Source organism: Scyliorhinus canicula, chromosome 3 (genome assembly GCF_902713615.1).
Source record: "Scyliorhinus canicula chromosome 3, sScyCan1.1, whole genome shotgun sequence".
Taxonomy (NCBI): Eukaryota; Metazoa; Chordata; class Chondrichthyes; order Carcharhiniformes; family Scyliorhinidae; genus Scyliorhinus; species Scyliorhinus canicula.
The window spans coordinates 214694494-214766582 of NC_052148.1; positions in this window are offsets into that span (position 1 = coordinate 214694494).

Genomic DNA, 72089 nt, shown 5'->3' on the forward strand with positions numbered 1-72089 from the left:
GTGGGCGGATGCCCTGGAAAGGGTGAACTTCTCCTCTTCATGTGCGAGGCTTAGCCTCATACAGTTTAAGGTACTGTATAGGGCTCATATGACCGGGACAAGGATGAGTCGTTTTTTTGGGAGTGAGGACAGGTGTGTTAGGTGCTCTGGGGGCCCAGCAAACCATGTCAATATGTTCTGGGCATGCCCAGCGCTGGGGGAGTTTTGGAAGGGTGTAGCAAGGACGGTATCGAGGGTGGTAGGATCCAGGGTCAATCCAGGCTGGGGACTCGCAATATTTGGGGTTGCAGTGGAGCCGGGAGTGCAGGAGACGAAAGAGGCCGGTGTTCTGGCCTTTGCGTCCCTAGTAGCCCGGCGGAGGATTCTTCTTCAGTGGAAGGATGCAAGGCCCCCAAGCGTGGAGGCCTGGGTCAACAATATGGCGGGTTTTATTAAATTGGAGAAGGTGAAATTTGCCCTAAGGGGGTCAGTGCAGGGGTTTTTCAGGAGATGGCAACCATTCCTAGATCTCCTGGCAGAACGGTAAAATCAAAAGGTCAGCAGCAGCAGCAACCCGGAGGGGGGGGTTTCTTTGTTTTTGTTTTGGGTTGAATCTTCGCTAACGACGGGCGTTTATTTATTGTTTCTCTTTTGTAAATATGGCGGGGGGGGGGGGGGGGGGTTGTTCTTTTTGTTCTTTGTATTTTCTGTTACTGTTTTCTTTTTTGTGAAAATGTGAAAATTTGAATTAAAATTATTTTAAATAAAAGAAGACAACACGCTCCCGGACGCGCAGGTCTCGACGCCGGCACCCACATCACAGCCGAGACTGAGGCGAACACGGCGGAAGGTCAAGGCCCCGACAGACTTGACCTTTCAGACTATTTGACCCCTGCCAGACTCCTTTTTTTAAAAACAGGGGGTGAATGTGGGCAACCACGTTATTGCATTATATGTATTGTATTGTATTGTAGTGTACATGCCTGGTCTTGGCCAGGCTGGCTCCGCCTGTGGCTCCTCCCCTCAGGCTTCTGTATAAAGGTGGCAAGTCTCAGCGTCCGGACCCAGTTCGGGTCCAGAGGCAGGAGACTTGTTGTTTAGTGTATTAAAGCCTCAGTTATGTTCATCACTCGTCGTGCGTTATTGATCGTGTATCAGTACGTCTGCCAGATAGGTTGCAGTGAATCACAGAGTAGTGTGGGAGTATATCTGCCAGATGGGGTGTAGTGAGTCACAGAGTAGTGTGTTAATTGTTAGCTTTTTGTCTTTATGATGTTAAAGTTTGGAATACTGTGTTGGTAATAAAGTTTGTTTTAATACACCGCATCTATGCATGCTGTCATTCCGGTCGCTCCTATGTACAACCAATGAGACTCCTCACGAGCGTATGTTTTCCTTCCCCAGGAAATCCACCTCCGGGGTTTCGCTTCTGTCCTGGCTGACAGTCCCGGGGCCCGTCCTTCTCCGGAAACATGCGAGGAGCCATGAAACCGACCCCCTCGTCGAGAAGGGTCTGCCCCTCCATGCAAACCCCCAATATGCCCACAGGTGGCAGGACATGGTCTCCCTTCGGGATTTGGCTCCTGCAGGCTGCCCGGGCGGGCGGCAAGACATGGTCTCCCTTCGGGATTTGGCTCCTGCAGGCTCCCCGGGCGGGCGGCAAGACATGGTCTCCCTTCGGGATTTGGCTCCTGCAGGCTCCCCGGGCGGGCGGCAAGACATGGTCTCCCTTCGGGATTTGGCTCCTGCAGGCTCCCCGGCGACCATCACCACCACCCCTTGCCCTACACCGTCTTCCCCCATCCCTGCCCACCTCCCTCACGAACTGACACCCGCAGGCCCACTGGTGACAAGCACCACCACCTCCGCCCATACACCCACACCCCCCCCCCCACCCCCCCCCCCCCCCCCCCCCCCCCCTCACCGACTCAACATCTGAGTGAAGAAGAAGAAGACAACGCGCTCCCGGACGCACAGGTCTCGACGCCGGCGCCTACATCACAGCCGGGACTGAGCATATTGATTGTGTGCCCAAAAGAATTACTCTGAAGCTGAACACCATTGGAAAGATTAATGAAATCCTGTAGACAAACGCAGCATGCATTCATATATCGTATCATTAAATGAGAAGGAGTCAGAAATGAGGTTCGAACTAATGAATCGTTTTAGTTTTAATTGAATGTACCAAACTCTCCAAGGAATTAAAATTCCTGCAGCCACAGCTGTGCAATATTTCTCCTGCCATATGCCATTTGTTTAGTATTTCAAACCCTTGACTGCCCTATGGAATTCAAGGAATTTTCATGGTAAAGCTTGGTGGAGAGGGATACAGTGTGAGACGGTTTCAATTACTAGTATTTTATCACTTTCAAAAAACCTCTTTTTAAAAAAGTTTTCACATACATCAGGAACAGGGGTAGACTGGCTCTCCAAAACAGATCAATTGACTGCTGATAATACAGCGTTATGGAACCATTTACCGAGGCGTTCAGGAAATTGATCAATTTCACACACGGCCAGTTCACTCTTTATCAGATTACAAATATCTGACATGGACAAGACACAGATTCTGCTTCCTCATATATTCATTACTTCTGCAAGCAATGTTCCTTCTGCTGCACCTTTCAAATCCATGACAGCTGCCATGTAGAAAGCCAAGAGCAGCAGATTACTGGAAACCCAACAACTTGGAGGTTCCCCTCCAAGTCACTCACCACCCTGACTTAGAAATATCTTGTCGTTCCTTCACTGTCACTGGGTCAAAATCCTGAAACTCCCTCCCTAACAGCACTGTGGGTGTACCTACACCACAGGGATTGCAGCTGTTCAAGAAGGCAGCTCACCAACACAGTCTCGATGGTGACTGGGGATGGACAATAATTGTTGGCCTAGTCAGCGAAGCCCACATCCTGTGAATGAATTAAGAAATTGTGTTTGGAAAACACAGGCATAGTTTGGCTATAATAATCTTTACTGTCACAAGTAGGCTTACATTGACACTGCAAGGAAGTTACTGTGAAAAGCCCCTAGTCGTCACATTCCGGCGCCTGTTTGGGTACACGGAGGGAGAATTCAGAATGTCCAATTCACCTAACAGCGCGTCTTTCGGGACTTGTGGGAGGAAACCGGAGCACCTGGAGGAAACCCACGCAGTCACAGGGAGAACGTGCAAACTCCGCACAGACAGTGATCCAAGCCGTGTCTCGAACCTGGGACCATGGTGCTGTGAAGCAACAGTGCTAACCACTGTGGTACCATGCCGCCCATGATAAGAGGAAAAATAGAGGTGCAGGGGAAATGGCTGTTAGAAATAAGTGATTTAACTGTTTGGGGTGTCAGGTAGCAGTTATTTAACCGAGTTGTGTTTGTTTTTGTTAGTACTCCATCCCAAAAACAACTTGTTCTGACCTCAATGGAAAAGCAGATCAAACAGTGCAAAAAATGTGCAGACAATTTGCTTTCACCCTTTTTTTCTGCACATCGTTAAAAATTAACATAACCCCAATAAGACTCTCATGCTGAGGCATTAAGCAAGACACTGAGAAGCTGCCTCTGGATGAACAACAGTGAGTCCCTGCCAGAGTCTTGAATATTAGGTCCCTCTGCGATTGTTAACCGGAAGCTATCCGGTATTTTTATTTGCCTTTTCGGGGGGGGGGGGGGGGGGGGGGGGGTAACCAGAGTGGGTGGAAACTAGGCTGGAGCCAAGAAATCCTGGTCTAGGTTTTGCATTTCTGGGATGTTATCCCAATGGTGGAAAATCTACTTGCCTCCCACAGAGCTCCAATGTTGCTGGTTCGAAAGGCACTCAAAGTCATAATTCCCATATTCCAGCCTGTCTTTAGAGACTTGCGTAATGCCAATTCATGCATGCCATGTATTGGATGACCAAAGGTGGATGAGAGACCAGCTGGGAGTCAGACCATAAAAGTAAGCAGGTAATGGTGAATGTTGAAGCAGCTCCCTTTATAAAACCACAGGGGTACTTGCATATTTCTTTCAGGGAGGCATGAAACTGGATTCAGCATATCGTCAGATCTTAGTTGACGTAAGGATCGTTGAGTTTACATGGTTGGAATAAGTGCAATCTCCCTGAGAAGCCCGAAAACTCCCTGAGACACAGGTCTCTGACAACAGTAAGAGGAATGGACAGGAAATCAGACCACAGTCCCCTTCTGGAAGTTAAAGAGACCTTCGAAAATGACAATACTGACTGAAGCCACCCATCAGAAAACAGGATTGGACATACTGCTGGTTCTACACCCTGCTGACTATTATTCCCTATTAAAGTTCTGTCTGATTCTGTCAGTTTTCTGATGGGCACATTAGGCTAATATTACCCCCAACGTAAATTAATTCTCCATGAACTGTATGCCTCTTCAGATGAAAGGCATCATTTCTCCCCACCCCTTAAATTTCAGAACACAGGTGTTAATAATGTGCCAGCCTAATTTAAGCTGGAGGAGGCCATTCAGCCCATCGAGCCTCCTCTGCCATTGAGTATGATCATGGTTCATCCTCTATCTCAACACCATATTCCTGCTTTCTCTCCATACATCTTTGTGCAATGAACACATTTGTCCCTTTTATACAGATACTCAGCGACTCGAGAGCTGCACTCCAAAAAAACACAGGGAATTCTGTATGGGACTATTACACAATTTTGTAACAAACACTGAGGCCAGAGCATGCATATAATGCAGCCTCAAAAATAGTAATGTTTCCTACATAGAATTAGAAAGTACATAATAGCACAGAAACAGGCCTTACTGCCCAAACAATCCATTCTGGTATTTATCGAACAAAGAACAGTACAGCACAGAACAGGCCCTTCAGCCCTCGATGTTGTGCCGAACATTGTCTGAAACCAAGGTCAAGCTATCCCACTCCCTGTCATTCTGATGTGCTCCATGTGCCCAGCGCCGGCCCTAGGGTTGCTGGCGCCCCGGGCAAGCTGAACTTCTGCGCCCTTGGGGGGGCGGGGCCGAGGGGGAGGCGGGGGGGAGGCGGAGGCGGGGGGGGGAGGCGGGGCCGGGGGGGAAGGCGGGGCCGGGGGGGTGGGGGTGGGGGGCCGAGGGGAGGCGGGGCCGAAGGGGGGAGGGCCGAGGGGGGGGCGGACCCGAGGGGGGGGGGGCGGACCGAGGGCGGGGCGGGGGGCGGACCCGAGGGGGGGGCGGGGGGGACCGAGGGGGAGCGGACCGAACCGGGGGGGCCGCCCTGGGGGAGGGCGGCCACCGCGCATGCGCTGGTTGGCACCGGCCCAACTGCGCATGCGCAGGACCCGAGTCTCTGGCGCCCCCTAGCACATGGCGCCCCGGGCGACTGCCCGAGTTGCCGGTGCCTTGAGCCGGCCCTGCATGTGCCTATCCAATAACCGATTGAAAGTTCCACTATCACAGCAGGCAGGCAGTCCATTCCACACCCTAACCACTCTCTGAGTAAAGAACCTACCTCGGACATCCCTCCTATATCTCCCACCCTGAATAGAACATAGAACAGTACAGCACAGAACAGGCCTTTCGGCCCTCGATGTTGTGCCGAGCAATGATCACCCTACTCAAACCCACCCTATCCACCCTATACCCGTAACCCAACAACCCCCCCTTAACCTTACTTTTTAGGACACTACGGGCAATTTAGCATGGCCAATCCACCCAACCCGCACATCTTTGGACTGTGGGAGGAAACCAGAGCACCCGGAGGAAACCCATGCACACACGGGGAGGACGTGCAGACTCCGCACAGACAGTGACCCAGCCGGGAATCGAACCTGGGACCCTGGAGCTGTGAAGCATTTATGCTAACCACCATGCTACCATGCTGCCCTTATAGTTATGCCCCCTTGAATCTTGTAGTTATCCCCCCTTGTAACAGCCACATCCCCCCGAAGAAATAACCTCTGAACGTACACTCTATCTATCCCCCTCATCATCTTATAAACCTCTATTAAGTCACCTCTCATCCTCCTCCGCTCCAAAGAGAAAAGCCCTAGCTCCCTCAACCTTTCCTCATAAGACCGATCCTGCAAACCAGGCAGCATCCTGGTAAATCTCCTTTGCACCCTTTCCAATGCTTCCACATCCTTCCTACAATGAGGTGACCAGAACTGCACACAATACTCCAAATGTGGTCTCACCAGGGTCATGTATCGTTGCAACATAACCCCGCGGCTCTTAAACTTAAGCCCCCTGTTAATAAACACTAACACACTATAAGCCTTCTTCACGGCTCTATCCACTTGAGTGGCAACCTTCAGAGATATGTGGACATGAACCCCAAGATCTCTCTATTCTTCCACATTCCTCAGAACCCTGCCGTTGACCCTGTAATCCGCATTCAAATTTTTTTCTACCAAAATGAATCACCTCGCACTTATCAGGGTTAAACTCCATCTGCCATTTTTTGGCCAAGCTCTGCATCCTATCAATGTCTCTTTGCAGCCTACAACAGCCCTCCACCTCATCCACTACTCCACCAATCTTGGTGTCATGAGCAAATTTACTGACCCACCCTTCAACCCCCTCCTCCAAGTCAAATAGCAGAGGACCCAGCACTGATCCCAGTGGTATACCGCTGGTAACTGGTCTCCAGTCTGAAAATTTTTCATCCACCATCACCCTCTGTCTTCTATGTGATAGCCAGTTACTTATCCAATTGGCCAAATTTCCCTCTATCCCACACGTCCTTACTTTCTTCTTGAGCCGACCATGGGGAACCTTATCAAACGCCTTACTAAAATTCATGGATGCAACATCAACTGCTCTACCTTCACCTACACACTTAGTGACCTCCTCAAAGAATTCAATCAAATTTGTGAGGCAAGACTTACCCTTCACGAATCCATGTTGACTATCCTGGATTAAGCTGCATCTTTCCAAATGGTCATGAACCTTATCCTTCAGGACCTTTTCCATTAACTTACCACCGAAGTAAGACTAACTGGCCTATAATTACCAGGGTCATTCCTAATCCCTTTCTTGAACAGAGGGACAACATTTGCCACTCTCCAGTCCTCTGGCACTATCCCCGTGGACAGTGAGGACCCAAAGATTAAAGCCAAAGGCTCCGCAATCTCATCCCTTGCCTCCCAAAGAATCCTTGGATATATCCCATCTGGCCCAGGGGACCTGTCGACCCTCAGGTTTTTCAAAATTGCTAATACATCCTTCCTCAAAACATTTACCTCCTCCAGCCTACCCGCCTGTATCACACTCTCATCCTCAAAACATGGCCCCTCTCCTCGGTGAACACTGAAGAAAAGTATTCTTTCAATGCCTCTCCTATTTCTTCTGACTCCATGCACAAGTTCCCACTACTGTCCTTGACCGGCCCTACCCTCACCCTGGTCATTCTTTTATTCATCACATAAGAGTAAAAAGCCTTGGGGTTTTCCTTGATCTGACCCGCCAAGGACTTCTCATGCCCCCTCCTAACTCTCCTAAGCCCTTTTTTTTAGCTCATTCCTTGCTACCTTGTCACCCTCAAGCAACCCAACTGAACCTTGTTTTCTCATCCTTACATACTCTTCCTTTTTCCTCTTGACAAGACATTCAACCTCTTTTGTGGACCACGGTTCCCTCACACGGCCATTTCCTCCCTGCCTGACAGGGACATACCTATCAAGGGCACACAGTTTTTGGTCCTTGAACAAGCTCCGCTTTTCATTTGTGCCTTTCCCAGACAGTTTCTGTTCCCATCTTATGCTCCCTAATTCTTGCCTAATCCCATCATAATTACCCTCCCCCAATTATAAACCTTGCCCTGCCATATGGCCCTATCCCTCTCCATTGCAATAATGAAAGACACCGAATTGTGGTCACTATCTCCAAAGTGCTCTCCCACAAACAAATCTAACACTTGGTCCAATTCATTACCCAGTACCAGATCCAATGTGGCACCCCCTCTTCTCGGCCTATCCATATATTGTGTCAGGAAACCCTCCTGCACACACTGTACAAAAACTGCCCCATCCGGCGTGGAGCAAACCACCTACCTTATCGGCGGGAGCAGGCGGTGCGGGCGGGCTCCAGGGTCCTGGGCGCGGGGCAATATGGCCCCGGGGGGTGCCCCCACGGTGGCCTGGCCCGCGATTGGGGTCCACCGATCGGCGGGCGGGCCTATGCCGTGGGGGCACTCTTTTCCTTCCGCCTTCTCCATGGTCTTCACCATGGCTGAGGCGGAAGTGGACCCCTCCCCTGCGCATGCGCGGGGATGACGTCAGCAGCCTCTTCGGCTCCCACTGGCGTGGTGCCAAAGGCCGTCTACGCCAGCCGGTGGAGCACCAACGACTCTGGCGCGGGCCTAGCCCCTCAAGGTGAGGGCCTGGCCCCTCAAGGTGCGGAGACTTCCGCACCTTTAGGGCAGCCCGACGGCAGAGTGGTTCATGCCACTCCATCACGCCAGGACCCCCCGCCCTGCCGGGTAGTGGACAATCCCGGCCCTTGTTCCTCACCTCACGAGCACGTGGCACCGGCAACAAACCAGAGATGACAACATGGTTTGTCCTGGCTCTCAGCTTCCACCCTAGCTCCCTAAATTCCTGTTTTAAATCCCCGTCCCTTCTCTTACCTATGTCATTGGTACTGATGTGTACCACGACTTGTGACTATTCCCCCTCCCCCTTAAGGATTCTGAAAACACGGTCCGAGTCGTCACGGACCCTGGCACCCGGGAGGCAACATACCATCCGTGAGTCTCTTTAGCTGCCACAGAATCGTTTATCTGTCCCTCTAACTATCGAGTCCCCAATAACTATTGCTGTCCTGCTCTCCCTCCTTCCCTTGTGAGCCACAGGGACGGGCTCAATGCTGGAGATCCGTTCATCGTGGCTTACCCCTGGTAGGTCGTCCCCCTCAACAGTATCCAAAACGGTATACATGTTACTGAGGGGAACGACCACAGAGGATCCCTGCACTGACTGCTTCCTCCCAGCCCCTCTCACCGTCACCCATCTATCTTGATTCTTTGGAGTAACTACATCCCTGAAGCTACTATCTATGACGACCTCTGCCTCCCGAATGATCCGAAGTTCATCCAGCTCCAGCTCCAGTTCCCTAATGCGGTTTCTGAGGAGCTGGAGATGGGTGCACTTCCCACAGGTGACATCAGCAGGGACACTGACGGCGTCTCTCACCTCAAACATTCTGCAGGAGGAACATTGCCACTGCCTTCCCTGCCATCCCCTCTAGATTAAAAAAAAGAAAAAGAAAGAAAGAGCTCACCTGTTATTCACTCTAACCCTTAGGTTAAAGGAGGTGGAAGGGTGGGGGACACTACAAGTGTAGTGTCTAGGGTTTAGGAACTGCCCAACTTAAATACAGGTGAAAATAAACCACTTAACCAGCAACCACTGCGCCCCACACAAGAACAGCAATCAGCTGTTATGGGCCTGCGCAAACAATTTAAATCTTTACTACTTACCCAGCAGTCACTCTGTCCTCACGTAGCTTGGAACTCCCAACAGTAAGTTTTTTAAAAATTTACTCCCCTTCTTAGCAAGCACTCACTCAGCAACCACTGCGCCCCGCATGATAACACCTCAGGAAAAAGAAAAACTACTTACCAGTCACCAGCCAATCACTTACTTACAGGCTGTGACGTCACGGTTCAACTTCTTTCTATTTCTACCTGCCCTCGAGTCTCCCCCTTTATCTTTACTTGGCTGGCATCCTTACAGTGAGTGGTTTTTTTTAGAGTAGGAGTTAGGGAGGGAAACACTGAACAAGTGTTTGGGGTTTAACTGTCACTTGACAACAGCTCCTCCACAAACCACCTTCAAGATACAGTAACTGCAATGCTCTGATGCAAATTTTCCCTGCAACAGCCAATCAGCAGCTCCACCCTATTGCCCTCTGCTGCATGCTTGCCTTCACTTGATGTGGAGATGCCAGCATTGGACTGGGGTGAGCACAGTAAGAAGTCTTACAACACTAGGTTAAAGTCCAACAGGTTTGTTTCAAACACTAGCTTTTGGAGCACTGCTCTTTCCTCAGGTGAATGAAGAGGTATGTTCCAGTAACATATATATACACAAATTCATGATGCCAGACAATGCTTAGAATGCGAGCATTTGCAGGTAATTTCTTAGTGTGGTGGCATGCCCCTTTAAGGGGCTGAGGTCTCGAAGAATCATGTGACCTGTAGGGCCAATCAGGCCGGAGTGCGCAAATCCTGGGTCTGAGCGCGGGTTTTACTGTATGTTCGGAATTTGGAGACATGCAGTACGGTAACCTCTGTCAGGGTCCTTCCTGTTGATTCCCTTAGTTCCCCTTTCTTTTTTTTTTGCTGTTACATTTTGATCCATGGATGCTAAATGCATACATACCTTTAAGTCAAGCAGGGGAAGAAAGGAATTCAATAGCTAATAGCTTTGGACAACAGAACTCAAACCTTATAGCACACGAAAGATAGGTCGGACACGGTTCGATTGGTTGGGTGGTGGCCAATGAATTGGCCAAAAGGCCCTATCCTTCCCAAGAACATGTGGTGATTGAATCCTGCCTGAGTGGGGTTATTTCCAGAGACCTAAGGAAAGCAGAGTGGTGTCTGCATGGGTTTCATCTGGGTGCTCTGCTTTCCTCCCACATTGGGATTACGAGGATAGGGTAGAGTAGTGGGCCTAGTTGGGGTAATCTTTCAGAGAGTCGGTGCAGACTTGATGGGCTGAATGGCCTCCTGCAATGTTGGGATTCTATGGCTCCCTGGATACTGAGGAGAGAGGATCTGCTATCTCTCCCTCATGTTTTCTCCAGAAAAGCTGCTGTATTTCTGAAAATGCAGATGCCTGAATGAATCTACAGTGAAAACGTCAAACTGAAAACAAAGTTTGAAGTGAAGGAAGGTGCTAGAAACAACCATCTGAAATAACGACCCTTCTCCTTTTACTTTCATCTTTATTTTTTTCACTCATCTCTTCTCCTTTGTGTTTGATTGTCTTGTGTGTGTGTAGAAGGTGGGAGTAGGTTAAAGTTGGGGATTAGGAATTAGATAATAGTTAACCAGCTGTATATTTCATAAGAGTTCATGTTATTCAGAAAAAGTAATTGTGTTTAAATTTACAACCTGGTGACTGCAATTATTGGGGAACAACAGGCCAAAGGTTCATATATTTTCCAAGAGTTACTGGTTAATTCAATTGTGTTGCAACTCTGGGTCAAGGGAGTCTAGAATTGACCGCACAGTAGCCCAGGATATTGTAACACCTCTATTGCACTCTCTGTAAATATTTATTTGCCTTAATAAACTATTTATTCGGAAATCTATTAGGTAGTCGCCTGTCTTTCAAGATACTACATTGGGCGATGAGGATCAATCAACGTGCCTGCCTACTGCTACTGAAAATGGGACAGAAGGCCTTGTGTGAAAGCTTTTCTTTTGAAGCAAACTCGTTCAGCAGTCTGTGAGTGTCAAAATGTTATTTTCTGAGAAACCTGAGCCATTCGATCATAATACAGAGCAGTGGGTGTTATTTGTTGAATACCTGAGCTATTTCTTTAAGGCCAATGAAATTGGGGGATGGGAGAAAAAAGCAATGGGTAATCCTATTATAAAAACCTGTGGGGACCAATAACCGATTAGGGGTCGGACTTCTCCAGATGTGCCCGACTTCAAAACCTTTGAGAAGCTTGTGAAATTCGTAAACAGACATTATCATCCGAAGCCCTTTGTGATAATGCAAGGATACAAATCTCACTCGACACCAAGAGCCCCAGAGGAGAAGATAATGGTGTTTGTGGTGCGGCTAAAACAAGCAGCTGAGCATTGCATTCAATGACTTGTTGAGAGACAGGCTAGTCTGCGGTGTTAACGACTTGGCCATACAAGAGAAATTGTTAGCAGAGGCAGCGATTACCTGAGAGAAAACATTAAAGGTCACCCAGGCTATGAAAAGTGCCGAAAGGAGGGTGATGGAACTGCAAAGCAGGTATGCAGGTAAAGTACACCAAGTTTGGTGTGTAGCTGCTGGAAGTCGTGGCGCCAGGGATGAAGGCTCAGAAAGTAATCAAAGAGACTCAAAGCAGAGAGAGAGCAGAGATAAAGGAATTTGATCCACAGGCCAGGAGCTATGAAGAATGATACTGTTTTGGGGGAGATCACACCCGTGACAGGTGGGTCTGTGTGCTATGGTCTCTATTGTCCCTATTATGCCTGTGCGCTGCTTTGACCCTGAGCAACCTCCAAAGTAATCACTGCAACCGGAACTGCCTGCCTCCAATGCAGCTGCCGTTGGGGCCCCAAGATGCAACACCAACATATGTAATTTTCAGACACCTTGAACACAACAGGCCCTTTTCAAGACTGCATTCAATATTTCAATATTTCTATTCAATGTGGCCGGAATGCATTTTATTTTTTGGTGCATTGAAAATAACATTAACATTGATTTTGCTTTCATGTGCTTAGTTGGCTTGATCGTTCAATAGGGGCCAGATGTAACACAGGATTGTAACTGCATTGTGTAGAGTACTGCTGGAATTTGGGATTGGTCTAGCATATCACAGTTGTATGTAAAAGAGACAGTGCTATTGGTATGAGATAGCATTGTTGTCTTTGAGGCCAAGTTGAAGGATCACAAAATTAAGTCATTCCTGAAGATTCTTTCCATCTGCCTCGACGTCCTTGCCATGCGCTTTCCCAGGCTCCTCATCAGATCCTTCACTGGAGTTAACTTCCCTGGCATGTCGAGATCCCTCCACAGGGTTCCCCCTTGACAGAACCAGGTTGTGCATGGTGCTGCATGCTGCAACCATGAGGGAGACACACTCTGGAGATACTGCAATTGGTGCCGGAGTGGGTCATGAGCCCTCTTTTCAAGGGGTAGCTCTTGTTACCCAGGAGCCATCCATCCAATCGTGAAGCAGTCATGAAGAGCCTTGGTGCAAGATGCAACTATGATGTGAACAACCAAGGTAGTGGACACAAACTTGCAGAGTCTCTGTTCTGCACACTTATTGAGTGGAAGCCATTTTGATTCACAAAGTCTTGAGGCTCCACTGCTGGTGCCCTGATAGCCACTTGAGTGCAATCTATTACACCATGGATGTGGGGGAACACAGCCCTCACGGCAAAGCCTCAATCTCATGCCACCTGGCTGGACTCGCCTGGTCACTAACGGATTAATATGAGAGTGTGTCTGAAGATAGCGTCAGTCATGAGCTTGGTGCAGCTGACTGAGACAAACTACACAGATCCCTGGAGAGAACTGGAAGAGTAGAAGTTAAAGAACAGTGCTAGCCCTGCACCAGCTGAACCCGTGCCTCTCCTCCCAAAGGTCTCTCCTTGGGATGCTGCCTACACTGACCTCGGCCCCACTCCCTCATGCCCCTCTCTTCCTCTTCAGAGTAGGCCCCACCACCTGAGTTTACTAACTCCGTTAGAGGAGATGTATAAGGACTTGTGCACTGCAACTAAGGGTGAACTGTGTTACAATCCTCAGACAAAGCTTCCAGCAAAAATGAGGCCCTCAAATACAGCAAGGCATGCTTTAAAAGGTACAGCAATTGAAAGTAAAATCTGCCAAAACGCTCAACTAAGACAGCAGCAAACTCGCAAAGAAACAGGAAGTGCATGTGCTCCGGGAGCTTTTCATCCTGTTCTTGGATAACAATTTGCTAAAAGAAATGCTGTCCGCCTGCCTGTTTTACCCACATGATGAGTGCAAAATCAAATGTGCAACCTAAAATAAAGGGCATCTACTTTTTAATTACCTTTACTTGGCCCTTTAATGGTAGGCATGGCGCCAACTCCTGCACACGCTCAGCGACCTCAATTTTACATGTGTGCACAATAATGCCAAATTGCCTGCCTGATGTCATTTCACATGATTTTGCTGACTTCGGAGCATAAAATTCAGGCCCTAGTGCTTTGTTTGCATTTTTCGTGATGGTGCTAAGCTATGGCACAATTTATAGTGATTGGTATACTTGTACTCTGAGGTCCTTTGGTTCCTTTACCCCATCGAGATTTACACTTTACAAATAATAAGTGATCTCCCTATACTTCCTCCCAAAGTGTACTCCCTCACATTTATCTGCGTTGTCCTTCATTTACCCATGCTGCAAGTTTACGAATGTCCCACTGTACAACGAACAAAGAACAAAGAAAAGTACAGCACAGGAACAGGTACTTCAGCCCTCCAAGCCTTTGCCGACCATGCTGCCCATCTAACCTAAAACCAGCTACACTTTTGTGTTCTGTATTCCTCTATTCCCATCCTATTCATGTATTTGACAAGATGTCCCTGACCTGCTTCTACCATCTCCTCCAACACCGAGTTCCAGGCACCCACAATCCTCTGTGTAAAAAACGTCCCTCCCACATCTCTTCTGAACCTTGCCCTTTAAACATTTGTCCCCCAGTAATTGACTCTTCCATCCTGGGAAAAAGCTTCTGACTATCCACTCTGTCCATGGCCCCCATAACTTTGTAGACTCCAATCAAGTCGTCCCTCAACCTCTGTCATTCCAGTGAGAACAAACCAAGTTTATCCAACCTCTCCTCACAGCTCATGCCATTCATACCAGTCAACATCCTGGTAAACCTTCTGTATCCTTTCCAAAGCCTCCGCATCCTTTTGGTAGTGTGACAACCAGAATTGAACACTATAATCCAAGCGTGGCCTAAATAAGGTTTTATACAGCTGCAGCTTAATTTGCCAATTTTTGTACTCAATGCCCTGGCTGATGAAGGCAAGCATGCCGTATGTCTTCTTGACTACCTTCTCCACCTGCTTTGCCACTTTCAGTAACCTATGGACCTGTACACCCAGATCCCTCTGCCTGTCAATACTCTTATGGGTTCTGCCATTTACTATATATTTCCCACCTGTATTCGACCTTCCAAAATGCATTACCTCACATTTCTCTGGATCAAACTCCATTTGCCATCTCTATGTCCAAGTCTCCAACCGATCTATATCCTGCTGTATCCTCTGACAGTCCTCACCGCTATCCACAATTCCACCAACATTTCTGTCGTCCGCAAACGTACTAATTAGAGCAGCTACATTTTCCTCCAAATCATTTATATATGCTACAAACACCAAAGGTCCCAGCAATGATCCCTGCAGAACACCACTAGTCACAACCCTCCATTCAGAAAAGTACCCTTCCACTGCTACCCTTTGTCTTCTATGACTGAGCCAGTTCTGTAACCATCTTGCCAGCTCATCTCTGATCCTGTGTGACTTCACCTTCTGTACTCGTCTGCCATGAATTGCCTTGTCAAAGGCCTTACTAAAGTCCATGCAGACAACATCCACTGCCCTACCTTCATTAATCATCTTCGTCACTAGTAATCTGTTGCAATCCTCCTGATTTTTGACTATTGCCCACTGTCCCAACCCCCCCCCCCCCCACCCCCTCCCCAACCCCCAAAAAAAGACTGTCATCTGGAAATTTTGATTCCAAAGTCCACATCAGGAATGTAAAATGTGAACTGCAGTGATCCCAAATTTGACCCTTGTTGAACACCACTTCCCACCTTCTACCCACTCTGAATAACTACCCTTCATTCCCACTCTTTGCTTCCTTTCTTGAAAGCAACTTTCAATTCATTATGCCACTTGTTCCCTGACTTACTCTGACATTTTTCATGAATCCATTAAGAGGTATTTTATCAAAGATCTTTTTTTGAAAATGAAGATAAATTACATCTACTGCATCATCATTGTGTACTATCTCTGTTACCTCCCCAAAATATTTCAAAAAGGTTCATCAAGCATGGTTTTTTCCTTTTGAAATCCTTGCTGGCCATACATTATTGTATTTCTAAATGTTCTTCTATTCTCTCCTTCAGTAAAGATTCCATTATTTTTCCTACCACTGATGTTGAGCTGACTGGCGTATAATTGCCTGGACATGTTCTATCCCGCTTCTTAAATATAGGAATTACATTAATTGTCTGCCAGTTGTCTGGCATGACATCGTTTTCTAATTAATTATTAAATGTGAGCAGCAATGCCTGTGCTACCTGTTCCGTGGATTATTTTAAATTATGTGGATGCAATCCATTTAGATCAGTTTTTTATCCTCTTGGAATTTTGTTTAATTTATTCATTATATCCCCACTTTTATTTGTAATCCATTTATCTCACTACTCATCTTATCATTCAATATCATGTTACCCATTCTATTTCCCTAGTAAACACGGAGGCAAAATAATTGTTTCATATTTCTGCCATCACTCAATCAACATCTGTGGTATTTTCCGATCTTTGCCATAATGGTTATAGTCCCATCACAGCCTTTCTTTTTCTGAAATATGCCTGTAAAATACTTTATTATTTGTTTTATGTCCTTTGATAATTTAATTACATTGTTTCTTTTCATCTTTCTAATTGTTCCCCCCACCCCTTCTCTCCTAATCACCATGATCACGTGTTCATCTACAGCTATGTTATCTTCTGTTTCTGCAGCTCTTCACACCACTGCCTGTTTTAAAACAATATTTGCATTGAAATGTTACCAAAGAACAAAGAAAAGTACAGCACAGGAACAGGCCCTTCGGCCCTCCAAGTGTGCGCCAACCATGCTGTCCGTCTAAACTAAAATCTTCTACACTTCCGGAGCCTGTATCCCTCTATTCCCATCTTATTCATGTATTTGTCAAGATGCCCCTTAAACGTCAGTATGATCCCTGCTTCCACCACCTCCTCCAGCAGTGAGTTCCGGGCACCCACTACCCTCTGTGTAAAATAATTACCTTGTACATCTCCTCTAAACCTTGCCCCTCGCACCTTAAACCTGTGCCCCCTAGTAATTGACCACTCTATGCTGGGAAAAATACTCTGACTATCCACTCTGTCTATGCCCCTCATAATTTTGTAGAGCTCCATCAGGTCGCCCCTCAATGACCTTTGTTCCAGTGAGAACAAACCAAGTTTATTCAACCTCTCCTCATAGCTAATGCCCTCCATACCAGGCAACGTCCTTGTGAATCTCTTTTGTACCCTCACTAAAGCCTCCACATCCTTCTGGTAGTGTGGCGACCAGAATTGAACACTATACTCCAAGTGTGGCCTAACTAAGGTTCCAGACAGCTGCAACATGACTTGCCAATTTTTATACTCAATGGCCCGGCCAATGAAGGCAGGCATTGCCATTTGCCTTCTTGAATACCTTCTCCACCTGTATTGCCCCTGTCAGTGACCTGTGGACCTGTACACCAAGATCTCTCTGACTGTCAAGGTTCCACCATTCACTTTATGTTCCCTACCTGTATTAGACCTTCCAAAATGCATTACCTCACATTTGTCCGGATTAAACTCCATCTGCCATCTTGCCACCCAAGTCTCCAAATGATCTAAATCCTGCTGTATCCTCTGACAGTCCTCATCGCTATCCGCAATTCCACCAACCTTTGTGTCGTCTGCAAATTTGGTGATCAGACCAGTTACATTTTTCTCCAAATCATTTATATATACTACGAACAGCAAAGGCCTCAGCACTGAACCCTGTGGAACGCCACTAGTCACAGCCCTCCAATCAGAAAAGCACCCTTCCATTGCTACTCTCTGCCTTCTATGACCTAGCCAGTTCTGTATCCATCTTGCCAGCTCACTTCTGATCCCGTGTGACTTCATCTTTTGCACCAGAAACATTTCAGATCAAAAAGTTTACAAAGCACAGCAGTGTGAATACATATATCAATTTCACCCAGAGAAATCCAATAATCTCCCCTCTCCCCCAAATGACAATTAACAGTGACCAGATCGTTAAAGTGCAAAATAAAGTCTCCAAATGATCTAAATCCTGCTGTATCCTCTGACAGTTCTCATCGCTATCCGCAATTCCACCAACCTTTGTGTTGTCTGCAAACTTACTGATCAGACCAGTTACATTTTCCTCCAAATCATTTACATATACTACGAACAGCAAACGCCCCAGCACTGATCCCTGCGGAACACCACTAGTCACAGCCCTCCAATCAGAAAAGCTGATCAGAAACAAACCTGTTGGACTTTCACCTGGTGTTGTAAGACTTCTTACTGTGCTCACCCCAGTCCAACGCCAGCATCTCCACATCACTGCAAAATAAATGGCCGCCATCTAGGATAGAATCCATCGATCGACCCACTCACTGTGAACTTGACCTCTCCAAGTACAACAATTCCATCAAATCAACCAACCATGCTTCAGCACTGGGTGGCGTTGCCTGTCTCCAGCTCAACAGAATCCGTCACCAGGCCCATAGCAATGCGAATGCCAAAGCATCTGCCCCTAACCTTGTCCTCAACCCTGGTTGGTCCGGCACCCCAAATACAGCAACTAATGGACAGAGATCAAAGTCAATATTCAGGATTGCCGATATAGTGCGGAAAAAGGACCCCCAAAAACCCAACAGCTTTGGATAGGACTAGATTATATGCATATGGTGAGCACCGCTCACACTTATCCTATACCCCCTCAAAAAATCGACTCATCCTGGCCCTGGTGAGGTGCGCCCTCAGCACCACTTTCAGCTGTACCAAGCTCAACTCGCACAGGATGACATAGCATTCACCCTACGAAGGGAATCACTCCACACATCCTCCTCCAAAACAGGTTCTCGCTCCTCCTCCACCCGGCCTTCACCTCATCCACCGAAAGCTTCTCTTCCCCCATGATCTGCCCATATATCCCAGAAGTGCTGCCTCCTTCTGACCATGCACATGAGAGTATCCTTTCCAGCAAAGTAGACGGCGGTGCCTCTGAGAAAGTCAGAAATGCCCGCCGAACAATGGCCCATACCAGGAAATATCTGAATCTATCTGGTCCCCCAAGCACTGCTTTGCCCTTCAACTCCTCCCCAACTCGCAAATCACCTCTCAAGAAACAAATCCCTCACCCTCTCCAGTCCCTTGTCTTTTCACCCCCTGAATGTGACATCCAATTTTGCCAGCTCAAGTAAGTGGGTCCTGCAAAATTAGGCCCACTTTGACACAGCCCTCAGCTTAAAATGCTAATGGTGTTGCCACCATATTTTTAATGTTGAGACTACCACCGATTCGCAGAATAATTCACTGGTGAAAATGGCAGAGGTGCTGTTGACAGGCCTCCAGACCCTTCCCTCTACATGTCCCCGACTCCATCTGTACCCAACAAATCTCCTGATCTCCAAGCCACCCAACACCTTCTCTGCATTGGCCGCCCAGTAATAATACAACAAATTTGTCAATGCCAACTCTCCCACTTGCCTATCCCTCTCTAGGACCGCTCCCAGATTCATGTTGTTCTCCCTGCCCTGTTATTGAAGCCTGTTATAAGCCGCTCTATCTCCTGAAAATATGACTTTGGCAGAAAAACTGGGAGGCAGTGCATCTTGTAGATGGTGCATTTCGTAGATAGTACACATGGCTGCCACTGTGCATCAATGGTGGGAGGAGTGAATGTTTATAGAAAGGGTGCCAATCAAGCGGGTTGTTTTGTCGTGGATGGTGTTGTTGGAGCTGCACTCATCCAGGCAAGTGGGGAGTATTCCATTACATCCCTGACTTGTGCCTTATTGGTAGAGGACAGACTTTTGTGAATCAGGAGGTGAGCTACTCCCCGTATGAATCCTAGCCTCTGACCCGCAGAGACATCTAAATGTTTCCACTTGTGTCATTATTACACCAGACTTCCTCAGTTTAAAAGAAATGGCTTTAAATAAACTAGACTTCAATATCCTCCAAATGTTAAGTCTACAATATAATGGTGGGAGAGGTTAACAAACTATTGATGAGATTGCACATGGACAGAATGTGGGAAAATAACCATGTTGGACTGACAGATAATTCTGCCAAAATCTGTGTTTCTTTTCAACTGAAGTTTTGAACTAAAATTGAAAAGATCAAAATCCTTATTGATCTAATTTCAAATTGATTTTACTTCAAAATTCCATTCAAAGGTTTGCCCTTCAGAAAAAAAGAAAAGAATCAAATCTGTACAGGTTGCTGATCTTAAATAAAATTGCTAATCTTGCTGCTGAACTGATATATAGTATACTGAGGAGGCATGTAATGGTGAAAAAATATTCCTTCTATCCCTCATGTTGATTGTATTAAAACCACGTCAGTATTGTGTTATCAGTAGCAGTGTAATTATCCAGGGCAAGGCAGACATTTATCAATAGAATCCCTCTCAAGGGGAGAAAGAACTGCCAATATCAGCATCTTTTTTCCTAATCAGAAGGTCATACATTTCTTTTAAATATTACTCTGTCGATTTAGTCATCTGCCATCCAGATGAAGTATGAGATTGAGATAATCCTGAAAAACGTTCATCTGGTGATGATGAAAGTTCAGTTATCATAAAAGGAGGCGAATGCAAGTTTTAAACCTTTAACAATATACCGTGATTTGTTTTTATTCAGTATTTGCCTTGGTGATATTGAGAGAAATACTTACTGATTCAATAAATCTGCAGTGACAGATTATTAAGCATTGTGCACCATTGCAACTCATAAATTTAACAGACGGAAGTAAATCACGAGAATTTTTTAATATTTTAAACTGTCAGCTCGGGCATAGCCCTGTTACTTGTAATTGCTTTTAATCAAATCTCAGTGATAGATAAATGAAAAATAATGTATTTCTAATTCCGTGACTAAAAGATGAGAGATCTTGTGAGTGATAAACTGGGCTGAGAATAAAATCTATTTTCTAATGCGGAAAAGTGTAATTCTCTTTCAACATTTTCAATTTATTTTATGTTGAACTATGTAAACCACAACAGCCCATCAATTGTCCCTTATTTTTAATACTACTTCATTTTTCACTTAGGTATTGCATTCTCATTGTTGATAGACAGGCATGTTGCACATCTACTGATGCAGAAAATAACAGCTTTGGTGACCGAGGGCAGTATAAAATGTCTTGTGATGTGATGTAGATATCAACATAGTGCTACACTGCAGCATGAAATATTATAAAATAACAGAAATTGGTAAAGGGTTGTCCCAAAATGTCAAACTAATTCTCATACAGATTTTGAAATACAGTTTTGCACTTTCCATTTAATTTCCCATTTTCCCTTTCAATTGGACAGATTTCTCTATTTTCACATTCAATAGTTACAAACACAATAGAGGTCTTCACCAAAATCAAGCCCTGGAATAGGATTATGTGGGCTGATATCTGCATTTGTGGTAGGGTCCCTACAATAATGGTTGCATGGGGATGAATTTTCTCTGAGATTACAAGGATTCCATGCCTTCGCCAAAATGACATGGAGCCTGGAATTGCGAAGTTTTGCCCCCAAACCCGAATCCCCATTCCCAGCCACAATTTTCCCCAGTAGAGTGGGTGGGAACAGCGGAAGGATGTACTTCCCATATCCAGAGTTCATGGAGGCAGTGACACATTTAAAAGTGCTGCCTTCAAGCAGAAGCAATTTTTGTCACTGAGGTTTCCCAAACTTGACTTGTGAGCTTTGCAAATTTGAGGAAAAGGTTCAAACCTGCGAGAGTTCTTTGTAGAGGTCATGTACACTTCTAGAGAGCTTCCTGTATTCCGTTGGGAGTTTTAGGAATAGACATAAGTGTGGGTAAAAGGAGTTCAAGGTCCATGGAACTGTCAAGATGTCAAGTCATTTAAATCCCCTGCCCTTTATATTTTAAGAAGAAAAAAACAGCCTGCTTGTGACACTCAGCTTAAAAAAAAAATCAATGCTTGCAATTTCAATAGATTTTTGTTAACATACGTCCGAGGGCTTTCACTTTAGGATTAATCCTGCGAAACTGTTTCCATGACAGGGTCAGACAGAGTCAGCATGGATTTATGAAGGGGAAATCATGCTTGACAAATTTACTCGAATTCCTCAAGGATGTAACTAGTAGAGTTCATGTGGTTTATTTGGACTTTCAGAAGGATTTTGAAAAAAGTCCCGCATAAGAGATAAGGGTGTAAAATTAAAGCGCATGGGATTAGGGTAGTGTATTGAGATGGATAGAAATCTGGTTGGTAGACAGGAAACAAAGAGTAGGAATTAAAGAGACTTTTTTCAAATTGGCAGGCAGTGACTAGTGGGGTACCGTAGGGATCGGTGCTAAGATCCCAGCTATTCACAATATATATTAATGGTTTAGATGAGGGAACAAAATGTACTATGTCAAAATTTGCAAATAACACCAAGCTGTGAGAGAGGGTGAGCTGAAAGGAGGTTGCAGAGATCCTTCAGTGTGATTTTGACAAGTTGAGTGATTGGGCAAATGAATGGCAGATGCAGTATAATTTGGAGAAATGTGAAGTTATCCATTTTAGCAGCAAAAATAATAAGGCAGACTATTATCTGAATGGGCATAACTTTAGAGAGGGTAAGGTGCATTGAGACTCGGGTGTCCTCATACACCATTCGCTGAAGGTAAGCATGCAGGTACAGCAGGCGGTAAAGAAGGTAATTGGTATGCTGGTCTTCACTGTGAGATGATTCGAGTACAGGAGCAGGGATGTCTTGTTGCAATTATATAGGGTCTCGGTGAGGCCTTAGCTGAAATATTGTGTGCAATTTCGGTCTCTTTATCCAAGGAAGGTGTTCTTGCTGTAGAGGGAATGCAGTGAAGGTTCACCAGACTGATTCCGGGGATGGCGGGACTAACGTACTAGGAGAGATTGAGTGGATAGGATTATATTCGCTGGAATTCAGAAGAGTGGGGGGGAACTCATAAAAACTATAAAATTCTAACATGACTGGACAGGGTAGATGCAGGATGGATGTTCCTAATGGTGGGTGTGTCCAGAACCAGAGTTCACAGTCTAAGGATATGGGTAGACTATTTAGGGCAGAAATGAAGATAAATGTCTTCACCCAGAGAGTGGTAAGCCTGGGGAATTTGTTACCACAGGAAGTAGTTGAGGACAAGATACTGTATATTTTTAAGAAGCTGTTAGATATAGCACTTAGGGTGAAGGGCATCAAAGAATGTGAGGGGAAAGCGGGATTAGGCTACTGAGTTGGATGATCAGTCACGATCATAATGAATGTCGGAACAGGCTTGAAGAGTTGAATGGGATCCTCCTGCTCCTATTTTCTATGTTTATCATTATCACAATGGGGGCCCAGTGGATTTATAATTTTATTGAGAGTTCCCAATTTATAAAGGGATTCACTGCCTTTGATGTGGGGCTACAAATACAAATATTTGATTTCATAAAGGGTAGGTATTAAGTACATGAGAGGATTTAAATGATTTCAATGGGTTTTAACGAATGAGAATATAGGGCGGGATTCTCCTGCAACTGGCCGGATGGTCCGACACTAGCGCCAAGAGCGGCGCGTACCACTCCGGCGTCGGGCTGACCGGGAGGTGCAGAATCCTCTGCAGTTCTGGGGGCTAGGCTGGCGCCGCTCTTGGTGCCGGTGTCGGGCCATCCGGCCAGTTGCGGGAGAATCCCGCCCTATATACTCATTCGTTAAAACCCATCGCGCGTTGGCGCATGTGCAGAACCGCCGGCGTGTTCCTGTGCTTGCGCAAGGGGTTTCTTCTCTGCGCCGGCCATGGTGAAGCCCTACAGAGGCCGTGCGGTAGGAAGGAGTGCCCCCACACACAGGCTCGCCAGCAGATCGGTGGGCCCTGATCGCGAGCCAGGCCACCGTGGGGACCCTCCCCCCTCAGGGCCAGATCCCCCCGTGCCCCCCGAGAACCGCACCAGCCGGCCTACAAGCCAGGTCCCGCCGTGATGGACCATGTCCATTTCACTCCAGCGGGACTGGCCAGGAAACGACGGCCACTCAGCCCATCATGGCCCAAAGAACTGCCGGCTGGGCCGCTGCCAACAGCCCCCACTGGCGGGCCGTGATCCCTGCCCCCGCCCGAAAACCGGCGCCGGAGAATTGGGCAGCCAGTGTTGGAGCGGCGGGGCAAGATTCACACCGCCACCTGGGTATTCTTCGACCTGGCGGGGGTTCGGAGAATCCTGCCCATACTTTTTAGCATTGTGAAGTCTGTAATTGATACTTTGAACTTTTAAAAATGTAATCTCAATATGGCTCCTGAGGTCTGCCCATGCTGGATACTGGGTGAATTGGCATGCAGAGTATAACGATGGTTGGGGGCGTGGATTTACATGAGTTAGCACTATGTTGGCACAGGAACTCTGTTTTGACTCTAACTGAGTTCAAGTCCTAGAGCAACAAAGGTGTGCCTTTTAATGAGTTTGCCTCTGAACTTGATAACCCTGCACTATTTCTGGGCACCAGCCCCATATCCAGAGTGAATTAATGCCTGACTATTTGGGGAAGATTTTCCCAAGTCAGGTATGGGGAGTCGAGAAATTTTCCGACTCCATCCACCCAACTCGGGAATGAAAACCTGGTGTCTGTTGTCTGCTAAATTTTACTGCAATGGGATGATGTGAGAGGGGTGACTGGAAATCCCACCTCTTTGCAACATCACGGCAAAATGTGGCAGATGCCACTTTTCTGCAACAAAATAATGGGGATCGACGTCTGTGTGCAGCGTCCAATGGACAGCAATGAACAAAGCCAAGGGGACATCTAGGTGGCAAAATATAAGTGCTCATTGTGGGGTGAGCGAAGGAGGTTTGGCAGTTCAGCATCTTCAAGATCAGGGGGATGCACAATGTAACTTATTTCAGTATCAGAAAAACTGTAAAGCAGAAGCGAGCAGCAGGAGACACTTCAAAGCCTGCAAACTCCCAAAGGATTGAAGAAGAAATGGCTGACCCACTTCCAGCTCTCTTAAACTGCAACTAATGGGCTCCTGAAAGAGCACTGTAAATGTTCTCGACCTGCATCACTCATGCTTGCTGGCTGGGTTGAGGAAATAGCAATGCCAGTATTGATTGACACGAAAATTGGAAGGAGTGTGATTTCCAATGGAAAATTGCCATTTTGAAAAATAGGTTTCATTCTCCTACTTCCCAGTTTATCTCTACAAGCAGGGTAATAACAAAGCAAAGTTTTGGAGACTCCAAGATATCCCAAACCACTACAAATAAACACTAAATGCAATGTTAAATCATTGACATTGAGAGCGCAGCCTATTGCTATGATCTTCGGCCAGTACCATCAGCGTTTTGGTAAAGTCTAGTTAGGGTACAGTAATATTTTGTTCAAAGGTGACAGCCGCATTTTTCATGGTGGCGCACCGTTCACTTGCAGCGGGGTTCTCTACTGCCACTGCTTGCGATCTCTCATTGAAACCACCTCACTCTATCGGGAAATCTGCGGGCAGGCATCTGCTACTGGCGGGAACAGAGAATCCAAATAGCCAGAGAATTCTGACCATAGAGTTTTACAGCATAGAAAGAGGTCCTTCGTGACTGGGCCACTCATCAAGCATCTATCTATTCTAACCCCATTTTCTATCAGTTGGTCTGTAGCCTGTATGCTATGCCATGGCATTTCAAGTGGTCATCTAAATGCCTCTTAAATTTTGTGAGGATTCCTGCATCTGCCACCCTTTCAGGCAGCGAGTTCCAGATACCCACCACTCTCTGGGTTAAACTTCCTTCATCAAACCCCCTCTAAATTTCATGTCCCTCACCTTAAATCTATGCACCTGGGTTACTAACCCCTCTACTAGGGAGAAACATTTCTTCATATCTACCCTATCTGTCCTTCATAATTTTGTGCCCCTCAATCAGGTCCCCCCTCAGCCTTCTCTGCTCTAAGAAAGACAATCCCAGTCCAACCAGCCTACCTTCAAAGGTGAAATACTCCAACCCAGGCAGAACCCAGGTGAACTTGCTCTGCAGCCTCTCTAGTGCAATCACATCCTTCCTATAGTGAGGCAACCAGAACTGCACACAGTGCTCTAGCTGTGCATTAATGAGTGTTTATCCAGTTTCATGTCTGTGAACACTGTGAATCACCCAATTTTGTTTAAACTCTGTGGGCGTGATTCTCCGCTCCCTATGCCGGGTGGGAGAATCACGGGAGAGCCGCTCTGGCACCCCCCACGATTCTCCCACTCCCCGCTCGGAGAATCGACACTTGCCGTTTTTCCCGGCGATTCTCTGGCCCGGATGGGCCGAGCGGCCTGCCGTTCCCGACCTGTTCACGCCGGCGGCAACCACACCTGGTCTCTGCCGGCGTGAACTTGGTGCAAAAGGTGAGTATGGAACCTGTGGGGGGCGGAGAGGGGATAGAGCACCACGGCCGTGCTCGGGAGGGGACTGGCCCGCGATCGGTGCCCACCGATCGTCGGGCCGGCGTCTCCAAGAGACGCACTCTTTCCCCTCCGCCGCCCCGCAAGATCAAGCCGCCACATCTTGCGGGGCAGCGGAGGGGAAGACGGCAACCGCGCAAGCGCGGGTTGGAGCCAGCCAACCTGCGCATGCGCAGCTGATGTCATTAGGCGCCGCCGGCCGCGTCATTCTCGGCGCGCCACCTTGACGCCAGCGTCAAGGCCCTGCGGCCGAGATTTACGAACGGCCGCTCCTAGCCCCCCGGGGGGAGGGGGGGAGAATAGGGGGCGAGGAGTGGCCTCCGACGCCATCGTGAAACACTCCGGGTTTCACGACGGTGTCGGCCATTGCGGAGAATTCCGCCCTGCATCTCTCCTGAGGGATTCCAGTCTTCAACTTCCAAGAACTAATCTCTGAACTCCCTCCAAATGTTTCTTCAACTTTGACTGTCATAACTGTTCACCTCCCAGAGTCTCAATCCCCTCTCCAGAGATTCTGGCCACGATTTAACAGCCTCGTGAGAGGACTCTCATGAGATATGCGACGCTTGAAAGGCCTCGCCAGATTTAGCAGTGTTTTGTGAGACATCGAGATCTTGATCTACCCTCACTGGGCATGATCAAGATCAACACATTTAAGTGTGCCATGAGGTGGCATTGTGGCACTGCTACCTCCCAACGGCAGGGACTCGGTTCAAACCCGGCCTTGGGTGACTGTCTGTGTGGAGTTTCCGCTTTCTCGCCTGTGTCTGCATGGGTTTCCTCCAAGTGCTCCAGTTTCCTCCGAATATATGCAAGTTAGGTGGATTGGCCATGCTAAATTGCCCCTTATTGTCCAAAGATGTGTCAGTTAGGTGAGATTACGGGGATTGTACAGGAGAGTGGGCATAGGTAGACTTCTCTTTCAGAGGGTCAGTGCAGACTCGATGGGCTGAATGGCCTCCTTCTGCACTCCAGGAATTCTCTGGTTCTACTTGCCTGTTAAAAGCAATAGGTTAATAGCAGGACCTTCAGGAAGGCATCAGAGGGGCATGTTGCCGAGTTATTTTATTTTTTTCTATTATTTAATCAATTTTTCTAATTCACGGGCAATTTACATGGCCAATCCACCTACCCTGCACATCTTTGGGTTGTGGGAGTGAAACCCACGCAGACACAGGGCGAATGTGCAAACTCCACATGGACAGTGACCCGGGGCTGGAATCGAACCCGGATCCTCAGTGCAGTGAGGCAGCACTGCTAACCACTGCGCCATCATGTCGCCTGCAGTGGTCATTTTAACTGCCTGTCGATCCATGTTAGTCCTGAAGGGTGGGTTACAATTCCCACATATAACACAAATCATGTTTTTGCTACCTTTTTGGAACCAGACCAACAGCCAAGAAAGCTGCATATGGATAGCATAGAACATAGAACATAGAACAGTACAGCACAGAACAGGCCCTTCGGCCCTCAATGTTGTGCCGAGCCATGATCACCCTACTCAAACCCACGTATCCACCCTATACCCGTAACCCAACAACCCCCCCCTTAACCTTACTTTTATTAGGACACTACGGGCAATTTAGCATGGCCAATCCACCTAACCCGCACATCTTTGGACTGTGGGAGGAAACCGGAGCATCCGGAGGAAACCCATGCACACAGGGGGAGGACGTGCAGACTCCACACAGACAGTGACCCAGCCGGGAATCGAACTTGGGACCCTGGAGCTGTGAAGCATTTATGCTAACCACCATGCTACCCTGCTGCCCAATAGCAGCACTGGTGAAAGTGATAACGACTGCAACACTAACTTCGGCACCATTGAGTTCTACTAATGTAGTGATTGTCCGATTCGGGCAACACAACAGAGTAAGGCACACCTGGCCTGGGTGAACAATCAGGACTCAGAGGGGGGAATCACCCCAGGGGCAGGACTTCTCTTCGGCAGAGGCATTCCAGAGCTAGCTGCAGACATGCTGCTGATCTTGTAGACCCTTGTAAATAAATCCTTTGTTGTCTACTAATGAAGTCTGAAATTGCATTAATACACCGAGGCATCACAATGCCAAGTTGGTTTGCAGTCTGCTTCATGGCTAAGGTGACAAGTCTCCTATTTTTAAAAGTGTATTTTACGTGTTTCTCTTCCTGGAACGGAGCTTCTCCCTCCAGGCAATGCACTTTGGAAGTTACATGATGCCCCTCCAGCCATATAATTTTCCACCCATCCAAATTAATGGATGCAAAAGTCATTGATGGGGCCTGGATTATCTCCACATGTTTGTGATGGAAGAGGCACCACCACTGTGCTGCACTCATAAAATTACCTCCTAAAGAATCAACACGAGGATACCACAATAGCTGGAGAAGAAGATTCAATTCCCCAAGTCATATGACTTGCCAGAGCACAAGGCATTGCTGATTACACTTATGGCAGCATTCAAGTGTCTGCAGGCAATGCTTTCCTTAGGATCACATTAATAGGTCATTGCTGCATTAACATCCAGATGGTGTATTGGAACTAGAGAAAAAAAATGTAAGTTGATGCTTGTTTTTCACAATATGCTTCATAATGCATATATTAATAACTAACTTGTCTCCACGGTGCATGACCGTGGCTTTTCAAAGCGATAGGTTCAGGCACTAATAACATGATTAGTATCCTGAACCAGCCAAACAGTCGCATTTCTAATAATATTAAACTCAGCAGCGATTCCATCCCTTATGAGTTTGACAGAACCTAATTTGTGGAGACTGGCTGCCTTCCACATACACAAATTTAAATGCAGTTCAAATGTTTCAGCTGCCAAGCCTTCAGTTTTCGCAGCTCACACACTTGTAGATGGTCAGACTTCAACGATGCCAAATTGATTATTCTGACTCTGCATGTATTGCAGTTGAAACTCGGAGAAAGTATGGAAATTGAGTTAACAAAAGCGTGTTATTAATTAAAAGTTGTATATCGTTCAAGGCATCTCATTGCTTGTGAGCATTTAGTTTTGTTGATTTCTGTTGACCTGTAATTGAAGTTACCAGTGATGGATGTGTTTTGTTAGTGTGTCATGGAATACACTGATGCTGTTTTATCAACCATCTTTTTGGCATTATTCAACAACTCGCTACAGAAATGTATGTTATTTTGTAAACGACAATAGGACTATATTGTGTAGACCCCAAAAACAGACTCAGGAATAACAATGTGGAATTAACTCACGCCCGTTGAGTCGAATGCAGGCAGGATGCCCTCATTATAACACCTTGCTGATTATGATTCCCGTGTGCAGGCAGTGCTCCCCGCATGGTTCAGTGTGGCATGCATCAGTAGGGAGCTAACATTGTTACTAACATGCACTACTTAAAGTCTACACTGCTTAAAGGGGAGCTGCAGTCAGGAATCTGACCTGGGAATGAATGGAGATTGGTTCATGGTTCAGTTACTAAAATATGGAATTTAGGATGCAATCACTGACCGACTCCTATGAGGTCATTAAATTTCTTCTGGCACTGAAAGAAAATCCCTGTGCATAGTCTGGTGGCATTGACCTTCAAGCCAGCAGTTCCTATTGCCTAGCCTGGGAAAGATTGAAGAATGGCTAACCATGGGAAGGAGTGGGCACCCAGGTTTATCGATGCTGCACTGGAGGAGGTGGAATGAAGATGTCCTGTATCCAGAAGAGTTCACGAGATCCTCCCGACACTTGCATGGAAAGCAGTGGGAACTGATGGCTGTGGAGCCCATGTCAAGAGTGTCAGACAGTGAATGCATCTTCAAATGCCATATCCTCCCAGCTATACCAACTGCACATTGCATCACACAACTCAGCCACTGTTCGCTTCGTCACACACTCATCACTCACAAATAATCTCAATAAATCGGGACTCATACCTGACATCCATAGATTCACCTTATCCTCATAACGTAGTGCTGTGGCATGTCTCAAAACAACATCTCACTGCTTGTACATAGCATAAGCTATTCAAGCACGACAGTCACATTATCTGAAAACATTGCATGACACTCACTGATACATTCTCCTGCCTCCTGCAAGAGAAGGTCGCACATAACTGAAGGCTGCAGGAGCAGCCAACTGGAGGGGCAGGGACTGGTCTGAATATTCCAACACCATGGTGGAGACGATGCTGGTCATTATTGGAAGGGCCATGCTGAGGCTGTGGCCCCCTATCATTCTTTCCCAGGTCAGTTTCCTGGTTGTGGCCCTCCGTTAAGCAGTGTACACACTACCTTGAAACCACTGACTAGGATGATATTCGGATGTCTAATTTTCCTTCTCACTTTCTATTTCTCCCTCATCCCACAACCTTTTCTGATTGAGAAGCTGTAGATGGTGTAAGCACCCATGGCTTAATTTCTACTCTCCCTACACCAGAACCTCCCACTGTTCTATTTTCCTTTCGAGCTACACCTCGTGGACTACTGAGAGTTTAGCCCGAATTGAAAAGTACTCAAAACATGTAGTCTTCAGCAATATCTACCCGGTGACCAGCCTGCAAGTAGTTAATGATTCCTTTAAATGGAGCTGGAGTGTGAGGTCCTTTATGTTGCAGGATGTGTGTTCAGCTGCAAGAATTTAACAGAGAATAGAAGGTGGAGTAAAATGTAAATGTCACCACAATCCCAGAGGCTGCTCCACCCCACCTTTGACGGTTGACAGGCGGTGATTTAACCTGAGGGTCCCCACACCTCAGGCGAAGAGCAAGGTTCAGAAGGTGGAGCCTTCATGAATAACCTCAGCCAGTATGGGAAATGAACCCACGCTGTTGTCATAAAAGAATCCTGAATTGGGAATTATTCAAAAAGCAGGAAAGAAGTCAAATGATAAAAGAGTGGTTAAAAAAAGATAAACACCAACCTTTTTCATCCATGAATTGAAAATTAAAATGCACTCCCTTTACATATGACCAATTACTTCTGCAATATTTTAATGGATTCGATAAAAACTGTGACATAAACCCTGTTTATGCTTGAGCTGTTTATTCACAGTTGTTGCTAATTTGAAATAAATTATCAATTTAAATGGTGCAGACATATTTAGTGAATTAAAAATGTTTCTCTCGATATTAGATTTAATTTATACTCAACTCCAAGTTAGCAGGTTTGCATCAAGTTGATTGCAAATATTTAATACAAACCTCCTGTTGATGCATGTATGCAGAAGTTAAAAATGAAATGTGTGGTAATTTAGTAGAACTTAATTAGGCTAAAGCTACATATAGAAATACATGTTAAATATCTGAAACGGTAGGTGATAGTTTTCTGTAAGATCTATTGGAGAATTTTACCTCTATAATTAAAGCATTAACATGGAATTATATGCACACAACACTGTAAATATTTTGACCAGTGGTAGCAATTGTTGGTAATTAATTGCGTAACGACCCAAAACTCAGCTGCTTGATCTTTTTAAAAGAGTAATAGCATTTTTGTTGAAACTGTTATTTTGAAGGGGAAAATAGAAAAGACTCACATTTATATGGTGCTGAAGTCTCTCCAGTGTCCCAAAATACCCCATAAACAATTGAATACAATGAAATGCAAATGCCAGTTTTCCCACAAGAACCCACAAAGAGCAATCAATTGAGCCGCCAGTTCATATGGTTTTGTTTGATGGAGGATTGTGAGAATTCCTTGCTCTTTTTGATCTTCAATATATACTGGCCAGACAGATAGATCCTTGGCTTAATACTTCAAATGAAGTACAGCATCTTGAACGACGTGCGCTCTCTCTATAACTCACCGCCTTTGACAGCCTAGATTATGTGTTCAAATCTGGGATAGGGCTTCACCCTTCAACTTTCTAACAACTAAATCAAGCTGACATTGAGCCAGAAAAATCTGTTCCAAGTGGATCATTATGTAGACAAAGTTTACAAATGCTGTGAAACCAGCTGTAGTTCTTTTTAGCAAAACAGAACACAACTTATATTTATGTATTGTGACTTTCACTGAACAGAATGTTCCAAGATGCTCCAATGGAGGATTGTGCAGCAAAGTATGGCATTGAGCCACAGAAAGTAAAGTCACCATCGTCCAAGATGCTGCTTTCCTCTTTGAATGGGAGAGCTGACTGGTGGAGATTTAAACTGAGAATGACCACACCGCAAGGCAGGCCTTCAAGAATAACCTCAGCTTGCACAGGAGCTGGACCTGTGCCCCTGGCCTTAATTTGTATCACAAGCCAGCTGTCCAGCCAACTGAGCTAAACCAGCCCCACAGACGGTGATATGCGGACAGATGTCTAAAAGTCTGGTCAATATAGTGGGTTTTAGGGAGTGTCTTTGTGGCCTTTGCATTATGACCCCACCTACAAAAGTGTCAGCATTTTAACAACAGCCATTAAGAGGCTCAACCCTTTCAAATCAATATCCAATGATTCCATGAACTGCAAAACCTCTATTTTGCAGATTTTCAGAAGTAATAGTTTAATGTTTGTGCTTGAATGCATATTTGAGATGTGATCCTATATTTGAAGATGTACTCATAACATTTGAAGCCTGTAAATGAGAATTGGATTACACACTAATTTCAATATTTATGGGTTGGACTCTGACTTGACTCTGTTAGTTTATCCATAAATTCCTAGCAAATCCGAAGGTCATTTGGATAAATACATTGCTGACTGGTGTAACCAAAACAATTTCCATGCTTTTGGAAGGTAGGTCATCACTACTGAGAAGGAAGACCAGTTTGACTGACCTGTCAATAGGGTTTAGGCCAGCAAGTTAAACAACTGGGTAAAACATTATCTAGGGTAATAAAACATTATGATATGTAGGATAATAGTTCTACAATATAAGTATAATATATGCAGATAATTGTTTATTTCTGTTTGTCTCTGATATGTTATGCATTGACGATAAGGTGATTATGTCATTCGTAGATAAAGTCTCAGTATATAAGTGTCCAGAAATATATTTATGAACCCAGATTTAAGAGGGTAGAATTTATCTTGGCCGGGATTCTCCCATACCCGGCGGGGCGGGGGGTCCCAACAGGATGGAGTAGTGTGAACCACTCCGGCGTTGGGCCGCCCCAAAGATGCAGATTTCTCCACAACTTTAGGGGCCAATCCCTAACCTTGAGGGGCTCGACCTGCGCCGGAGTGGTTGGCACCCCGCCGGCCAGCGGGAAAGGCCTTTGACGCCACGCCAGCCAGGGCCGAAGAGACTTCGCCAGCCGGCGGAAGTCTGCACATGTGCCGGAGCATCAGTGGCTGCTGACGTCATCCCTGCGGGCATGCGTAGGGGAGGGGGTCACTTCCGCGTCCGCCATCGTGAAGGCTATGGCCAACGCGGAAGGAAAAGAGTACCCCCACGGCACAGGCCCGCCCGCCGATTGGTGTGCCCCGATCGCGGGCCAGGCCACCGGGGGGGGGTACCCCCCTGGGGCCAGATTGCCCCACCCCCCCCCCCCTCCCCAGGACCCCGGAGCCTGCCCGCGCCGCCTGTCCCGCTGGTAAGGGAGGTGCTTTGATTCACGCCGGCGGGAGAGGCATTACAGCAGCGGGACTTCGGCCCATCGCATGCCGGAGAATCGCCGGGGGGGGGCCTGCTGACAGGCGCAGCGCGATTCCCGCCCCCACCGAATCTCTCGTGCCGGCGACTTTGGGAGACGGCAGGGGCGGGATTCACACCGCCCCCCGGCGATTCTCCGACCCGGCGGGGGGTCGGAGAAACCAGCCCCTTGTCTTTGTTGTCAAAAATCAATGAAATCCACGCAAAATTGGTCAAACCATTGTAACTGATCATGCAGTTTGAAACAAATTAGTTTTTCATGATATCTTTTACATTAGTTTCAGATGCAATTTACTCAAACTGGTCCTATTTACAAAATATCCCTCTGGCTGAAATTGTGAGTTTCCACAATTTCGGTGGGTCACAAATTGCAGTCATTTGACCTGACGCACAGGCACAAGAAGGCAGGTTTTTGTTATGCATCAGAGAATACATTCCTGCTGGTAAAGCCTCACATGATGTCTAGTGACATCAGCAGAGTGTTTGCACGGGCTTTAGGCAGTGCGCCACCTTTGATTGTATGAACAACATCCCTTAATAAACCTCTCATCATGTTTCACAAGAATCCAGAATGTGGGCGCCTCCATAACGTTTCTCTTTCCGGCAACAAAGACATTTAACAGAAGAGAAAATGGCGATGAGGATTGTGGCAGAAAAAAGTTGCTGGAAGAAGAAATTAGTTAACGGAACAGTGGAGACGGCATTGGAGTAACGGAGGATTTTCAGGACCCAAGCACACACAGACATCGGGCAAAGCATTGCTGTCGATGCTGAAGGTTTAAAATTATTTAGATTGCAACTGTAAGTAAAAAGACGGACAGATGTGGAAAGCTTGCTTGTGTTGAAGTGAGTAAGGTCTGGGCTGCAGGGACTGCACATATGGAAAGCTAAATGGACTGCAACGAACAAGCATTTCGAAGTCTGCCGACTCTGTACTGGCCACTACTCGGGGTGGGGGTGGGGTTGGGGGGGGGGGGGGGGGGGGGGGGGGGGGGAGCCGAACCACAATCAGACCAAAGCAGAATAATTTTAGTTGTTTGCAATAAAGGGGATTGTTTGCGTAATTCTTTCCAGAAAAATCAGAAGAGAGGAGGTTGGTTGAAGTGCAGACCCTCGGAGACGGGATCCAAAAGTAGCAGGAAAAATTGGCACCATGGATGCATTTGATGAAGACTGAGACTTGGAATTCATCTGAGGAAAGATTTCAATTATTTCTCATAGCAAATGAGACATCGGAGGACCTAAAGATTGCAACATTTCTCAGCTCAGTAGGGTGTAAAATTTTGATGCTGCTACAACATTTAGTTCACCCATAAAAACCAGGAAATAAATCCCACATTGAATTAATGAAAATCTTAGAGGAGAATTTCTCTACTAGACTGTTATTGATTGCAGAAGGTTTTGGTTCCAGCACATTTGCCAGGAAGAAAGTGAAAGCATTTTACACTTTGCTGCAACTTTAAGATGATTAGCAAAATATTGAAAATTTGGTGCAACACTTGATGATACTCTTCGTGATAGGCTGGTTTGTGGACGGCATTGCGGCACAGTAGTTGTATTAATTCCTCACAGCATCAGGGATTTGGTTCAATTCCAACCTTGGATGATTGGCTGTGTGGAGTTTGTACGTTCTCCCGGTGTGTACACGGTGAATCCTCAGGGATTCTATGCAAGAACTGTGACAAGAGGGCCACATTGCCAAGGCATATTGTGTTCAGTAAAAACCTTTCCTACATTAAGACTGTGCAAGAAGAAAAATGCACCTAAACAGACTAAACAGACAATTAATTTGTAGATGAAGCTCAAGATCATCGTGGTGCAATGATTAGCACTGCTGCCTCACGACATTGAGGACCCAGGTTTGATCTCGGACCCGGGTCACTGTCCATGCGGAGTTTGCATTTTCTCTCCATGTCTGCGGGTCTTGCTATCCATGTCTTGCAATAAGTGATTGGGCAACACCAATAGTTCCTGTATTAAAACATGATGGCTTGGTGAGGATTTGTACTGATCTTTAAACTACTATTAACCCAGTATTATGTATAGATCATTATCCACTACCATTGATTGAAGACTTGTTTTCTGGTCTTTCTGGTGGGCAGAGATTCAGTAAAATTTATGTTTTACAGGCATATCTACAAATCTTTGGGCTGTATAAAGGCATACCTTTATATACCTTCTTGAACAACTAGTAGATTGCATGGGTGGCACGGTGGCGCAGTGGTTAGCACTGCTCCCTCACACAACTGAGGACCCAGGTTCGATCCTGGTCCCTGGTCACTGTTCATGTGGAGTTAGCACATTCTCTACATATCTGCATGGATTTCACCCCACAACCCAAAAATGCGCAGGTTAGGTGGATTGGCCACACTAAATTGTCCTTTAATTGGAAAAAAATAATTGGGTACTCTAAATATATTTTTAAAAACTAGTAGATTGCAAAGATGGTCATTAATATTGTCGGCATACACTTATGATTTCCAATATTGTAAGTCAGAGCAGCGTGCAAATGCTGATGCTTTGTCACGATTGCCTTACAAGTCAAGGATGAACCAGAAGAACATTGCATCAACATTCTTTATTTGTCGCTTGTGGACAATGTACCTGGGACTTCATCGCAAGTTCAAAGATACACAAGACATTATCTAGTGATGGGGAAGGTGATGGACATGGTCCAAAAGGGAACACTGTCAGATGTTCAGAAGGAAAATCCAGACCTCAAGCCCTCCATCACATGAAGTCATGACTTGACAATGTAGAACAAAGTTCTAATATGGGAAATACATGTGATTATTCCTCCGTACTTGTGTAGTACAGTACTTGACCAACTACATGAGGGACATCCTAGTGTGGTGAGGATGAAGGAATTGGCACACAATTATTTTTGGTGGACAGGATTGGTGCTCAAATTGAAGAGAAAGTAGGCAATGTCAATCCTGAGCAAAACTTCATAGAATCCCTGCAGCACAGAAGGAGGCCATTTTACCCATCGAGTCTGCACCAACCCTCCGAAAGAGCATTCTAACTAAGCCCAGTCCCCCACACTATCCCCTTAACCCCGTGCGTTGGTCAAGGCCAACCCACCTAACCTGCATAGCTTTGGACACTAAAAGAAACTTAGCATATCTGATCCTCTTACCTGCACATTTTTGGACCGTGGGAGGAAACCGGAGGACGTGGAGGAAAACCACGCAGACACAGGGAGAACGTGCAAACTGCACACAGTCACCCAAAGTCGGAATCGAACACGGGTCCCTGGTGCTGCAAGGTAGCAGTGCTAACTACTGTACCACCCCTAAGGAACCCCTAAGGAATATTCCACCATTACAACTATTATATCCATGGGAATGGCTGACACTTGGCAGAAAGCACACGTCAATTTTGCTGGTCAACTGGAGAAGTCACATGTTCTTAGTGATTGGGAATACACACTCAAAATGGCCAGAAGTTGCAATAATTAAGTCATTGATGACTAAGCAAACCATTGAGAAAGTGGACGAAAATTTGCAAGATTTAGAACACCGGAGCAGATTTTCAATGACAATAGTACTCACTTTACTTGGAAGCACTTTGAGGACTGCTTGAAATGAAACGGTATACACCATATAAAGTCAGCTCCATATCACCCTGCAATGAATAGACTGGCCAAACATTTTGGGCAACCATTAAAGCATTTTATCAAAGTGTTGCAGGACCAGAGGACATTGGCAAAAAGTGTAAACAAATTCCTAATATCTTACCATATCACTGCACATAATGACAGACAGATTTCATCAGCAATGATGTTGTCCATGACAAAACTATGAACACAGTTTGATTTGTTAACTCCACCTAATACTTCAGAAAATGTTCAAAAATTGCTAGGATGGAACAAATCTCTAAAAAGTGAGTATTCAACCAGGGAGAGAGGGTATTAGCTAGGAGTTACACCACCAGCGAGAAATGGGTACCTGCTGTGAGCCTAGCTAAGACAGGTCCAATACCATACACCATACAGATGGACGATGAAAGAGTCTGACGATGCCATGCTGATCAGCTACTTGCTTCACGAGTTCATAGAAACTTCTCAAGACGTTCTTTGCTTGGAAAATCTAGAGAGCTATACTTCAGCATGGAGACCAGGCACAGTAACGGGTTCAGATTCTGTTTTTTAGGCCTTTCCATGCCTGTAGTGACAGATACTGAAGTAACTACTCAAGAGGTACCATCTGCAAAAAGGAATGGGGCAGTATGGTGGCACAGTGGTTCGCACTGCTACCTCACAGCTCCAGGGGCCCGGGTTCAATTCCGACCTTGGGTGACTGTGTGTGTGGAGTTTGTACTTTCTCCCTGTGTGTGCGTGGGTTTCCTCCAGGTGCTCCGGTTTCCTCCCACTGTCCAAAGATGTGCAGGTTAGGTGGATTGGTCATGCTAAATTGCCACTTCGTGTCCATAAGGTTCTGTAGGGATTCTATGATTCTACAAATGAGGGCATTTCTAAGTCCTCAAATAGCTGTTATTGAATGCCAAATTCTACCAATAAAGGAATAGACGTCTACTGCCGAGATTGTCTCATTGAATATGTATAGAAATAATGCATCGGTGGATCTGTTGTATAAATTTTAATCGTTGTCGTTGCACTAAAGAAGTAAGGGGGAGGAATTTTATATATCAGAGAATACATTACTGCTAGTTAAACATCACATGATGTGTAGTGATGGCAGCAGAGTGTTTGCCGTTCTCCATCTTTTTCCAAAATATTTTTATTCAAATCTGGAATGTACATAATAACATATAAACAATCAATAATAAAACATAGTACAATCCTCCGAATTTGAGATTTTTTCTTATTTCTATTAAATCATTCCCTTTTTTCCTCTCCCCTTATCCCACCTCCTATACCCCCATTTCTTTGTCCGATGGCAACAAATAGATCTGTAAATAGAGACACGAAGGGCTTCCATCTCGTCCAGAATTTTCCATTTAAGCCACAAAGGGCAAACTTAATTTTCTCAAGTTTAAAGAAGTCCTCCTTTTATGAGCAACACCCTTGACAAACCTCTCGTTGTGTTTTACAAGGATCCAGAACACAAAAAAATAGAGTAACAATTATGTTCTGTTATAGTGCCCAATGGCATTAGTTCATAAGATTTTACTTTTGTGATTTTACGAATGAACTTTATTGAAACAATAAAAAACGATGCAATTTCTAGCACAATTTTCAGATTGTGGCCAAAGTAGAACCTCTAGCCCAATGTGTGTCGTGTACTAGTTAAATATGAATATGGAATCTGGTTGAATCGTTCCTTTGTAACTTCTGAGAATTCTGTGATAATAGCAAAATAATATATTCTACTAACATTAATACCAAAATTAGTTTTGATTACTTGCATTATTATTTATTTTAACCACAGAAGGTGGAGGAGCTTCAATAGAGCCCAATGACTAAACATTCCCCGTTCTTTCAATTATTGTGACCCTATGTTTAAATAAGTACAAAAGCAAAATACAGCTGATGCTGAAAATCTGAAAAGTCAGAAAATGCTGGAATCACAGCAGACCAGGCTGTATCTGCTAGAAGGAAAGAGTTAATGGCCCAGATGTCTCCTATCGAATGGGATAGCTCAGGTAAGGACTTTTCCCAGATTGCTGCACCCACCTCGGCCAAAACGCCCCTGAATGTCCTGATCTTCGAGTGGGTGTGGAATGCTGTTGGGACTGTCGACCCTGGAAGTGGAGCGTAAGCGGCCAATGGGGTAGCCAAGTGCTAAGGTGGGATGGTTAAAAGGGCCTCTGCAGTGCCCTGGGACTTATACCTAGCCATCACCTCTCACACTCCCTCCCCCCCACCAATGCCACTTCCATGCCACCTCATGTCTGCTCATGCTCTCACTCACTTCCAATGGTCCCTCATACCCTCCATGCCAATTCATGGCTCACCCATGCCCGTCACCCAGTATACCCTTTCATGCTATCAACACAAGCTACCTGTTGAGCTTATCCTTTTATGAATCTGGGTTCTCAGCTAAGCATACATAACGAGGCTAACCTGAGAATTTAGATGCATAGAAGGATTTTCTGAGTTGGAGTTTATTTGGACATTGGAGAGAAGTGTTGACCTTGCATCTTTTTTATAATAAGTTATTTTTTCTGTAATCTCTTTTGTCAATGTCTCAATGTTTATTTGCACAAGATTAAGAGGTATGAAATGTTTGAACCCTCTGTTATACCCTCTGATTTTTCAATGGTCTGTTTGATTGATACTTTAAGATGCTATCCTGTTGAATGAACATGCAAGGGCTATGAGCTGGCATGGAGCATATGAAGGGCCATGAGGAGCATGAAGGGGGCATGAGGCCATGGGTTTTTAAACATACCTTTCAAAATGTTTGTCATTGGTCCACATCATTCTTCAGGTGGGTGGGAGTGGTCGAGTGTTGTGACCTGCTGGCTTTGGTTCCAATAGAGGTGGGCAGCGTGCAAGTTTGGTTCTGCCTCCTTATCTACCTGATTCTAGTGTAGAGTCAAGAATCTGCCATGCTGCTGGCTGCTTCAACACTCAGCGGGGAGAAGAACAACATGTGCTAATGGCATATGGTGCATCCAGCCTTCTGTTTTTAATGCTAGTCTGCCCCTCTTAATCAGCATCTCCCACCTGCACTGAATTATATGAGGCTAGACCAGTATTAGATACCCAAGACTCACACTGAATATCCAGAAACTGCACCTCACTCTCTTACACCTACCAATGTTACCAGTCCCATATCCATCTCTCACTGCCTGGACGCACCTCCAACTAAGGCACATGACCTGAACAAAATGCTGCATGATCATTGACATACTGTCTTCTCTCTTGAAAGACAAGACACTACACAAGAGATCACTTTGGATCTCTTTCTATCCACCCTATCCCTCTTCCCTTTTCAATTTCCTGTTTTCAGATGCCCAAGAAGAGCCATACGTCCAGCTACAGCAGTCTCAGGTGGAAGGGAGAGAACAACACAGCACTGATGAGGCCCTGTCATTAGATCTCACATTCACAACCACCAGCTCAGATCTTGGCACTGCACATTCATTAGAGGATGGTTTGCAGTTGTGGTGAGTCCTCGGGCATGAGTGGGGTGCAGCCAGAGCAAGAGGGAAGGGTGGTTTATGTGCCAGCTCACCAGAGAGTCGAGTCACAGACAATTTCTGTTACAGAGGACTCAGATGAAGACCTTTTTGGGAAGGCATGTAGGTGAACACTGATGAGCATGCACACCAAGATATTGGGTTCATTGGCTGCCCTTCCAGGCCCCTGTCACTTCTAGGAGTATAGAGGAATACTGCTCCAAGCTGGTGGAGGACATGGAACAGAGTTATCCTTCCCACAGCCCAGCTCCATCTCTCTGTCATGTTGTAGAGCCAGGGGCACTGCCACTGCTGCCCCAATACCTGTTGCAGCCTTTGTATGGACGGGCCACAAATTCTCCACCAACCCTGTGATGATACAGCAATGCTCTATGTCAAATCCAGGAAGTCATTCAACACCTCTTAAAACATTCCAGAGTACTTCCAGAGACTTGCCAATAATAGTGGTTATCCAAAATTATTTTACCAGCAATCTTGATCCCTTTAAACAATGTCCGTGCTGGGCCTTCCTGCAGCTGAATACGTGTTCCTTGGTGAATAACAAGGAGATGTGTCCAATGGGCCTCATATCAGCCACTATGATACATTCAGAAGCTTATGACACATGCAGGGGGCTCACATGCAAGCACCCTTCTCAAGATGGTGCTCCTGATTTGCTACACTGGAAGCAGGTGGCAGTGCAGTACACATTACCAGGAGGGCAATCAGCTTCAGTCGCACCATCTCCATCGGGGCAGTGGATCTCATTTTCACGCCTCGTGGCACCAAGGTATCCTCACAGACAGTGCAGGGATCCCTCGTGACCGTTCCCCTTCAAAACAAGTATACCATTTTGGATGCAGTTGGGGGGGGTTGACTTACCGGGGGAAGGCCCTAGCGGCCAGGTCTCTGGCACTGAGTCTGGCTCTGGGGCTCAGAAGGGAAGGGGGGAGAGTAGAAAAGCAATAGTGATAGGAGACTCAATGGTTAGGGGAATAGATAAGAGATTCTATGGTCGCGAGCGAGACTCCCTGAAGGTATGTTGCCTCCTGGGTGCCAGGGCCAGGAATGTCTCGGATCGTGTCTACAGGGTCCTTAAGGGGGAGGGGGAGCAGCCAGAAGTCATGGTGCATATTGGTACCAACGACATAGGTAGGAAAAGGGGTGTGGATGTAATAAACGAGTTTAGGGAGTTAGGCTGTGTGGTGAGATAACCACTGTAGTTATGTGTACTGCAGTAGGGGGATGTATGCCTGTACCTGTAATACAGGTTCCTCCGGTCAGCCCCTGCCAGCTAGCTCCGCCCACAGGGAGCTTATGTATAAATATGTATGAGAGCTGCTCAGACCCTCAGTCTACAGTTGCGGATGGAGGGACAACATCGTACAGCAATAAAGCCTCTATTGTACTAGTCTCTCGGCTTTGAGTATAATTGTTAGCGCCACAATTTATTGCTGTACGATTTCCCAGTCACCATGGACATCAGAGTCAAGCCTGACCGTCTGCAGCTGGATCCACATTCGCCTCACGCCCGAAAAGACTTTGATCACTGGCTCGCAGTCTTCGAGGCCTACATCTCTTCAGCACACCCTCCCCCGACGGAGGCTCAGAAAAAGCAACTCCTGTACTCCAGACTTAGCTCCAGCGTCTTTCCGCTCATTCGAGATGCGACCAACTACACCGCAGCTATGGAACTGCTCAAGGAGAATTATGCACCATCGACGAACACCCTGGTTGCGAGGCATCAACTTTCTACTCGCATCCAGCAGCCGGGTGAGTCGATTGAGGACTTCTGGAGGGCCCTTATACCTCTGGTACGAGACTGCGACTGCCGGGCCCTCACAGCCACGGAACATTCTGAGTTACTCATGCGCGATGCCTTCGTTACAGGCATTGCATCGGACCCCATCCGGCAACGACTGCTGGAAGGGGTTGCCCCCGACCTCGCGGCCGCAAAGGCCCTGGCGCTCTCCATGACGGCCGCCTCCCGTAGTGCGCACACTTACTCCGCTAGCCACTCGGCCCACCCGTCCTACCCCTCGTGGACCCCGCAAACGGCTCCCCAGGCCCATCCGTCCCACCCCTCGTGGACCCCGCAAACGGCCCCCCCCAGCAGCCGCCCCCGCGCACTATGCCTGCGCTGCCCGCCGCACCGCACCCCCTGGGGGTCCCCACTGTTACTTCTGCGGCCAACAGAAGCACCCTCGCCAACACTGCCCGGCCCGCACAGCGACCTGCAAAACTTGTGGAAAGAAAGGCCACCTTGCAGCGGTGTGTCAGTCCCGGACGGTCGCCGCTATCGCGCCGCCGGTCCCCACGCCTCAGCCGCTCCCTCAATGGGCCCCGCCGTCCGCTTCCCCCGACCCCACGTGCAATCAGTGGGCGCCGCCATCGTTTGCCGCCCCCGCCACGTGCGCCCCATGGGCGCCGCCATCTTCATCCACCACAGCCATGTGCGTTCCATGGGCGCCGCCATTTTGTTCCGACCCCATAACGTGCGCTCCATGGACGCCGCCATTTTACCCACAGGTACTGCGGATGCCGCCATCTCGTCTCCAGGGGCCGCCATCACGGGACACGGGTCGCTACCGCTCCTCGTCGGACTCATCTGACTCAACCGCCGACCAACCACTGCTCGCCTCCGTTACGCTCGACCAGTCCCGTCCTCGCAACCTGGCACCCTCTTCCACATCGGTGCTGGTCAACGGCCATGTGACCTCCTGCCTCATCGACTCCGGGAGCACCGAGAGCTTCATCCACCCGGACACGGTAAGGCGCTATTCCCTTGCGATCCATCCCGCCGACCGGCAGATCTCCCTTGCCTCCGGTTCCCACTCTGTCCCGATCCGGGGTTTCTGCCTGGTTAAACTCACTGTACAGGGTGTGGAATTCGACCGTTTCCGTCTGTACATTCTCCCCGACCTCTGCACTTCACTCCTACTAGGCCTGGATTTCCAGTGCAATCTCCAGAGCCTCACCCTCAAATTCGGTGGACCCCTACCTCCCCTCACCGTTTGCGGCCTCGCGACCCTCAAGGTCGAGCCCCCCTCCCTCTTTGCCAATCTGACTGTGGATTGCAAGCCCGTCGCCACCAGGAGCAGACGGTACAGCACCCAGGACAAGGCCTTCATCAGGTCCGAAGTCCAGCGGCTGCTTCGGGAGGGTATCATCGAGGCTAGCAACAGCCCTTGGAGAGCCCAGGTGGTAGTGGTTAAGACCGGGGAGAAGCACAGGATGGTCGTGGACTACAGCCAGACCATCAACCGGTACACGCAGCTCGACGCGTACCCCCTCCCCCGCATTTCTGATATGGTCAATCAGATTGCACAGTACCGGGTCTTCTCTACTATTGACCTGAAATCCGCCTACCACCAGCTCCCCATCCGTAAATCGGACCGTCCCTACACTGCCTTTGAGGCGGACGGTCGTCTGTACCAATTTCTGAGGGTTCCCTTCGGCGTCACGAATGGGGTCTCGGTCTTTCAGCGAGAAATGGACCGAATGGTTGACCGGTACGGATTGCAGGCCACCTTCCCGTACCTCGACAATGTCACCATCTGTGGCCATGACCAGCAGGACCATGATGCCAACCTTTATAAATTCCTCCACACCGCATCTCTCCTTAATCTCACGTACAACAAGGAGAAATGCGTGTTCCGCACAGACCGCTTAGCCATCCTTGGCTACGTAGTCCAAAACGGACTACTGGGGCCCGATCCCGACCGCATGCGCCCCCTCATGGAGCTCCCAATTCCCCACTGCCCCAAGGCCCTCAAACGCTGCCTTGGGTTTTTCTCTTATTACGCCCAGTGGGTCCCGCAATACGCAGACAAGGCCCGGCCACTTATCCAGTCCACACATTTTCCCCTCTCGGCCGAGGCACAACAGGCCTTCGCCTGCATTCGATCTGACATAGCCAGGGCGGGGATGCACGCCGTAGACGAGACTCTGCCTTTCCAAGTGGAGAGCGACGCTTCAGATGTCGCCCTTGCCGCCACGCTGAATCAGGCCGGCAGACCGTGGCATTCTTTTCACGCACCCTCCACGCCTCCGAAATTCGGCATTCCTCTGTCGAAAAGGAAGCCCAGGCAATCGTTGAAGCGGTGAGGCACTGGAGGCATTACCTGGCCGGCAGGAGATTCACTCTCCTCACTGACCAACGGTCGGTAGCCTTCATGTTCAACAACACGTAGCGGGGCAAGATCAAGAATGACAAAATCTTGCGGTGGAGAATCGAGCTCTCCACCTTTAACTACGAGATCTTGTATCGCCCCGGCAAGCTCAACGAGCCCCCAGACGCCCTCTCCCGAGGTACATGTGCCAGTGCACAAGTGAACCAGCTCCGTGCCTTGCACGACAGCCTTTGCCATCCGGGGGTCACCCGCTTGTACCATCTGATCAAAGCCCGCAATCTGCCCTACTCCGTCGAGGAAGTACGGACAGTCACCAGAGACTGCCAGATCTGTGCGGAGTGCAAGCCGCACTTCTACCGGCCAGATCGCGCGCGCCTGGTGAAAGCATCCCGCCCCTTTGAACGCCTCAGCGTGGACTTCAAAGGGCCCCTTCCCTCTACCGACCGCAACACCTACATCCTTAGTGTGGTCGATGAATTTTCTAGGTTCCCCTTTGGCATCCCATGCCCAGATATGACGTCTGCCACCGTCATCAAGGCCCTGGATTCCATTTTCGCCCTGTTCGGTTTCCCCGACTATATCCACAGTGACAGGGGATCCTCATTCATGAGCGATGAGCTGCGTCAGTTCCTGCTCAGCAGGGGTATCGCCTCCAGCAGGAAGACCAGCTACAACCCCCGGGGAAACGGGCAGGTAGAGAGGGAGAACGGGACGGTATGGAGGGCCGTCCAGCTGGCCCTACGGTCCAGGAACCTCCCAGCCGCTCGCTGGCAGCAGGTCCTCCCTGACGCGCTCCATTCCATTCGGTCACTACTGTGCACCGCAACTAACAGTACACCCCATGAACGGGTTTTTGCCTTCCCTAGGAAGTCCACATCCGGAGTGTCGCTCCCGACTTGGCTCACGACTCCGGGCCCAGTCCTTCTCCGTAGGCATGTACGGCACCACAAGGCGGAACCCCTGGTGGACAAAGTACGCCTTCTCCACGCCAACCCTCAGTATGCCTACGTGGAGTTCCCCGACGGCCACCAGGACACAGTCTCGCACCGGGACCTGGCTCCCTCAGGTGCCGATCCCATGCCCACACCCCTTCCTGCGCCAACCCCAGCGCCCCCCTATTCGTCCCCATCAGGTCCATCCCTCATCCCCCTGCCCACCCTGGAGGACATGGAAGATTTCGGCTTGCTCTCGGAGTCATCCCGCCAGCAGCCAGCACCAACACCGCCAGCACCTGCACCATCGGGGCCATCACCGCCTGTGCCGACGTCACCACCACAGCTACGCCGATCACAGCGGAACGTCCGACCACCGATTCGGCTCAACCTGTAACCTGCTAACCGGATGGACTCTTGATTTTCCTTGTTGGACCCTCTTGTAAATAGCATCCTTTGTATTTGAGTTACATGTCACCCCCGCCGGACTCATTTTTACAGGGGGTGAATGTGGTGAGATAACCACTGTAGTTATGTGTACTGCAGTAGGGGGATGTATGCCTATACCTGTAATACAGGTTCCTCCGGTCAGCCCCTGCCGGCTAGCTCCGCCCACAGGGAGCTTATGTATAAATATGTATGAGAGCTGCTCAGACCCTCAGTCTACAGTTGCGGATGGAGGGACAACATCGTACAGCAATAAAGCCTCTATTGTACTAGTCTCTCGGCTTTGAGTATAATTGTTAGCGCCACAGGCTGGAAGTTATAAGCCAGGACAGGCAGTGTTGTCATCTCTGGTTTGTTGCCAGTGCCATGTGACAGCGAGGCTAGGAATAGGGAGAGAGTGCAGTTGAACACGTGGCTGCAGGAATGGTGTAGGAGGGAGGGCTTCAGATATTTGGATAATTGGAGCGCATTCTGGGGAAGGTGGGACCTGTACAAGCAGGACGGGTTGCATCTGAACTAGAGGGGCACCAATATCCTGGGAGGGAGGTTTTCTAGTAATCTTCGGGAGGGTTTAAACTAATTTGGCTGGGGAATGGGAACCGGACCAGTAGTCCAGCAACTAAGGTAGCCGATGTTCAGGACGTCAAAGCGTGTAGTGAGGCAGTGGGGAAGGTAACACTGACAAAGGAGAGTACTTGCAGGCACGGAGATGGGTTGAAGTGTGTATACTTCAATGCAAGAAGCATCAGGAATAAGGTGGGTGAACTTCAGGCATGGATCGGTACTTGGGACTACGATGTGGTGGCCATCACGGAAACTTGGATAGAAGAGGGGAAGAAATGATTGTCGGAGGTTCCTGGTTATAGATGTTTCAATAAGATTAGGGAGGGTGGTAAAAGAGGTGGTGGGGGGGGGGTTGCATTATTAATTAGAGATAGTATAACAGCTGCAGAAAGGCAGTTCGAGGAGGATCTGCCTACTGAGGTAGTATGGGTTGAAGTCAGAAATAGGAAAGGAGCAGTCACCTTGTTGGGAGTTTTCTATGGGCCCCCCAATAGCAGCAGAGATCTGGAGGAACAGATTGGGAAACAGATTTTGGAAAGGTGCAGAAGTCACAGGGTAGGAGTCATGAGTGACTTCAACTTCCCAAATATTGAGTGGAAACTCTTTAGATCAAATAGTTTGGATGGGGTGGTGTTTATGCAGTGTGTCCACGAAGCTTTTCTAACACAGTATGTAGATTGTCCGACCACAGGGGAGGCCAGATTAGATTTGGTACTTAGTAATGAACCAGGGCAAGTGATAGATTTGTTAGTGGGGGAGCATTTTGGAGATAGTGACCACAATTCTGTGACTTTCATTTTAGTAATGAAGAGGGATAGATGCGTGCAACAAGGCTAGGTTTACAATTGGGGGAAGGGTGAATACGATGCTGTCAGACAAGAACTGAAGTGCATAAATTGGGAACATAGGCTGTCAGGGAAGGACACAATTGAAATGTGGAACTTGTTCAAGGAAGAGATACTATGGGCGCGATTCTCCGCCCCTCACGCCGGGTGGGAGAATAGCGGGAGGGCCTCCTGACATTTTTCACGCCCTCACGCTATTCTCCCCCTCCACGCCCGACCCACGCCACGAATCGCCGCTCGCCATTTTTTACGGCGAGCAGCGATTCTCTGAGGCTGAGCGGCCGGGCCTTTGCGCCCGTTTCAACATGGCAGCAAGCACACCTGCTTGCTGCCGTCGTGAAACGGGCACCAGTTGCCCGTTTGGGGCATCTGGGGACCCGATTGGCACGGCAGTACCACGGCCATGCCAAGGGGGGCATAGGTCCGTGATCGGTGCCCACCGATCGCGGGACGTGACGGACGCACTCTTTTCCCTCCGCCGGCCCGTAAGATCAAGCCGCCACATCTTGCGGGGTGGCTGAAGGAAAAGACGCCAACTGCGCATGCGCGGGTTGGCGTTGTCCAACCTGCGCATGCGTGGCTGACGTCATCGGCCGCGTCAGCCGGCGTGACGCTTGGCGTGCGGCCTTGACGACCGTCGTCAGGGCCGTGATGCACGGTGCCGCGCTCCTAGCCCCGCCTGGGGGGGAGAATCGGCCCCGGAAGTGGGCATGAAGGCTGCCGTGGGTCACGGCCTGTCCTACGGCAGCCTTTACGATTTTCCGCATTTGCGGAGAATCTCGTCCATGGTCTCAGTGTAGGCGGACATTTTAAGGGCAGACAGGAGCTGCCATTTTGTGCCAGAAATGTGACCGACAAGGCCCAGGGCAATGTCTAGCCTTTGGAAAAGTATGTTCCAGGTGTGGCCATGTTAATCATTCTGTGAAACAATGGGTTGGATTCTCCACCGTCGGGATGTTCCGTTTAGCCGGCAGCCGGAGAGTTTCCCAACAGCGTGGGGCTGCCCCACAATGGGAAACTCCATTGACCAGCCGGCAAAATGGAGCATCCCGCTGGCATGCTGAACCAGAAATCTGGCACGGCGGCAGGGAGAATCTAGCCCAGTATTTTTCGCAACCTACATTGGACCAAATGCAGTCAATCAATGCAGTTGATGAGATAGCCTTTGATTAATTATTTTTTGTTGATCTATTCTCAACCAAGGAGACGATGATTCTGAAAACAAAAGAGGACGATGTTTTATTGACCATTTGGAATAACAGTGCTAATCCAACTGATACCATTGAAAACAGATGAACCATTCCATTGATGCTAAATGACACACTGATAAAATGTAAACTCGACACTGAAATGAAGGCAAGCTTCCTCAGTCTGGGCGATTTGCATGGCCTGCGAGTGCCGCCGAAAGTCGTAAACCAACCAAGAATGCTAATCGACTACAGTGGGTATGAGTTTGAAACGTTGGGGGGGAATGTGACCTAGAAGTATGGGTAAACAACAGAAGACACGTCATATCATTCTCCATTGTGGACACGAAACGTGAGTCTATCCTAGGGGCAGATGCGTGTGAGGTCCTGAACCTAGTGGAGAAGCTGTACATCCCAATCAGCGAATAGACAGAAAGTTACAGTGATGTGTAACCAGATACAGTGGTGGAATTATACGATGCAATATGGGCGATCGTGAAAGTGGGGGAAGATCAACCAAAGACAGAGATGGAGGATCCGAGGGACACTGCAGGGTTCTGGTTAGTGGTCTTCGAACATGAGGACAGGCTCAGCCACATGATACACAGTAGCAGTGCTATTCTCCTGGCTTCAGAGGCAGTGTTTAAATCATGCGCTTTGGAACTGCTGCTTGAAGAGTTTCCAGTTTGAATTTTTGCCCCTCCAACAACACTCAGGAAACTCAACACCATCCAGGACAAAGCGACCTGCTTGATTGCTACCCTTTCCACCAAAAAACATTCAATCCCTCCGCCTCTGACAAACAGTGGCAGGTGTGTGTACCATCTACAACATGCACTGCAGGAACAAGGTTCCGGAGGCAGCTCCTTCCAAACCCACGGCCACTACTGCCCAGAAGGACAAGAGCAGCAGATACCTGGGAACCCCACCAACTGGAGGTTCCCTCCAAGTCACTCAGCATTCTGACTCGGAAATATACTGCCGCTACTTCACTGTCGCTGGGTCAAAATCCTGGAACTCCCTCCCGAACAGCATAGTGGGCGTACCTACACCTTTCAGGGACTGCAGCGATTCAAGAAGACAACTCACCACCACCTTCTGAATGGCAATTAGGGGTTGGGAAATAAACGCTGGCCTAACCAGCGAAGCCTTCAACCCACAAATAATACGTTAAAAATTGCTAGTTACATGAGCTCCCAAGTGGATTCCTGTGGGTATACATGCTGGTCGCAGACGAGTGTTACTGCCTGGCATCCTGATCAGACTGTGAAGCCTGGACACTCTGCCTGACCACGAGAGGCATCAACACCACAGTGGCAGCAGCCAACAATCAAACACCCAAGATTTGGGCTGCAGCACCTGGGATAACCCCACGGCCAGAGGGTGGGTGTGTGGATCGGGGATAGAACCTGCACCCGGTCCAAGTAATGTTCCCTGCAGGGGTCTGGGGTCCAGTGCCCAGGAGCTCCTACTGTGGCTAGGGGCTCGATGGATGGCACCCTGAGAAGTGACAGGAATGTAAAGGTGGGAGAGGCTTGACGAACCTGAGGGTCCCTGGGTGGAAACCCTCACTGATTGTTGGTCTCTCACCCTCTCCAATTCCTTACAGATATCACAGGATTGATGAAATTGTGGACCCTGCAGCAGCTGCCATCATGGTGCTGGTAGCTGGCCAGGCGGCCTGACGCCTGAGAAGGCAGCGGCAACAGCGCAACAATAGCTCGAACCGGCAGCCCATATGCAGGGGCCTGCCCCACACACTGAGGACCCGGCCACCCATCAGGCCGGGGAGGGACCCAGAAGGGGAGGCCCGAAACGATCCAAGGTGTACAGGCATCGCTAGTCAGAACATACAGGGCAGAAGGAGGCCCTTCAGTCCATCAAGTCTGACCGACCCACTTAAGCCCTCATTTCCACCCTATTCCCATAACCCAATAACCCCATCTAACCTTTTTGGACACTAAGGGCAATTTAGCATGGCCAATCCACCTAACCTGCACGTCTTTGGACCGTGGGAGGAAACCGGAGCACCCGGAAGAAACTCACGCAGACACGGGGAGAACGTGCATATTCCACACAGATAGTGACCCAGCGGGGAATCGAACCTTGGACCCCGGCGCTGTGAAGCCACAGTACTAGCCACATGTGCTACCATGTAAGAAATTTGAGGCGATGTCGGACAACACGTGCCACAGGAAGCTCCACCTCAACAAGAGAATTGTGCGAAACCTGTCGACTTGGCACCATGTGGAGGAGGAGGCTATCTGCTCCTAGTGGCCATCAAGGTCACCGCAGACTTGAACTTTTACGCCTCGGGTTCGTTCCAGGACTTGAGCGGGGGCTTATGTGGTATATCCCAACAGCACACAAAGGCATCCGTGAAGTCACATCAAGATGCCCAGGCAGCATGATTCTCTGCAAATGCCCCAGGTCCAGGGGGTAGTGGTTGGCATGCGTGTCACCATGCATGCACCTGACAGTCCGGGAGCACCCTTCATTAACAGGAAGGGGTTCCACTCCCTGAATGTGCAACTATTGCGTGACCACCACATGAAGATCATGCAAGTTTGTGCGCGCTTCCCCAGGACTGTGTATTGCAGCTTCATCCTGGGGCAGCCTGAGATTGCCGGCATCTTCGAAGGACACATCAGGGTGACCGGCTGGCTCTTGGAGGATAACGGGTACCCCCTGCGGTTTGGCTAATGATACCAGTGGAGTGGCCGGTGATCGACGTGGAGATCAAATATAATGGGGCATATGTGGCAACCCGGGCTGTCATTGAGCGGAGCATTCAGAGAGTAAGAAGAAGAAAAAAAAGGGTGCGTATGACAGATGTCAGACTGATAATATGTGTGCAAACGGGCCTGAAATCGAAAGTTCAAGGGGAATTGTAAAAAGAAATCACAGCAGGAATGCCAGAATATGAAAACATACTGTAAGCCAGTAGAAAAAGAAATCCAAAAGCCTTGTATAAGCATATAAATGATAAAAGGATTAGTAAAAAGAGGGGTAGAGCTGATTCGGAACCAAAATAGGGGATTTACGCCTGAAGGCAGAGTGCATAACTCAATTCTTTACATCTGCCTTTACCAAGGAAGGAAGTTGTAGTGAATGAAAAGGTAGTTGAGACATTGAAAATTGGTATAGAGGAGGAATTTGAAAAGCTGGCTGTATTCAAAGACGATAAGACACCAGGACCAAATCAAATGCATCCAAAGGTGCTGACAAAAGTAAGGGTAAACATTGCAGAGGCACTGGCCGTAATTTTCCAATCCTCCTTAGACTCAGGGATGGTTCCAGAGGACTGGAGAATTGCAAATGTTACACCCTTGTTCAAAAAAAGGGTGTAAGGATAAACTCGGTAACTATAAATCAGCCAGTTTAACCTCTGTGGTGGGGAAATGTTTAGAGATGGTAATCTGGGGTAAAACTATCAGTCACTTGGACAGACATGGATGAATTAAGAAAGGCCAGCACAGATTTGTTGAAGGCAAGTCATGTTTAACTAATTTGAGTTTTGGATTAAGTGAGAGAGGGGATCGATCGGGATAAAGTGGTTAATGCGATACCCTGGCAGTGTCACCTGGATGCCAGCTGGAACAGGCTCTGCAAAGGTGCCAGTGCCAAGGTTCCAAGCTGGCACTGCTAAGGTGCCAAGCTGGCATGTTTGGAGCATCAGCGATCAAGCTGGAGGTGCCCTGCCCGGGTGAGGGAAGCTGCAGGGGGACCCAGGGACCCCCCCTTTTGATTTGGCAATGGCATTGCAGTTACCATTGCCTGAAAAAATACAAAAAGAAAATGTAATTGTGGCTGTAGCTGAGCATTTAAAGTTGCCTGAGACACTGTCAGAATCATTGGAAATGACAAGAATTCAATTACAGATCAAGCAGCTTGAACATGAAAAGGAATTAAAGTGGCTTGAATCCAAAATGAGGGAAAAATAAATAATAGTCCTCGCAGAACAGGAGGCGAGAGAAAGGGTGGTACAGATAGGTGGATAAGGGCTTCGAAAATAGACCAAATATATGATGCTCTTAGAGAAATGATAATTTTGGAGGAGTTATTAATTCAATTCCTGAAGTAGTGAGAACCCATGTGAAAGAGCAGAGGGTTAAAACTGTAAGATTAGCCGGTGAGGGATAGAAACTGGGGAAAGGAGAAGTACTCAGGTGACAAATGTAAAGGGAGATAATCCCTCAGATTAAAAAAGAAATCCAGGAGGGTGGAAGAGAAATGAAAAGTTTCAGATATTTTTACTGCAATAAACTGGGACATGTAAAGTCACAGTGTTGGGGGTTCAAGAAAAGTACTGGGAAGGCAGAGGTGGTAAAGCCATTGGGGTTTGTTAAAGTGGTAAAGGAAAGCCCAATTGAAGCGAAGGAGGTGCAAAAGAATGTACAGCCTGATCAAGAGGTGATTGATAAGATGGTGCCAGATCTCTTTGAAGAATTTACTTGTGTGTGTAAGTTTACTCATGTGTACCAGGAACAGCAGGTAAAGAAGTCAGAATTTTAAGAGATACGGGAGCTAGTCAATCTTTGATGGTAAGAGATGAGGGGAGGTATTCTCCGCTCCCCATGCAGCGTGGGAGAATCGCGGGAGAGCCCCCCGACATTTTTCACGCCCCCCTGGCGCCCCCCGCGATTCTCCCCCCCCCACTCGGAAGAATCGCCGCTCGCCGTTTATCACGGCGAACGGCAATTCTCCGACCCCGATGGGCTGAGCGGCCAGCCGTTTACGACTGTTTCATGACGGCGGCAAACACACCTGGTCACTGCCATCGTGAAACGGGCGCCAGATGCCCGTTTGGGGCTTCTAGCGCGCCGTTTGGGGCAAGAGCACCACGACTGCTCAGGAGGGGACAGGCCCGCGATCGGTGCGCACCGATCATCGGGCCGGTGTCCAAATCGGACGCACTATTTCCCCTCCGCCGCCCCGCAAGATCAAGTCGCCACGTCTTGCGGGGCGGCTGAGGGGAAATACGGCCACCGCGCATGTGTGGGATCGTGCCGTCAGCGTCATGACGTCAGCCGCACATGCGCGGGTTGGAGCCGGCCAACCTGCGCATGCGCGGCTGACATCATTAGGCGTGCCGGCCGCATCATTCTTGGCGCAACGCCCCTGCGGCCGAGAGTTACGGAGCGCCGCTCCTAGGCCCGCCGGGAGGGGAGAATAGGGGGCGAGGATCGGCCTCCGAGGCCGTCTTGAATCTCGGCCGAGTTCACGATGGCCCTCCCAATTTTTCCCGGGAGCAGAGAATTCCGCCCATAGAGTTATGTAGTTTGGCAGGAATATTGCCAGCAAAAATGGTACTATGTGGAATTCAGGGTGAGAAGAGTAGTGTCCATTTCAAGGTGAGGTTGAAAAGTCCAGTGAAAAGTGGTGAAGTGATAGCAGGTGTAATAGGGAAACTATCTTGTCCAGGAATACAGTTTATTTTGGGTAATGATATAACTGGATCGCAGGTGGGAGTGATGCCTATTGCCAGTTGAAAACGAAACAACAAATTGTTGAAGGATGAATATCCCTGGATTTTTCCTAATTGTGTCGTAACAAGGTCGCAAAGTCATAGGTTAAGACAAGAGGAGAAATCAAAAGGTGAAGATAAAGTTGAGGTTGAATTCTCAGAAACGATTTTTGATCAGATGGTTGTAAAAGAATAAGAATTTTAAGAAATCTTTTTGTCTTATCACATGGCTTCAGTGATGTCATTGTGCGGATGGAGCTGGGCTGTGGCTCTATGAGTTTTACTTTTGTTTTGACTTTTGGACTGATTTGAATTGCACAGGTTGAAAGAAGTGTCCCCCTTTCTTCATTTTAAAAACTATTTCTAGACTACTTGATAATTTAAAAGAGATAAATGCTTTCTGGAAGGAATTCAAATCTGCTGTTTGAAAAGGGGAAAAGAGTATCAATAACAAGTCTTATACCAGCAAGAATGCTGTGTGCTGGGCCACATTTTTGAAAAGGGGTTTCTGGTTTTGCTTGGATTTATTATTGAATTGGAACAGTTAAGAGGGAATTAATTGAGGGTTATACATCAATTACTGTAGCTGTGTGGGATCTTTATGTTTGTAGTCGATAAAATTCTTACTGTGTGTGTTTATACAAACGTTAGCTAAATCCGTAGAATAAAGCTTATTTTTTGATAAAAAGCGCCTAAGAACTCTGTTGAATAACACCTTGTGCAGGCTTTTGTGCTCATTGTAACCAAAACCAATAAACAGTTATAGGTCAGGTGAACTCCATAACATACATTGGTGTTTTATAAACCCTGGCCCATAACAATATTATCTGGCCTCCCCACGGCATGTTTTTCGGCAACGGCAGGCAGTCCACACCGCAGCCAATGCCATTTCCCATTGAATCCACCCCACACCATGGCAGGAGTGTGGTGTCGGTAGGATTGGAAGATCCCACCAATGAGAACAGTCGGAAGATCTTGTCCAATATTTGAAACTATTGCTAAATGTTTCCACACTGTTTTAATTTACCATTTGTTTCGAAACGCATCTCTCACAGCCAAACTATGTTGGAAATCATTATTAGAGGAAATAGCCTTCATGAAAAGGCATTTGGTAAATGTGTTCTTGTTTAAAAAGGTAGAAGAATCATATCTCACCCTCATTGAGCTAGTATGCATGCATGTGGTGTGCTGAAGCGTTTCAGCACTGTTTATGTCACTGCACAGATCTTTTGAAACAAATTAAATCAAGCTACTGTCAAGCATGTTTGTGGAAATTGTCCCTTGCATGCTACGCTGACATTTATCTTTGAGTTGGAGTTAAAAAGTGACAAAACAGAAGGTAAAAGGGTAGAAATTCCTGTTAATGTCTTATTTGATGTGTACTTATCCTAATTCCTCCCTCTGTTAATTCAGCAGAGATATCATCCTAGTTAAAACAAATGGCTATAAAAACTCATAGAGTTAGGATCTATTGCCTCATGGGCAGTTTGCTGCTGGTGTTGGAGACAGTTTAAATTAATTTGGCAGTAGGATTGGAACAAGGATGTGGCATTAGATAGGATAAGCAAACTGTACAGTAGATTGGGAGAGGCAGATAGCACTAGAGTAAGAAACAATAAGACATAAGGCAGGGTCAGAGTAAAAAGGAATAAGATAAGATCTAAATTACATTAACAGTGTATGTATTTAAAGGACAAAGTGACATAAATAAGATTGTATTTGATTCCTAGGATTTAAAAATAATGCAAACTGGCATTAAAGTTGACAAAATAAATACAAAAATCTAAAGTAAATAAGTCAGTAATGTAATTAAATAATATAATTAAATCATTAATCAAAACACATTGAGGAAGGCAGGGGAGGTGATGTGTCAAGGCTGCAGCATGTCTGGATGACAGTATGATCCAGGGCAATCACATCTGCAGTAAGTGTTTGCAGCTCGAGGAGCTTTGGCTCAGAGTCTCTGAATGGGAGGCTGAGCTACAGATGCTGTGACTTATCAGGGAGAAGGAATGTTACCTGGCTATAACTCTGCAGTTGTCCAACAACTTTGAAGCTCTCTCAGCTTGTTTTGATGAAAGTGGGGCTGCAGGATGGATGAGCAAACTGACCATGGCACAGGACACCATTCAAGTAGGGGGAGCAAAATGAAATATAGTGGTCATAGGGGAGAGTATACTGAAGGGAATTGATATTGTTCTCTACAGTAAAAAGTGAGAGTCTACAAGGCTGTGTTGCCTGCCTGGTACCAGGGTTCAGGACATCTCCACAGGGCTGGCGAGGAACCTGCAGTGAAAGAGGGAGGATTGATCCAGTTGTCAGGGATCATGTAGGTATGGTATTAGATTAGATGAGAACAGTACAGCACAGAACAGGCCCTTCGGCCCTCGATGTTGTGCCGAGCAATGATCACCCTACTCAAGCCCATGTATCCACCCTATACCAGTAACCCAACAACCCCCATTAACCTTATATTGTTTAGGACACTAAGGGCAATTTAGCCTGGCCAATCCACCTAACCCGCACATCTTTGGACTGTGGGAGGAAACCGGAGCACCCGGAGGAAACCCACGCACACACGGGGAGGACGTGCAGACTCCGAACAGACAGTGACCCAGCCGGGAATCGAACCTGGGACCCTGGAGCTGTGAAGCATTGATGCTAACCACCATGCTACCGTGCTGCCCACATATAGGTAGAACGAGGTATAGGTAGAACGAGGAAAGAGGTTCTGCATTGTCAGCATAAGGAGCTAAACTAAAAAGCAAAACCTCAAAGGTGATCATCTTTTTGTTAATATCTGAGTCATGTGAAAATTAGCACAGGGCAAATAAGGTTAAGGAAATTAATGCCTGGCTCAAAGACTGGTTTGGGAGAAATGGGTTCCGGTTCATTAGGCACTGTCACAGGTACTGGGCAAAGTGGGAACTGTACCATTGGGACGATCGACACCTGAAATGAGCTGGAACTGATGTTCCAGTAAGCTACACAACTAGAAAGTAGGGAAGGTTTTCAGCTAAATCGTGGGGCAAGGGATCAAATTTAGGAAGTTATTGTGGACCAAAGAGTGGAGATAAGGCAAGAGAGAAAGGTATCAATATGACAAATGATAAAGGGAACGTGATGCGAAGGGATCAAGAGAACAAATCTAAAATTAAAACAGCACTCAAAGCTAGAGGTTACAAAATAATAAAAGAGCAAAATTAAAGGTTCTGTGTATGAATGCACGATCCATTCAAAACAAAACTGACCTGATCGACATTACAAAGACATGGCTGTAGGATGACACAGACTGGGCCCTGGTTATTGAAAGGTACATAACTTTTATGATGGACAGGAAGCTATTAAAAGGTGGAGGGGTGGCTGTTAATTAATTATGATATTAGTACAGTAGAGAGAGAGGTGACCCAAGAAACCAGGGTGTGGAAGCAATTTAGGCTGAGATGAGAAATTACGGATGAAAGAATTCACTTGTGGGAGGATGTGCAGGCCCTCTAATTCTAACTACACGGTAGGGCAGAGTATAAAACAACAGATAATGGGATCTTGTAGGACAGGTACAGCTGAAATCATGGCAAATATTATTCCACATACAGACCAGAAAAAACAGATGGCATTAATAGCCTACATAAGGAATTCATAGAATCATTTTGGGATTGTTTCTTAGAACAGCACATTCTGGAGACAATCAGAGAGCAGACCTCGGGCACGATTCTCCGCACCCCACGCCGGGTGGGAGAATCGCGGGAGGGCTGGGCGAATCACGGCACGCTGCCCTGGCACCCCCCCCCCCCCCCCCCCGCGATTCTCCCACCCCCCCCAAAATGAGCTGAGGGACAGAGAGGAGGCCGGGGGCGGGGGCTGCCTGGGGATGGACCATTGGAGGCGTGGATCACGGGCTGGTGGCGGGTGGCCAGGAGGAGAGCAGGCTTCAATCAGATCAGGGCGATCCTTTTCAAGAAAAAGGTGAAGTTTGGACTGTCATACCCAGCCTGTCTCTGGGTCACGTATGAGGATCAGCACTTTTACTTTGAGTCAGGGGCGGAGGCTACCTGGGGATGGACCGTTGGAGGCACGGATCATGGGCTGGTGGCAGGCCTAAAACAAGGGAATGACTGATCGGCAGAGGGGGGGGGGGGGGGGGGGGGAGGGGGGTGGCAATGAGCCCATCAACTTGGCTGATCACCTGAAATGTTCGGGGGTTAAGTGGGCTGGTCAAAAGGGCACGTGTGTTTGCACATCTTAGGGGATTGAAGGCGGACGTGGTAATGTTGCAGGAGGCGCACCTTAAGGTAATGGACCAGGTTAGACTGAGGAAAGGTTGGGTCAGTCAGGTGTTTCATTCGGGACTAGATTCAAAGAATAGAGGGGTTGCGATCCTGATCAATAAGCGGGTGATGTTTGAGCGGCTAGAATAGTCTCGGACGTGGGAGGTCGGTATATTATGATCAGTGGGAAACTGGAGGGGGTGCAGGTGGTATTAGTGAATGTATGGCCCGGTTAGTGGACCAAATGAAGGACAATTTCCGGAGGTGGGACATGCTCCCGTTGTCAAAGGCCAGGAGGGTACAAATGGTGAAAATGACGGTCCTCCCGAGGTTCCTATTTGTATTTCAATGTATCCCCATTTTTATTCTGCAGTCCTTTTTTAAGTGGGTCAACAGGGTGATCACGGGCTTTGTCTGGGCGGGCAAGACCCTGCGGGTAAGGAAGGCAATGCTCGAGCGGAGCCGGGGACAGAGCGGGCTGGCGTTGCCAAATTTTAGCAACTATTACTGGACGGCTAACATGGCCATGATCAGGAAGTGTGTGGTGTGTGGTATGGAGGCGGCTTCTTGTAAGGGCACCAGTCTGGGGCCATTGGTAACTGCGCCTCTGCCACTCCCTCTAGCACGGTACTCCACCAGTCCAGTGGTGGTGGCGGCACTGAGAGTTTGGAGCCAGTGGAGGCGGCATGTGGGAGCAGTGGGAGCATCGGTCTGGGCCCCAATTTGTGATAACCACCGGTTTGCCCCTTGGGGGGGTTCCGGTATGAAGGAGAGCGGGGATTAAGAGAATGGGGGATGTGTTTTATAGAGGGGAGCTTTCCGAATATGGGGGCGTTGGAGGAAAAGTTTGGGCTGGCGAGGGGAAACAAATTCAGATATCTGCAGGTGCGGGACTTCCTTCGTAAACAGGTGGCAACCTTCCCACTCCTACCGCTGAGGGGGATTCAGGATAGGGTAATTTCCAGAGGGTGGGTAGGGGAGGGGAGCATCTCGGACATCTATAAGGAGCTAATGGGATTGGAGGAGACCAGACCGAGGAGCTGAAGCGTAAGTGGGAGGAGGGGCTGGGAGGTGATGCGATAGAGGATGGTTTATGGGCAGACACATTGAGTAGAGTCAATGCGTCCGCAACATGTGCCGGCCTCAACCTGATACAATTTAAGGTTGTGCACCGGACTCACATGACAGTGGCCCGGATGAGCAGATTCTTTGGGGTGGAAGACAGGTGCACAAACTGCGCGGGAGGACCAGCGAACCATGTCCACATGTTCTGGGCATGTCCAAAGCTTCTGGGATTTTGGCAGGGGTTTGCGGACGTTATGTCCAAGGTTTTAAAAACAAGGGTGGCGCTCGGTCCAGAGGTGGCGATTTTTGATTTTTGGAGTGTCGGAAGATCCAGGAATCCAGGAGGAGAAAGAGGCAGACGTTCTGGTCTTTGCTTCCCTGATAGCCCGGAGACGGATGCTGTTAGCATGGAGGGACTTAAAGCCCCGAAGTCAGAGACCTGGCTATCAGACATGGCTAGCTTTCTCTGTTTGGAGAAAATTAAGCTCGCGTTGAGAGGTTCACTGTTAGGGTTCGCCCGGAGGTGGCAACTGTTCGTCGACTTCCTTGCGGAAAATTAATCATCAGTGGACGGGGGGGGGGGGGGGGGGGGGGGGGTGTAGTTTAGGTTAGAGTAGGGGGGTAATAAGGGTGGGACCTGTACGATAGGTAAACAGTTTTTGCACTATGTTTATGATTTCATGTATATTGTCTATTTTGTTGTTGTTTCTATACCAAAAATACCTCAATAAAATGTTTATTAACAAAAAAAATATCAAACATAATACCCCGATGCCTTATTCATCGTGGCCGGGGACTTCAACAAGGCCAACCTCAAGAGTGTACTGCCACAAGTCCACAAGCAGATCTGTAGAAGCCAGCTATTTCCTATAGGTAAAAGTGATAGGTAAAAGATAACAGCATTAAGCCCCTAATCTATTAAACACCATTTTAAAACTCACTCATAACCTCAGGTCATTTCAAAACACAGATTCAGCATTTCAAAACATAGCTTCAACAGAACACAGCATTATAGATTAAAAACAACATTCCTATGCAGCTAACAAGATAAAGTAACCCAAGGACAAGGCAAGCTCCATGGCAACAGCATAGAGACCATTGTCCTAACAAGCAAGTCAGCAAGAAACTGGTTCAAGCTGTATGCGATAAGGAAGCCGAATCACATTCCATAGCTCATACAAGAATACATTTAATGTTGCATATTAAATGACAGACAGCTAAACATCGAATCAAACTTATTTGATGTAAACCCAACCCAATTAGGATTACATTGGGGTATAGCTAGATGGCTAAAGACTGATATGATTTAGTATAGTAAGAAGTCTTACAACACCAGGTTAAAGTCCAACAGGTTTGTTTCAAACACGAGCTTTCGGAGCTCCGAAAGCTCGTGTTTGAAACAAACCTGTTGGACTTTAACCTGGTGTTGTAAGACTTCTTACTGTGCTCACCCCAGTCCAACGCCGGCATCTCCACATCATGATTTAGTATAACCTTGATAGATCGTTCGGCCATTTTCCACTCATGAATCAATCTATACTTTGACGTAATTATTCACTGTCTCTCTGTTTGCCATATTTCACTTTCTAACTGACCTTTGAAGTTTTTCAAGCTGTTTGCCGTAAGCAAGAAAATCATTTCTGTATTATTTGAAAGTTAAATTGTCGACAAGATTGCTTCTCTTGAGTCCTTTCCTAGCTGGACTTATTAGAGAATAAGATTTAAATGATTCTCAATTGTAATTAATAGAGACAAATAAAACAATTCTTATTTGCACCTGAGAAGTGTTAACTCAAATTTCTACTGAGTTTTAGTGTTTGCAGGTGCCACTAAATCCGCATGGTAGATCTCTACAACTGGCTTAGTTCAGCAAAAAGGGGAGGAGCCAGCCAAAAAGAAATCAGTGGACCAGCCAGGAAGAAATCAGAAAACCAAAGACGGAAGAAACGGCTAGGCTGGGGTAAGAAATATCTTTTTCACCCATTACAAGTCTTAAAGCCGCATCAAGCAGTGCTTCGACCCCTTAGAAAGGACCTTTTTGGCGACGATGTCAATTCAATCGAGTGCCGGTCGTTGTAACTAAAATAAAACGAGACTGAAAAAATAGTCATGGTAATGTACACAGATACACAAACGTAGTTGACGACCAAACAATTGGGTGTATGGCTGAGTTTATGGCGGACATGACTCCTAAAATAGATTCAGGACCTTCAAATGATAGCGAACTACTCCCCACAACGTCCAAGGGAGGTAGTGTTGTAGCGGATGTCTATATTGAAGATATATTGGGTGATTTTGGATCTTTCATTCATAGACAATTTGGACTATGTGAAATCTCATGAAAAATTGAATCAAAATATGATATCCCCAGAGGACAGTGGTCCCTCGATAATATGGGGAAAATACACACGATTGCACGGTGAAGAACATGCAAAATGGTCCCTTGTAATAATGGGACAGCTACGCGGACAGCAAGAAGTAACTATTTAAAATAAAAGTGATCATGAGCTTAAGTCCACTAAAGATCAACTAACTGCAATTGTTGAGGAATTACGAGATGCGAAATCCAAGCTTGAGCATTATGATGAAATCAGAACAGGATTGGAAAGTGAATCCTTTGAAGTCAAGCAACAGACTTGTCAAATTGGGGATTGCAACGTAAAGTTCTTGAAATGGAGTCAAAATACCAACAGTTGCAAACGAAAAACTGAGCGAGTTGAAATTGAAAATTGCAGGTTAATCGAAGGTAGATGTGTTTTAGAAAGAGAAATGAACAATTTTAAAGGACACTGCAAAATCCTGGCAGACAGTCTTGCAGCTCATAATTTAAACCAAAGCACAAACGTGAATGTCAGTTCTGACGCTGGAGTAAGTACTCTAAGCAACACAGTCCAAATTCAGTTTCACAAACAATTCTTGTAGCACAAACAGCTCAAATTCAGCAAGCAGCCCCAGTGGCACAATCGGCATTTGCACAGCCGAGATCAAGTGTCAGGCCTAAATTAAAATTCATTTGCCAGTTGAATCAGATGAAGATAGTGATGCAGCAAGTTTTCCGACAATGCAAAATACTAAATTAATTTGACTAGCTCCTTTAAAACGCAAACGGGAAGTAATAAAATAGAGGAGGGAGGTGAAACTATCACTAAATGCATATTTGACACCATTGGATTCATGAGCCAGCAGACGTTGAAAAAAATTGACGGTTGGTCCAAAGATCTTCACACCCTAAAAAGGGTGGTATGACCATATGGGAGTAACTTCACAGATTACAATCCATTTATCATCTCCACCATTTGATGGAGTACAAATTCTGACTATTATGGTAGGCACTCGTGCCAGTGCAACTCTTGGAACAGAGGTATAAGTTGCCCTTGGAAATGATTTGCAAAATTTAGAAGCTGGATTGGCTAGCAGTCAGAAATTAGCTCTTAAAATTTTGCATCCCGAGAACCGATTGGTTTAAGATCACATCTTGCATTCAAAAATATACTGAAGATATTCAGGATTTCGAGAATAGATTTTTACATACTTGGATGGAATACTCAGGAATGACACTCGAACATGAAACTGACACGTGGGACACAAGCACATTAGGTCCAATTAAAACGGCTTTTATACCCGGTGTTAAACCTGAAGTTTCTGCTGCCTTGTATTTGTTTTTACTGGCTTGGGCCACAGCTGGTACATATCGCGACATTGTTGACCGATGCATTCAGATAGATCGTGGTCTGCACAATCAGGCAATCTTTAACACTGCGGTTGCTCAAATGCAGCCTATGGTATCTGCCGAAATTCAGCCTGTTACCTGCTCAAATGCAGCCTATGTTACCTGCCTAAATGCAGCCTATGTTGCCCGCTCAAATTCAGCCTATGTTATCCGTTGCTCAAATCCAACCTGTGATACCCGCTGCTCCAGCGGCAGCTATTGCATCACCTGCAGGAATATCAGCAGTAACTACAATTTCACCAGAAGCGTTAGGGCAAACATGTACCCTTGCTCCATTAAAATCACTTAAGAAAATACCACAACGTCTTTTCTGCAGTAAAGTAGGACATTGGATGGCAAAATGCTATTATAAACAATGGATGGAGTCAAGAGATGACAATGAAGTAGGCAGTGATCTCTACAATACACGTACCTACCTCGTGGTCGATCACGTAATGCGCACAGACAAGACGGACCTCGGGTTACTTTCCAAAAGGACACACCCAGACTTGCGTACAGGAATTCTAGACCCTCCCAGTCATTTTCACGTAGGGAGGAGCCTTTCCCACGTAGGGACGAGCCATACCTACGTAGGGACGCACACAATGATGACAATAACATGAAGAAAATATTAAACAGCTGTACTCCAGCTCAAAGACATTCTCTGAATGATAATTCAAAAAAACTACTAAACCCCACTCTTGATGATTCATTCCATATTTCTCTACATGCACTTTTGGAACAGGAAAATGATGGACTTATCTCACTAAGTGTAGGAGGTATTCATATTGAATTTCTATTTGACACTGGAGCTTAACTTACCTCTGTTACTGAACAGAATGCTGCTTTCTTTCCCCTAAATGCAGGAAGAATTAACGCTTTTGCTGCAGGAGGAGATTCTATTGTTCTTCGGAAAACTAAACCACTGCTTTTAGAATTCGGACCACATCAACTGATGGCATCAATATGGGTAGGTCCGGTAACACAAGCACTTCTTGGTATGGACATCTTGGGCGAGCTTCTCCGCAAATGCGGAGAGTGGTAAAGGCTGCGGTGAAACTGGCCGTGTTTCACGAACATCATTAAGGCCGCGTGCCAAGATGACGCGCGGCTGGCGTCTGTATGACATCAGCCGCGCATGCGCAGGTTGGAGCCGGCTCCAACCCGCGCATGCGCAGTTCCGCATTTCTCCACCGCCGCCCGACAAGATGTGGCGGCTTGATCTTGTCGGGCGGCGGAGGGGAAATAGTGCGTCCTTTTTGGACGCAGGCCCGACGATTGGTGGGCACCGATCGCGGGCCTGTCCCCTCCCGAGCACAACGGTGGTGCTCCCGCAGCAAATGGGCCTCTGGATGCCCCAAACGGGCATCCAGCGCCCATTTTTACGACTGCAGCAAGCAGGTGTGTTTGCTGCCGTGAAAAAACGGGCGTAAAGGCCCGGCCGCTCGGCTCATTGGCCGCGGAGAATCGCCGCTCGTCGTAAAAAACGGCGAGCGGCGATTCGTGACGTGGGTTGGGCGTGGGGGGGGGGGGAGAATAGCGGGAGGGCGCAAAAAATGTCAGGAGGCCCTCCCGCTATTCTCCCAACCGGCGTGGGCAGCGGAGAATTGCGCCCATCATCACAACTCAATTCTTCACTGAGTTTTAATAATGGAAAAATCACCTGGTCCATTAGACACATCAAAAAAGATGAAATACAAAATCATCCAATTTGGGCAATTGACAAAAATGATTGTGGCCTTTTGAAGATGGAACCAGTCACTTTCACGGGATCCGCTCCACCTTGTACCAAACAATACCCTATTAATAAAACTTAAATTCAAGGTATTCTACCTATAATAGAAAAACTTGAAGAAAGGGGTATTTTAGTGCGCATTCATAGTTCATCAAACAGCCCTGTATGACCTGTAAAAAAGGCTAATGGAACATTTCGCCTTACTATTGACGACCGAAAATCAAGTCAATTCATTGTCAGAAAAGCTCCTTTTGTGGCATATCCATCTACAATCTTTAACTCCTGACCTTCAATGGTTTTCAGTCATTGATATGGCAATGGTTTCTGGTCAGTACCACTAGCTAAGCAAGTACAACCATGGTTTGCTTTTACAGTTAATCAGCAACAGTACACATGGACTAGACTGCCGCAAGGTTTTCACAATTGCCCAACTGTTTACCACATGGCTCTACAGAATCATCTCAGGCAACTGCCTGTTCTGCCTTCCACCATTATCCAGTATGTCGATGATGTTCCGATAGCCTCCATCAATAAAGATGATTATGACAAAGACCTCTGGGTGGTCCTGAACCACCTCAGTACTAATGGTCACAAAGCTAGTCGTTTACTTGGGTCAGAAAATTACCAAAGGCAAAAGGGAACTTACTCAGAACAGAACGGCTGCCACCAAAGCAGCTAAAGGACCCTCAACTGTCCAGGAGGTCAGATCCTTTTTGGGACTCTGCAATTTTAACAGAAATTGGATTGATTCTTACACTCAGTAATCCCAGCCATTGAATGATCTTTTAAAAGGAAACAGAAAATCAAAGGTTTAATCTCAATTTAGAACAGGAGCAATCGTTTCTAAATTTGAAAAAGGTCCTGTGTTCAGCACCAGCCTTAGGTATTCCAAACAACGGAAAACCTTTTACCATGTTTGTTCATGAAAAAGATGGTTACATGATTGCAGTATTAGCTCATGAACATGGTGATCTGTTAAGACCGGTTGGATACTATTCCCTTGAACTTGACAATGTGGCACTCGCATTTGGCAGCTGTTAATGAGCCATGGAAGCCACATGTCGAGCTGTAATGGCAACATCAGGCCTTGTCTTAGACCAAAAGTTAACCATTAAATATCCACACTCAATACTTTCTCTACTATCCATGAACAGAATGTCACAAGTTACATCAGCTAGATGGATGAGATGGACAGCAATTTTGGATGCTCCCAACCTATATTTTCACAAAGCCAGTCCTGTAAACCCATCGGGCGCGATTCGCCACACTCACGCCAGTTCGGAGAATAGCGGGCGGCGCAAATTTTCATGGCGACGCTGGTCCGATGCCCTCCCGCTATTCTCCGAACCCCACACAAACTACACGTCTGCATTCCCGGCAAAGGCCTCGAAAGCCCCCCCGACACGACCAGAATCGCTACTTATTGCCCCCCCCGCTATTCTCCGGCCCGGATGGGCCGAAGTCCCGACGTCATCACGCCATGTTTTCACGCCGGCCAACACACCTGCTTTTCAAGTTTGTCAACCAGTCGTGCTGGCTGACGAGAGCTTCGAGTAGGTGAGCGCACTGCTCAGCGCACCGCTCAGCGCACTGCTGGAGTCTGGCCACAACGGGGAAGGCATCCCCGAGAACGGGAGGGGGTCCAGAGCGGGGGGGGAGTGGGGGAGACGGAGGGGGGAGTGTAGGAGATGGAGGGGGGGAGTGGGGAGACTGAGGGGGGAGTGGGGGAGACGGAGGGGGGAGTGGGGGAGACTGTGGGGGGGAATGTGGGGGAGACTGAGTGGGGGAGGGGGGAGACGGAGGGGGGAGTGGGGGAGACCGAGTGGGGGAGTGGGGGAGATGGAGGGGGGAGTGTTGGAGACGGAGGGGGGAGTGGGGGAGACGGAGGGGGGAGTGGGGGAGACGGAGGGGGGGAGTGGGGGACGGAAGGGGGAAATGGGGGAGACGGAGGAGGGAATGGGGGAGACGCAGGGGGGAGTGTTGAAGACGGAGGGGGGAGTGGGGGAGACTGAGGAGGGGAGTGGGGGAGACTGAGGGGGGGAGTGGGGGAGACGGGGGGGGGAGTGGGAGTGGGGGGGTTAGGGAGAGAGTGAGCGAGTGACCCGTCCAACCCCGGTTACAAAATGTCTGCCACCATGCCATGGCGTGCCGGTCAGGAGTACACGGCCGCTGGTTGCCCTGTGGCTTATGGCCACAGGCCACTGACCCATCGGTGAGGGCGATGTAGTTAACTGCCCGTTGGATGCAGAAAGTGACCAGGGGTTAGGCTGCCCGCGTGTCAGCAGCTCGACCAGGCCACCGGGACACACAGGTATCCCGTGGCAGGCGGCTGCCGAGGTGTCGACTAACCTCCGTCTAACATGTCCCGTTTCTCTGCCCCCACCACCATTCTGTAGGTTAGCACAAGGTCTGTGAACAGAACGGCGATGTTCTGCGCAGTGGTTGGGGCCGCTGCACTGCATTTGGCGATGCAGCTGCATCCACAGCCACAACCCGCAGTGGATGCAGGGCCAGCTGCAGCAGCAGAGGGACGGGCCGAGGAGTTGCCAGTCGTCGAGCAGCATGGGGGGGAGGAGGAGGATGGGAGGAGGAGAGAGTGAGGGTGCAGCCACGGCACCAGAGGCGACGACCAAGGCCGAGGGTCTACCGTGCCCGGATCTCTTTCCTAACAATGACGGACATCACCTGCAGGAGGAGACTCCGGCTGTGTAGGCGGACGGTTATACATATCTGTCACCTCGTGGCGCACCTCGCCCCACGTGGAACGGAGGGAGGACACGTGATCCCGGTTGCCATCAAGGTGACGGTCGCTCTTAACTTCTATGCGACCGGCTCCTTCCAGTCTCCGAGCGGGGACCTCTCCGGGATCTCCCAGTCATCGGTCCACAGGTGTATCCGGGATGTGACCGACGCCCTCTATGCCATCGCGGACCGCTACATCACCTTTCCCGAGGACCGAGCAACTCAAGACTCACGAGCTCGTGGATTTGCCAGCGTGGCTGGGATACCGACGGTGCAGGGGGCAATCAATTGTGTTCACGTCCCCATGCGCCCGCCTGCAGGGGACAGGGACGTGTTCACAAACAGGAGGGGGACATACTCCATGAATATCCAGGTGGTATGCGACCCCCACATGAGGATCATGAACGTCTGTGCAAGGTTCCCAGGGAGTGTGCATGACTCCTACATACTGGCGCAGTCGTACATCCCTGCGATGTTTGAGGGGCATCCCCCCCGGCTGAGGGGCTGGTTGCTAGGCGACAGGGGTTATCCGCTGAGGTCTTGGCTGATGACGCCTATATGGAGGCTTCAGACCAATGCAGAAACACGATACAACGAGGCCCATGCAGCAACCAGGGGTGTGGTGGAGCGCTGCCTTGGCCTCCTGAAGATGAGATTCAGGTGCCTGGACCGCTCCGGAGGGGCCCTGCAGTACCAGCCCGACAGGGTCGCTCGCATTGTTGTGGTCTGCTGTGCGCTGCACAACATCGCGATGCAGAGGGGAGATGACCTGCTGCAGGAGGCGGAGGGAGAAGCAAGTGGCAGTGGTGCCAGCACAGAGGAGGAGGAGGAGGAGGAGGAGGAGGAGGAGGAGGAGGAGGAGGAGGAGAGGGTGGAGGAGAAGGAGGAGGAGGCTGGCGGAGTGGCGGGCGCAGCACGCAGACACGACCCAGGTGCTGGTGATGTCCAGGAGGCGGCACGACGGACCCGGCAAGGACGGCGGGCACCGACACCTTGGTGGCAGCACGGTTCACGCGTCGCATGCGACGTCCCCGCTGAACACCAAACCACCACCTGCATCGCTAGTCGTGCAGAGGGTCAACACACAACTGCCACCACCCCCCCCCCCCCCCCCCTCAGTGTACACTGTTCCACTTTGACATCACCCTTACCACTGGGTCCAGACGGTATGGTACAACATCGATGGCTGTCAGCGGGTGTCAGTGCCATGTGGAATGATGACAGCCCGCTCTGCGAAGAACTGTGAGCTCAGAATCGTTAGAGAGAGTCTGACCCATGGCAATAGCTGAACCATCCACCTTGGTGGCCGCTGAGATCGTCACGGACACTCTATCACGTACCCGCGTGGGCTAGCTCTGGGAGGGGGTGGGGGGAGGGGTAGGGACTGCACACCCGGCACCGAAGTTTCACCGCTCGTCAACCCCAGCGACACTCGGTCACCATCACGATTCCTGTGGCTGTGGAACAATCACACGGTATTACAAGTAAGGTGGAACAGTGTGTTTAATGTGAACAAACATTTACAGGTGCCCTAGCCCCTACAACTGTGCCCTTCACCCGTGCCAACTTACTCAGTGTCCCTCTTTGTTGCCTTACGGGCCCTAACGCTGCGTCTAAGTGATTCCCCAGATGATACAGCAGGAGTGGAGGAGGACTGCTGCGAATCGCCCCCTTCGACTAGTTTCTCCTTCGGCACGCGTTTCCTGGGGCGACCCGGCCTTGATGGGCCAGGCTGCTCTGCGGGCGTCTCGGGTGACGTTGTGCCACCCTGCTCTGCCTGCTGCCCACCCGATGCACCAGGGATGGGACGGGGGGAGGCCGAGAATTCCGGGACGTCCCATGATGGAGTTGATGGGACGGACCCCGAAACCTCCTCCTCCCTCGGGGAGCCCGGTGGCCCCCGGGCCTCACTTTGGGACAGAGGTGCGAGCGGGGAGGTGCCCCGCCATGCCACCGACACCTGGTGCTGCCAGTCCTGGAGGCCTGCAACGGTATCCACCAGGATCCGAAGGTTTGCAGAGACGGAGTCCAGGGAGTTAGACATTCCCACCAGGGACTGTGCGATCTCAACCTGTGAGTGCACGACGCCATCCAGCACATGTGTCAGGCGGTTGATGCTCTCCGCGACTGACTGCTGGGACTGTGCCATCGACTGCTGGGACTGTGCCATCGACTGCTGTGACTGTGCCATGGCGTGCTGCGACTGGGCCATGACCTGCTGCGACTCGGCCAAGGCCCGCAGCGCGCCGGCAATGTCGTTTTGGCTCTGGCGCATTGCTGCCTGTGAGAGGGCAACCCTGTCCAGGGCCGAGGATGACGCGTGCACGTTAAGCCCAACGCCTTGCATAACCGAAACCGTTTCACACATTGCCTCCACCGCGGATGCCACCCGTGTGGTGTCGGCCTGGGTTGCTGCCATGAGCGGCACCACTCCCTGCTCGTGGACGCGGTTCGACTCCTCTAACAGCGTCTGCAGAGTCTGGAAGACAACCCTCATCCCGTCATATTGTCCCTGCATTTCTTGATGCATCGGCTGTGCGGGTGGGTTGAGAAAGTCCAGGAACTCTGAAAACGTCTGGGAGCCAGCTGCATGCTGGGCCTGGCCTGGCATCCGCCAGTCCGGGCCCTCGGCTGCTCCGACCTCCACCTGCTGTACCTGCTCAGCTGTGATGTGCGACCCAGACTGTGACCCAGGAGCCTCATCACTAAATAGGCCAACCGGGGTGAGTGTCTCTGGGATGGTGGATGGTGTGGGAGATAGCTGTGCCGCAAGCTCGAGGTCGTCTTGGGTGGACGCCTCCTCTATGTCATCGGCCCGCTGAGAGGCCGCAGGGTGTTCGCTGACCATTTCTCTCTCCTGCTCTCTCGCCGCCCTCTGGGCGTCCTGCTCCACAGATTTGGTTGGGGAGGATGGGACTCCCCGCTGATCGGGCACCCTCTGTCGTGCGGCCCCAGGTGATTTGGGGGCAGATGTCTGTGTCCATCTAGAGCCAGACGGCCCTGGTCGTTCGCCATCACGTCCTAGGGAAGAGAATGAAACGGGTTATTTAGATTCGCTCGGCCGGGCGCTGGATGGTCCCAGTGGGCAGGGTGTGAAGGGACAGAGGATGGGGGAGGTGTTCCAGTGGGCAGAGTGTGTGAAGGGACAGAGGATGGGGGAGGTGTCCAAGTGGGCAGGGTGTGTGAAGGGACAGAGGATGGGGGAGGTGTCCCAATGGGCAGGGTGTGTAAAAGGACAGAGGATGGGGGAGGTGCCCAAGTGGGCAGGGTGTGTGAAGGGACAGAGGATGGGGGAGGTGTCCAAGTGGGCAGGGTGTGTGAAGGGACAGAGGATGGGGGAGGTGTCCCAGTGGGCAGGGTGTGTGAAGGGACAGAGGATGGGGGAGGTGTCCAAGTGGGAAGGGTGTGTGAAGGGACAGAGGATGGGGGAGGTATCCCAGTGGGCAGCGTGTGAAGGGACAGAGGATGGGGGAGGTATCCCAGTGGGCAGGGTGTGTGAAGGGACAGAGGATGGGGGAGGTATCCCAGTGGGCAGGGTGTGTGAAGGGACAGAGGATGGGGGTGGTATCCCAGTGGGCAGGGTGTGTGAAGGGACAGAGGATGGGTGAGGTGTCCCAGTGGGCAGGGTGTGTGAAGGGACAGAGGATGGGGGTGGTATCCCAGTGGGCAGGGTGTGTGAAGGGACAGAGGATGGGGGAGGTGTCCCAGTGAGCAGGGTGTGAAGGGACAGAGGATGGGGGAGGTGTCCCAGTGGGCAGGGTGTGTGAAGGGACAAAGGATGGGGGAGGGGGGGTGTTTGTCATGCAGGGTTGTCTCACTTGTTGCAGCTCCGCCAACTTCGCATAGCGCGATATCGCGGCTGGCAGACCCGCCAACAAGGTCCAGGGCCCTCTGCTCAAAAGTGGTGAGGGGGTGCAGGTTGGGTGAACCCCCTCCAGTCTGGTGCCGCTCACGGGTGTTGTGAGTGGTCTTGTCCTGTTGGGGGAGGGGGCATAGGTAGATCATTACAATACGGCAGGTATCAGCAGTCCGTTCAGATACTGGCACAGTTTGGGGGTCAAGTTGTAATAAGACCATTGCATCTCTCCACGGGGGCTAGAGCGCTGGGTCTGTGACAACTTTGTGAACCACCCTCAACTCACTCTGCCCCAATCCCCCTCCACCCCCCGTTCCAGGGGGGGAGGTGGGTGATTAAGTAAAGGGGGGGGGGGGAGGGATGGTTGTGACCCGGGGGCACCCTCTTGGCACTTACCCTGGCAGTCCTGGTGAGGTTGAGCATTTTCTTCCGACATTGGTCAGCTGAGCG